Genomic DNA, 72,089 nt, shown 5'->3' with positions numbered 1-72,089 from the left:
CACATTTTTCACAGTGCAGTCCCACTCGGCTCTGCAGCATCCCCATAGACTTGCAGCAGAGCCGAGTTGGACTTCACTGTCAAAAAGAGCATGGCTGGCTGCGAGACAGTGCCGCGCGATCAGAATTAACTCGGATCAACTTCATTCGACTTCATTGTGATTGTGCGGCTTTGTGCTTGTGCTGCAGCTTGATTTGCGGTCACAGGTGAAGGACTCACCTGTGATCGCAAATCCCCTGATTGACTGCAGTGAGCCTCGTGATCAGCTGTGTTTTCACTCAGGTTACTCGTGGCCACAGCTGCAGTCCTCCATCTGAGAGCGGTGGCCGCGAGTAACCTCAGTGACAGCACAGGTGATCGCGTGACTCACTTCAGTTGCTGCATGAAGCTCACAGGAGCGGCGGTGTTCTACTGCCGCTCCTGCCAGCTTCCGATGTAGCAGAGCTGAAAGCGTCGTGGGACCTTGCGTGGATTACGTCGGACCTGGAGTTGTTTTTGATGGGTTAATAAAGTGGTGAAAGAGGGTGTTTTTTTGTCTATCATTCCAAATAAAAGATTTTTTGGATGTGCGTGTTTATTTCCTTTAACTTACAGGTTAATCATGGAAGGTATCTCGGGGAGACGCCTGCCATGATTAACCTAGGACTTAGTGGAAGCTATGGGCTGCTGCCATTAACTCCTTATTACGCCGTTTGGTACCACACCAGGGCAATTCGGGATGAGCTGGGTAAAGTCCTGGGACTGTCGCATCTAATGGATGCGGTAATTCCGGGTGGCTGCTGGCTGATATTGTTAGGCTGGGGGGCTCCCCATCACGTGGAGCTCCCCATCCTGAGAATACCAGCCTTCAGCCATGTGGCTTTACCCTGGCTGGTATCCAAATTGGGGGGACCGCATGTCGGGTTTTTTTCAATCATTTATTTATTTTTTGTACTGCTCGATATGGACATGCCACAAGCGGCTGTGATTGGTTGCAGTGAGACAGCTGTCACTCAGCGTGGGGCATGTCTGACTGCAACCAATCATAGGCGCTGGTGGGCGGAGGAAGCAATGAATACTAGATGGATTAATGAGCGGCTGGCATTTTCAAAAGAGGAGAAGCCACCACAGTGTGAACGCCATGCTGCGCAGCGCCGGTGATCGTGGATCGGTGAGTATGAGAGAGGAGGTGGGAGAGACCGACATGGACAGAGAGAGAGATAAAGAAAGAGACAGAGAGAGACCGACCAATCGACAGAGAGAGAGACCGAAAGACCTGTGTTTATTATGTCACAAACACATGCAGATCGCTAGTAAAAAGCAACTGAAACGCATTCTTTCTAGAAAAATATGCATTTTGACATTTCACATTTACTTCAATGTTATTAAACGCTGCCAAAATGGCAAAAAAAATTGACATGTTGCTTCTTCAAACGCAGAGTTTTTGACAAATTTTAAGCAACTAAAACACCGCGTTTGTAAAAGAATCGTGCGCACAAGAAAGCCCTATTTTTCATGGACTTCGCCAGGAAATCAAAACGCATGCAATTTTGCATTAAAACGCTGCAGCTCAAAACGCTGCAGAAACACAGGAAAAAATGCAAAGTGCGCACATAGCCTTAGAAGCTCCTTGGTCTTGCCCATGGTGTAGAGGTTAGAGTCTGATTGAGTCTGTGGACAGGAGTCTTTTATACAGGTGACAATGTAAGGCAGCGTCTGTAATGCAGGTAGTGATGATTAAGAGCGTCTAAGTGTCTGTAGGAGCCAGAACTCTTAATGGTTGGTAGGGGATCAAATACTTATTTCTCTCTGCAAAATGCAAATAAATGTATATAATTTATACAATGGGATTTTATGGATTTTATTTTGGATATTCTCTCACTGTTAAAATTAAACTGTCATTAAAATTATAGACTATTCATGTCTTTGTCAGTGGGCAAACTTACAAAATCAGCAAGGGATCAAATAATTATTTACTTCACTGTATGTCTGTATGTGTTTGTATATCTGCATGTTATTATTATTTATTATCATAGCGCCATTTTTTCCATGGCGATTTACATGTGAAAACCGGTATACATAATACTGACAAGTACAATAATCATAAACAATACAAGGCACAGACAGGTACAGGAGGAGAGAGTTGAGTGTGTATTTCTGTTTTTGAGAGTATGTGTGTTCATCTGTGTGTCAGTATATGTATTTGTGTGTGTATATATGAGTGTAAGTGGTGTATCTGTTTGAAAATCTGTGTTGATGTGTATGTGTGTACATTTATGTGTATATGTGTGTGTCTCTGTATGTGTATATTTGTAGTTATCTAGTTGTAGTTATCTGTATGTGTGTATGTGTCTGTCTGAATGTGTGGGTAGATGTGTTTGTGTGTACATTTATGTGTGTATTTGTATTTATCTGTATGTGTGCATGTGTCTGTCTGTGCATGTGTCTGTCTGTGCATGTGTCTGTCTGTGCATGTTTTTGTCTTTGAGTGTGTATATGTGATGTGTCTGTGTATATTTACTTATCACTTTAGCTTTATTCAGGCACATAGCTCAATTACTTGTGAGTGTTTGTAATTAACACTACAGGGTACATTACTTTGAATGATAATGGAATTCTATGCTGGGTTATTAAGAGATTCATGTTTTCTGCTCATCACTATAAATTTTGTAGACACGAGTCGCAGATCTGTGATTAGGGGGATTGTGCTTGGAAAAAATGTGAAAACAAACAAGAACTAATGCAGTGTGGAGCAGCAATACACAGCATATTCCTCCTCACTCTTCAGATACTGCTATGAATCACATCAAGCTAAGATTGAATGCACCTTTACGGTATGCTCATGCATACCTTAGGATTTGATTGCAAAAACTTTTACAGATTTGTCCCAGCCTTTGTGATATAAAAGGTGAAAGATGTGACGCTAGTCATAGCAAAACTTGATGTGCGGCATATTTCAAATTTGTAGAGTTGGTTAATTTGCGCTGTGGATTTTTTTTTGTAGTGTATGAGTGAGAATTCATGAAATATCATCAACAATCCTAGTACTGAAACACACAGTACATTTTACGCTGGGAAAATCCTAATGAAAAATCTGCTGCATATATGTCCTCTGTAAACATACCATAAAGGCCCCGTCACACACAGAGATACATCTTTGGCAGATCTGTGGTTGCAGTGAAATCATGGACATATTGTTCCATTTGTACACAGCCACAAACCTGGCACTGATTGTCCACAATTTCACCTTAAGGCCTCTTTCACACGTCCGTGAAAAACATGCGTGGTTTTTCACGGACGTGTCAAAGGTGTGTTTTGCCCTCCGTGAGCCGTGTTTATGGCACACGTGTGTTCTCGTGTGTTATCCATGATAACACATGGGGAACGGGAACTTTCTACTCACCTGTCCCTGGCTTCGCTGTCCGTGGTGCTGATCTTCGGTCTCCGGTCCTGCCGACTCCCCGCTGCTGCTGCTTCCGGCCGCAGTGAAGTGAATATGCAATGAGCATAATGCGCGGCGGTCGGAAGCAAGTGACAGCAACGACAGAGACAGCAGGACTGGAGAAGATGAGTAAAGTTTTTTTATTACTTTCTCAAACACGCGTGTTTTCTTCGGCAAGTGTCACACGGAACACCTCTGTTTGGTCCGTTTGCGTTCCGTTTGACACCCGTGATGCCGGAGAAAAACGGACATGTCTACGTGTGGAGCACACGGACACACGTATGCTCCACACGTACACACGGTCCATGGCAGAACACGCACGTGAGCGCAGACCCATTGATTTTAATGGGTCTACGTGTGCCCGTGTCTCCGGTATGTGAGGAAACGGACCAAACACGTACTGGAGACACGGACGTGTGAAAGAGGCCTAAGATGTGCTAAAGGCGCATGCCCACAATTAAGTGTAGAGGAAACCCTATACCGTATGGTACGGGTAGAGCAGGTTGGAGATACTACATGTGCTGCTTTAGAGTATTGCTAAGAGACAACATAATATTTTTTGTAGCAATATTTTTTCATACAGAGGTCAAAAATTCTTCATGAAACAATATTTGTTCAGTTAGCGGTTACACATAAAGTGTGTTCCCTTTGTATGATCTTGTATAACATAGGAGACACAGCAAGCAACACAGTGGGACTATTATACCATATGTGTAATCATCACTGAGGAGTGAGCATTAAAGTGGTCGAGTGCTCATTACACGATTCGAGCAGGTAGGACGCATGGACCCACTCAATTTGAGTAATGGGTATAAGTCTATGGGGAACTCGAGCATTTTTCTGGTAGAAGCGCCCATGAGGTCTGGTGGGGTGGGGGAAAATAACTCAAATGGATGGAAACAGAGCTGAAACTTAATGGGAATAGCACAGGGAAGACGCCAGGATGTATACATGACTCCTAGGCCGCTGCTGGGAAGTTAAAATTTAAAAATGAAAAAAAATGTGGGGACCCTCTTATTTTTGTTAGGCAGCCACAGTAAAGCAGACCTGTCTGCTTTACCTTGGTTGATTATCAAAAATAGAGGGGACCCTACTCCATTTTATTTATTGATAAATAATTAAAAAAACGACGTGGAGTATCCCCCCCATTTTTGTTAGCCAGCTAAGGTAAAGCAGACAGGTCTGCTTTACCATAGCTGGCTAACAAAAATAAGATTGGCCCCACATTTTTTTTTCTTTTATTATTTTAAAATTGTAACTTCCCAGCTGCGTATTGATATTATTAGGCTGGGAAGGTCCATTAATATTTGACCCTTAACAGCCTAAAAATACTAGCCTGCAGTTGCCTCAGAATTGGCACATTACATTAGATGCCCAGCTCTTCCCTATTGCCCTGGTGCAGTGGCATAATGGTTAATGGGGTTGACGTCAGCTCTGTAGTGACAACTGGCATCAAGCACTGGTGAAAGTAATGGAGAAGTTCCTATCAGACACCTCCATTAAAGGGAACTTGTCAGGTGCATTATGCACCCAGAACCACGAGCAGTTCTGGGTGTATATTGCTAATCCCTGCCTAACTGTCCCTGTATCTAGTAGCATAGATAAAGAGATCTTTAGAAAAAGTATTTCTAAAGATCTTTTATCGTATGCTAATGAGCACAGAGATTAGTCCCAAGGGCGATATATCCCCCAACTAGCCGCCCTCTTAGCATGTTAGCACGCTCACAGGGGTGTACTAACATATTATTCAATGCAGCATCACCAGCGGTGCCGCGTGTACCTGTGTTTGCTGTGACCATTCTTCTGAAATCCTGGCACTTCCAGTCATGTGCACTAGACCTCTCTGAAGCTGAGACGCGTATGCCCGGCTTCATACTGCACGTGACTGGAAGTGCCCGGCATTCAGAAGCGCGGTCACAGCGAACACAGAGATACACTTCACCGCTGGTGATGCTGCATTGAGTAGCATGTTAGTACGCCCTTGTGGGTGTGCTAACATGCTAAGAGGGCGGCTAGTTGGGTGATATATCGCCCTTGGGACTTGTCTCTGTGCTCATTAGCATGTTAGAATGTGTAACGATAGTCACGGGAGTGGACCCACTGGACCATGCACTGGACCCCCCTTTGGCGCCGCCTCGAGCAAACCGATATACAGGGACTGTCTGGAATAACCCCAGAGGGTCTAAATGCACGGAAGCTGGGATCAGCAGTATTCGCAGGATAGCATCTTATAGAGCCTGTGGGGGATACAGGACCAGATCAGGGCCAGGTACAGGTTAAGGGGATCAGGCTGAAGTCCAGAACCGAAGACTGGTGCAGGTTAATGGGATCAGGCTGAAGTCCGGAATCGAAGACTGGTGCAGGTTAATGGGATCAGGCTGAAGTCCGGAATCGGAGACTGGTGCAGGTTAACGGGATCAGGCTGAAGTCCAAAATCGGAGACTGGTGCAGGTTAAAGGGAACAGGCTGGGAAGCGTGCTCAGGAAGGTATTCAGGATCTGTAAGCAGAGAAAGAGTTACCCCAAGCACATGGCATAGAGGGGCCAGAACAACTGGTACCAGAGACAAGCTACAGTGACGCATTGAACAAACACCGGCCAAGGGAAATAGGAAGTCTTAAATACCCAAAGCTAGTTAGTAGTCAGATCACGGACAGCTGTGCTGGCCCTATAAGTCTAGGTGAGTGCACGCACACACCCTCTACAGTGCATGTGTGAAGCCCGCAACCCGGAAGTCAGAGCTGAACCCACAGGAGGAGAGGCAGGATGCTGGAGCGCAGGTGGCTGCAGTGGGAGTGTGGCGCGGCATCGGGACCGATGGGGGAAAGGTATGGACAAGGTAGCAGGAGAGCAAGCTCGGCAGGGAGCAGGGACCCCAGGGGGTGGAGCAAGGGGTGGTGGGCGGCGCTGTTGTAACGGGGGCAGGGGGCGCCTCAGGGGGTGTAGTCGGGTCCCCTCGCCTTGTGGGCCGCAGGCTGAACCCCGGCCCGGCCGTTACTTGCAAAACAGGTGTGTTGTTGGGGCAGAGTGTGGATGCATGGAGCCCATTCATGACAGCGTTCTGTCTGTGCTCTCCAGCTCCTTCTTCACTTTCAGGAAAGAGACAATTGCAGGCAGCGGGTAAACCAAACACCGTTTTATTAAACAAAGCTTCCATCTTTCTGTTTGCAGCAGGCTTACTTTAGTACGTTACAAGTCCTTTTCTACAAAAACGGTTTCCTTTTTCTCTACGGGCACTTTCCTTTGCCTGCAGGGGCCAATTGTTATCCCCCTAGCAGTGGTACTCCTATCCCGATTTTAGTCCAGCCCTTTCCCAGGGATTTGTATTGAACTAGGGGACGGCTCCAGTACTCACTACTGGCTCCGGATTAGCTCCAACTTCTTCGCTCCACTGCCACAGCACCCACTCCTGCACTCTGCCCCGGCACTTCTCCTCAGCTCTCTCCTGTTACATCTCACAGCACACTGGACTCTGCATTCAGAACCCTTCCTTCCCCACCTAGGCTGCCCTGCCCCTTCCTTCCCTGCCACTGTTACCAGGGGAACCACTGCTCTACACTGGCACCTAATGGGGAAACAATTTATGACAGGTAACATTTTACCATCAACATTTACAATTTGCCACCATACTACTGTGGCGTTTTCAGGGGGGAAAAACCGCTCCTTCACTACCAGGGGTCCGACTACCCCTTACATTCCTCCCCTCTTTAACCTCAGCCTCCTGGCGAGGTTCGTACCTGCAAAACAACACATGTAGGAAAACACAATACTTAAAACACAGACTGGCACACAAGTTTGGTGCCCGGAGTCTCTCCAGGGAAGCTCCCGGTCTTAGTCGCACATCTGCCCGGAGGCCCTCCTCAGGCGCTCCCGGTCTTAGCTGACCTTCTGCCCGGAGGCTATTTCCAAGCGCTCCCGGTCTTTGGGTGGGCAGAAAACAACAAGACAACAAGATTCCTTCTTAACAGTCACGGAAGGAGTCCACGCACAGTTCTGCATTAAGCTCCTCCCGGGTTCAGTACTTTTAACGTTACTGTAACTGGAAACATTCACCGGCTTTCAACTGTACCGGTTTTCAACGGCAAACAAATCACTCTCTTCCGGACGATTACCTCCTCACTGCGGGTGGTATGCACGCAGCCATTCGGCCCGCTGGGCCCTCACATGGTCGGAGAGGGACTGTCCAGGTATTGGAGTTTGCTTCTTCTTCCACTGCCGGGGTTGCAATCGCGCCGGGGAAGGTGGAGGCGGTTCTTCTTTTCTCGCTTCTGCCCATACTCCGCCCCCGGCCTCACCCACCAGGTCGGCATAGCGTTTGCGACGCCTCTTCTTTCTTGCGGCGCCGCCCACGTCTCTAGACCTCTGCAGTATCTCGGGGCAAGCACCTCCCCTCTTTGGGCGGTGCACTCCGCTCACTCTGGGCTTCTTCCTCCGCCCAGGCCAGCCCAGCACTTTTCGTTTGGCGCCAAATTTTCACGCCTTAAGTAAACCCATGAAGACGGCCGCCATATTGCCGCCATTTTGTGGCCCGTACAGCACATCAGGCACCACTTGGTCATCTTCACAGTTTCTGGTCGGGGTCTTTCGCATGCGAGCCCGATCCTGCCGACTACGCCAAAATGTAACGAGGGCAGGGGGCGCCTCAGGGGGTGTAGTCGGGTCCCCTCGCCTTGTGGGCTGCAGGCTGAACCCCGGCCCGGCCGTTACTTGCAAAACAGGTGTGTTGTTGGGGCAGAGTGTGGATGCATGGGGCCCATTCATGACAGCGTTCTTTCTGTGCTCTCCAGCTCCTTCTTCACTTTCAGGAAAGAGACAATTGCAGGCAGCGGGTAAACCAAACACCGTTTTATTAAACAAAGCTTCCATCTTTCTGTTTGCAGCAGGCTTACTTTAGTACGTTACAAGTCCTTTTCTACAAAAACGGTTTCCTTTTTCTCTACAGGCACTTTCCTTTGCCTGCAGGGGCCAATTGTTATCCCCCTAGCAGTGGTACTCCTATCCCGATTTTAGTCCAGCCCTTTCCCAGGGATTTGTATTGAACTAGGGGACGGCTCCAGTACTCACTACCGGCTCCGGATTAGCTCCAACTTCTTCGCTCCACTGCCACAGCACCCACTCCTGCACTCTGCCCCGGCACTTCTCCTCAGCTCTCTCCTGTTACATCTCACAGCACACTGGACTCTGCATTCAGAACCCTTCCTTCCCCACCTAGGCTGCCCTGCCCCTTCCTTCCCTGCCACTGTTACCAGGGGAACCACTGCTCTACACTGGCACCTAGTGGGGAAACAGTTTATGACAGGTAACATTTTACCATCAACATTTACAATTTGCCACCATACTACTGTGGCGTTTTCAGGGGGAAAAAAACGCTCCTTCACTACCAGGGGTCCGACTACCCCTTACACTGTCGGACCATGAGCGTGACAGAATGCTGTATATCAGAGCCAACTGGTGGTGGCCGCAGCTTATAGCCACCAAATCTGGTGATAGGTTCCCTTTAATGTCTCATAATACAAAACAGGTCTATTCCAAATTTCACATGCCCCTTTAAAACTATTACAAATGTGTTTTACTATATTGAAAAAGAGCAAATTACATGGACCACTGATTCTTTTTAACCTTTTATAAGAGACTTGGATTAAAAGGAATATGGGAAATTTTTGTTTTCATGGCAAAATATGTGGCCAGCAGCAGAGAATTGTGTTTTGTAGAGATACCCTCGAAACACTCACACACCAAACAGCTGCAGTCATGTGTTACATTAAACTAGATATAGTGCAGCAAGAAAGGATAATACCCGATTCAAGAGTGTCATCAATGTGTCATGAGGCTGTAAACCCTTCCTGTATAGAACTTCAAAACAAGTCTCTGATGACTACCTTGCCCTCGTTTTTCTTCCTGATTATTGGTGGGTGTAATAACCAGGAGGTCATTTTAGTTTCAGGCTGTATTTCTATCAATTCCTCAGTTCTCACTTGATACTTACTCATCTCTTGTCTTCATACATGGTAATTGTGAGAGAGGAAAGACATACGATACGGGTAAAATAAGCCGCTTCTTTCTGTCTCTTCCAAGCACAAATCAGCCAGGACTTTCAGTCTTTCCACAGCTACCAGCTTGTCCACTTGATCCTGGATGGCAGGAAGAGCCGCAGCTGGTACTAACTTTACGCGCCACGTCCCCAAAGAAGTTCCCTAGGGAGAAACTGAGGTTTCGCGGAATGTCAATTACGGAGCCAGGACCAGTTTATGTCACCAGAGGAGCTATGATTAATTGTACACTTGGTGCTCTTTAGTTTAAGTAACATCCCTGGACCTGTGTTATCAAGGGCAGTTTCAGGTCGCCCGAAGAATATCTGCAGAAAGATTACTTTAGTTGCCAGAGCTATACTTAGGAATAGTATTTGTCCTGAAGGTTTTGTTTCATTAATTCTTTTCTAGTGATCATCTGAAAACTAGCGCTTCATGTTTTATGACCAGAGTTCTCTAGTTCTCATGATAATCTGCTTTCACCTGCCCCGCGTCTGTTCACAGAAATACATATAATGCTGTTGAATTATATAATTTTGTACATTTCGTACATAAAACTTAGAAGAGTGACAGAATAGAATAAAATGCATGTACAGTGCCTTCAAGTAGTATTCAACCCCCTGCAGATTTAGCAGGTTTGATAAGATGCAAATAAGTTAGAGCCTGCAAACTTCAAACAAGAGCAGGATTTATTAACAGATGCATAAATCTTACAAACCAACAAGTTATGTTGCTCAGTTAAATTTTAATAAATTTTCAACATAAAAGTGTGGGTCAATTATTATTCAACCCCTAGGTTTAATATTTTGTGGAATAACCCTTGTTTGCAATTACAGCTAATAATCGTCTTTTATAAGACCTGATCAGGCCGGCACAGGTCTCTGGAGTTATCTTGGCCCACTCCTCCATGCAGATCTTCTCCAAGTTATCTAGGTTCTTTGGGTGTCTCATGTGGACTTTAATCTTGAGCTCCTTCCACAAGTTTTCAATTGGGTTAAGGTCAGGAGACTGACTAGGCCACTGCAACACCTTGAATTTTTTCCCTCTTGAACCAGGCCTTGGTTTTCTTGGCTGTGGGCTTTGGGTCGTTGTCTTGTTGGAAGATGAAATGACGACCCATCTTAAGATCCTTGATGGAGGAGCGGAGGTTCTTGGCCAAAATCTCCAGGTAGGCCGTGCTATCCATCTTCCCATGGATGCGGACCAGATGGCCAGGCCCCTTGGCTGAGAAACAGCCCCACAGCATGATACTGCCACCACCATGCTTGACTGTAGGGATGGTATTCTTGGGGTCGTATGCAGTGCCATCCAGTCTCCAAACGTCACGTGTGTGGTTGGCACCAAAGATCTCGATATTGGTCTCATCAGACCAGAGAACCTTGAACCAGTCTGTCTCAGAGTCCTCCAAGTGATCATGAGCAAACTGTAGATCAGCCTTGACATGACGCTTTGAAAGTAAAGGTACCTTACGGGCTCGTCTGGAACGGAGACCATTGCGGTGGCGTACGTTACTTATGGTATTGACTGAAACCAATGTCCCCACTGCCATGAGATCTTCCCGGAGCTCCTTCCTTGTTGTCCTTGGGTTAGCCTTGACTCTTTGGACAAGCCTGGCCTCGGCACAGGTGGAAACTTTCAAAGGCTGTCCAGGCCGTGGAAGGCTAACAGTAGTTCCATAAGCCTTCCACTTCCGGATGATGCTCCCAACAGTGGAGACAGGTAGGCCCAACTCCTTGGAAAGGGTTTTGTACCCCTTGCCAGCCTTGTGACCCTCCACGATCTTGTCTCTGATGGCCTTGGAATGCTCCTTTGTCTTTCCCATGTTGACCAAGTATGAGTGCTGTTCACAAGTTTGGGGAGGGTCTTAATTAGTCAGAAAAGGCTGGAAAAAGAGATTATTAATCCAAACATGTGAAGCTCATTGTTCTTTGTGCCTGAAATACTTCTTAATACTTTAGGGGAACCAAACAGAATTCTTGTGGTTTGAGGGGTTGAATAATAAATCAACCTCTGAATAAACTTTTCACAATTTAAAAAAAAAAATAAAAAAAGAAATAACAATCTTTTTTGCTGCAGTGCATTTCACACTTCCAGGCTGATCTACAGTCCAAATGTCACAATGCCAAGTTAATTCCAAATGTGTAAACCTGCTAAATCTTCAGGGGGTTGAATACTACTTGTAGGCACTGTATATTGTAAGCTTGTTTTGGTTATTATCAGAATAGAAACATGACCCTGGAATTGTAGATTTTGGAATTTCCCCCAGAGATATCCCACTCCACAGATCCCTCATTATCTAACAATTACGGCTCCGACCCATTTTTTCGATAATTTTGGCCATAGCAGCCATTATGTTAAACAAATACATAACAGAAAATACACTGAAACTAGGTAAAGTCCTTAAAGTTATAAAACCTGGTGATTCACATAACCAAACCGTAAACCAACTTGCTCCCAGCCGTTACCCACACTGGCTCGGGAGCACCAAAACACGGTGTTATTTTTCTCCTTTAACTAGACACACACGGGGGCCCAACGATCTCGTCCGAGATCCCTCCAAAAATCACCAGGTAACCAAACATTCCTTGCCAATGAAGGGTCCATACTTGGATGGATCCACCGGACCAATTTAAACAATTTCAAGGACCCACTAAAAACTGTCCAAGGCTACTACGATTTGATAAACTACCCCCACCCCTGACAACCCACTCGTAAATAAGTTTTTTCACTAGGAAGCTAGCTAGCTGTCCCAAAAGAGCGGGAATGGTGATGCTCCACCCCTGCTTTGTCCTTTTAAAATGCTGTAGGGGGCCTACTCCCCCCCCCACTAGAGATCCTCTCCTCCCCTCCCATCCTGGTCATGCTGGTCTCTACCTATATGGCCCGGGGGGTAGTGCTACGGCCTGACTTTAGCACATTCTCTTGAAAGATTAGCAGCTGCTGCATGGGTCTAGCACTGGCTTATTTCCCTCTCCCTATTAGAAGTAAGAGTATAACTCAGTTGAGGATCAACTTTGGGTCAAATTTGTGTGCTCCACATAGCGACACGTCTATTTTCTGCTGACAGCCCAGGTGTCACATGGATCGCATGCTGATGTGATCCGTGTGACATGTAATGGAGAAACCACGCCACTTAAAAAAAAATAATTTTTATACTTATCTGTCTCCGGCGTTGCTGCTGCTTCCGGGCCCGCTCATTCTGCTCATGAATATTCACTACATGGACTGTGGATCCAGAAGCAAGTGTGACAGCAGCGCCATAGACAGCAGCGCCAGAGACAGGTAAGTATAGAAGTTCATGCTGCCCATGTGCTATCCGGCTGTCACACGACTAGCACACAAAACACACACACATGGACACACGGCTGCAAATACCGTTTGTTTTTTGCACGGACGTGTGAAGGGGCCTAACAGCATTTCTCCTGATCAGAGCGAGACTGAACCATTGCTCTGCCTAGTAGAAATGATTGGACAGTCATAAAGTTCCCTAGGGGGACTAGTAAAATCAGTGTAAAAAGTAAAAAAAAGAGTTTTTTAAATATTAAAACATAAAAAAAAGTTGAAATCACCCCCATTTGCCCCATTGAAAATAAAATAATAATAATAAAATGCACATGTTTGGTATCGCCAAGTTCAGAAATGCCCGATCAAAATATAAAATCAATTCATCTGATCAGTAAACAGCGTAGCGAAAAAAAATTTCAAATGCCAAAATTACATATTGTTGCCGCAACATTGAATTAAAATGCAACAACAGGAGTTCAAAACATTACATCTAGGTAAAATTGTGTAATTAAAAACATCAGCTCAAGACACAAAAATAAGCCATCACTGAGCCCCAGATCATGAAAAATGGTAATTCTACAAAATGGCGACAAAAGTGATATATTTTTTTTTTTACAAATGTCTGAATTTGTTTTCACTACAGAGATGAAAGAAAAGCTATACATGTTTGGTATCTATAAACTCGTACTGACCTGGGGAATCATAATGTCTGGTCAGTTTTACCATATAGTAAACATAGTAAATAAAAAACAAATAAAAAAACATAGTGCAATGCAAAAAATAAAAACATTTTGCAATTTTACTGCACTTTGATTTTTTTTTTCCTGTTTTTCAGTACACTAAAACTAATGGTTTCATTCAAAAGAATCAATTTTTCCAGCAAAAAAAACAAGCCCTTATTTTGAAATAAAAAATAAATAAGTTATAGCTCTTAGAAAATGGAAAATCGCCAGAGGGTGAAGGGGTTAAAAACATTTCTTTAAACTTTTTATTGGTTTTATTTGTCCTATTAGGGGACGTGAATGTCCGATGTCATCTGCTGTTCAGACCAATGCTTCAGCATCGCTCTCAACAGCAGAAATGCTGATTTCCTGAGTATACCGGTACCCTGCCGGCATTTACAGGAATAAGTCTACACTGCCCTGAATAAACGAAGGTCTAAAGAGCTGAGTAGTTTAACAAAGCGTGTTAGATTGTGCTGTCAGAGTTTGACGGCACAATCTAACTAGATAACTTAGCATATGTGCATTTGTGTGTATGTATGTGCTCTTTGTATGTGTTCATCTGTGCTTTGTGTGTACATATGTGTGTCTTCAGTGTACACGTGTGTGAGCTATGTGTGTATATACAAATATGTGTGTAATATACATTCTGTGTGTTACATACTGTGTGTATGTAGCATCTATTTATAAATACTTGATGCACAGATCAGAGTCCACAGGTGTAAATGACACTACCGCTAGGGCCTTTTGGGCACTCAGAACCGGATCGGTTCCGTTCGGGAAGAAGTCACGGCGGCAGGGCCCGTCTCCATGACCCTGGCGGTATTGTTGATAAATAGGGGATATATTTACAGGGGAAATGAGTCGTGATGCCACCTGTGGTATTCAGTAACGTATAGCCAACGCTGCTGTATGGTAATGCTGGGGCAGATGGTGACACAGCTAAGATGGTACAGCTCTCCACAGTTGGAGCTGGGCCCCAGGGAAGCCGTAGGCAGTCTTTAGCAGATGAAGCGCTTTGAATAGCACGGGGCTGGCAGTGCAGATAATGATTCCAGGACACAGCAGGATGCAGTCATTAGTTCTTTTAATCACAGTCGGTAGTTCCAGGTTATCACGGCTGGCCAGTCAAACACCGCCCTTGGAATGCTGAGTCCTGCGGTAACGGGATCCAGCCGATCCCAAGGCAATTCGGAGGCACAGAACCGGTGTCCCTTTCTGTATCCCTTTCCTGATCATCTTCCTGCGCTGTCTTCGCCTTCCTGCCCTGTCTTCGCCTTCCTGCCCCTCACACACAGTGCTCCGAGCCGGTGTCCACGGGCCTTGCTTGGGAGGCTCTTCTGCCCTTGTTCCTTAGCCCTCGGTGGTCACCGTTTTAGTGGATTCGTGTGTGGCAACGTCTTTGGCACATAAAGATACCTCAGCTTCTGGTTTGCTAGCTGAGCCTGGTTGTTCCCCACTAGTCTATGGGCCGGTTCCCCTTTGTGGCCTAGTTCCTCCACACCAGTGCGTCAGATGTGGATGCGAGCCCACGGGTGGATCTCTCCCTGCCCGTGACTCTGGGACCCCTTTCTTGCTTCCTCCTTGTCCTGGGACGAACTCCACCGGCTCCAGTCCTCAGGACCTCTCTCCTTCGTGTCAAACCTCTTTTTCTACTCTGTTCTATTGTGTTCCACCCACTAACTAACCCCACCTCCAGACTAGCTCCAGGACTGTGCTCTCCCTAAGGAGCAATCTTGCCCTAACCCTGGCCTGAAGTGGTGTAGCTATACTAAGAGTGTATGTGTGAATAACAGGCTGTGCCCTCTTCCTTACCAGGGAATGGGGTACCACACCTCTGGCTAAGGTGCAGTACCTCTGTGGCGACTGGACCCTCAGGGGCGCCACATAAACATGTCAGCAATCGCCCAACAATCAAGTAAAATGCTGCTGATTCATCAGGCGATTGGATTGTTTATGGAGGCACAAAAATCATTGTTCTCTCCCGATGCAAACTGCAGATGTGCTGCTGATAACATGATACTGTAGGGGACAGATTGATCTACTAGTGATGGTTCTGTGCCTATCATTCTTCCTCAACCTGTGTAATGAAGCCATGAAACAAGCTCTGAATGCCTTCAATATTATTATTATTGATCACGCTTGTTTAAGGGTCTGAACTCAGCACATGTAAATGTAACCTAAATGTTTGAGTGTGATGGTGCAATATGTGAGCATTTAGGGTCCCACTTTAATCTCTTGCCCAGGACCCCACTTTATCTAAAACTGACAATGAGGGAAAGAAAGGGTATACTTATGCTCTGGTTGTGCCATATCTGTGTAGTTTTCATGTTGCCACAGTAAAATGGGGATGCTGAGAGATCATAGTGTAGACAGTATCTTTAATTTTAGGCAACTAGAAACTTACTTTATTTCTAAGCATGATGCCAGATGAGGTCGGTGCAAAAGCAATATGTAGTCCCTTCCTCTAAGGACTGTAATATTATCTTATTGAAGCAGCTTAATGAATAATCTAGAACATGGCCTTGCCCCTTGTCTCCTCAACCTTAATAGAATAATTATACAAACTCACTGGGTAATTCAGACAATTGTCATAGGAAGGAGGTTGGTAAACCAGTGTCTGTCTAAAGGCTGCTTTACACGCTTCAATTTCTCGTGCGATCGCATGTGCGATAGCACCCGCCCCAATCGTTTGTGCGGCACAGGCAATTTGTTGCCCGTGTCGCACAAAAACAGTAACCCCGTCACACGTACTTACCTCCCGAACTACCTCGCTGTGGGCGGCCATCATCCACTTCCTGAAGGGGGAGGGACGTTCGGCATCACAGCGTCATCGCACAGCGGCCGGCCAATAGAAGCGGAGGGGCGGAGATGAGCGGGACGTAAACACCCCGCCCACCTCCTTCCTTCCGCATTGCCGGCGGCCGCAGGTAAGCTGCAGTTCATCATTCCCGGGGTGTCACACAGAGCGATGTGTGCTGCCTCGGGAACAATGAACAACCGGCGTGCAGAAGGACGTTCGATTTTTTGAAAATGAGCGACGTGTCAACGAGCAATGATAAGGTGAGTATTTTTGCTCATTCACACTCGCTCGTAGCTGTCACACGCTACGATATGTCAAACGATGCCGTATGTGCATCACTACCGACGTGACCCCGATGACATATCGTTTGATATATCGTAGCATGTAAAGCCCGCTTACAGCTACTTTCACACTTCAGTCGTTTCAAATACACCAGGTCCGTCGTTGCGACCGAACGATTTTTTTAGCTGTCAATGGACCCAACTGAGTTATTTTACAGGATTCACTGGAATCCTGTGAAAAAAACTGACCCGTGGCATCCGTTACATCCATTGTGCGTCCGCTTTACGAAGGATCCGGCTTTGTTTTTGGGACAGCTCAATGGGAGGGCCAGACATGGTGGGCATACTCAGTAGAACATGACGGAATCCAGCACTGGATTCCGTCATGTGATGAATTCTGCACCATAGACAACCATTATACCTCTTTAAAGATTGCGACAGAATCTTGCACATTGCGTTTTTTTGACGCTCCAAAAAACACTACAGTGTCAGTTCTTTCCTCCCTACGGTCAGTCATCCCACGACTGATCCGTTGCGCGGCGGATACAATGCAAGGCAATACAATTCTAAGGGGAAATACCTGAATCCTGCATAATATTTTGCAGGATACCGTATTTTCTCAAGGCAATGGATTGTGACTGATGGAAAAAGACTGAAGTGTGAAAGTAGCCTGAGAAAAATGGATATCCCATTGGTGGACATACTGCAGAAATTGCTTTTGCCAAAGTTGCTTTTGACCATCAAAACGCTATAAATACGCGTGCATATTTACCGCGTTTTAGCTGCAGTTTTAGCGCTTTTTACATGCGTTTCCATTGCTTAAAGACAGATGCGTTTTGATCACAAAGACACTACTAAATAAAGTTTTAACATACAAACACTATGAAAAAAGGATAAAAAAATGAAAACAAATATAATTTTTTTATATCATGATGAAAATAGTTATATTTAATACAATTATAGCGGTTTTATAGTATTTATGGCTAAAAAAACCAATAAATTAATAATTTTCATTATTTTAATTGTCGAACTATGTGTGTGTGTAAAGGGACATATTCCATTATTTTGATGTCATAAACGCATGCGTTTATGTAGTCCAAAACGCATGTTTACTGCAGTTAAAAAGCATATAAAATGCTGGAATTTTGATGTTGCTTGCTTTTTACAACTTCTCATTGACTTCAATGTTAGCAAAACGCAGCCCAAATGGCAAAAACAATTGACATGCTGCTTCTTTGAACGCTGAGTTTTTGCCCAAAATTATGCAAATTAAATGCAGCATTTTGAACTGCAAAGTGCGCACAAGAAATCCCCATTTCCCATAGACTTTGCTTGAAAATCAAAAAACATGCGTTTTGGCATGAAAACGCTGCAGTCCAAAATGCTGCGGAAACGCAGGTAAAAACGCAAAGTGCAGACATAGCCTTAGGGGTGGGAGAGGGACTTCAAGGTCTTATAATGATCAGGTGGAGAAGGACGTTAAAGGGGTTTAAAATTAACTGGATGATGGGGAGGATGCCAAGTCCCTCAAAGCGTATTTCCCCACAATTCAATATATGGTCCTGATAGCATCCTCCCAACCACAAAATTCATTATATGGCCTTGATAGCATCCTATGACTTGGAGTTAGGCCCCTTTCACACGTCAGTGATTCTGGGACGTTTGTGCTTTTTTTTAAACGCACCAGAATCACTGACATACGCAGACCCATTGTAATGAATGGGTCTGCTCACACATCAGTGATTTTTCACTGCACGTGTCTCCGTGCAGCGTACCCGCGTGTGCGTGATTGCTGCACGGAGACATGTCCATTTTTTTCTGTCATCACTGATGTTCCACGGACCACGCAGTGGTGTGGTCCGTGAAACACGTGCCAGAAAAAAACGTGCTTTTAAAATAAAAATCATTTTAACTCACCCGGCGTCCAGCGATGTCCTCTGCAGCCCGTTCTCCCTGCTCCTTCTGTGCCGGCTGATTACTGTCGCGCATATTCATTATGCGCGACACAGCCGACCCGGAAGCAGCTGCTGCGGGGGTCACCGCCGGCCGGATGCTGCGTCGCGGGAGCGATCAGCACCATGGACAGCGGGAGCGGGCGCAGGTGAGTGAATCTCTAAGTGCAATCACGGGCCACGGAGAACGGAGCCCGGATTGCACTTAGACAACCCACGTGTGCCGTGATTTTCGGCACACGCAGGGACATGTGCGTGTTTTACACGCCAGTGAAAAACGTCTGTGTTTTTCACTGACGTGTGAAACGGGCCTAATACTTTTATTTGTTAAATTCCTTAAGCCTGCTTTACACGTTGCAATTAGTTGAACAATCGCATTTGCGATGTGACACGCCCAGGTTGCATACGGGATCTTATGAGATTGCACGTAGGTCGTTCATTTGCTGTCACACGAGCGTTAGTAGTCTATGTTAAATTGTTCAATTTTGTGTGCGATCCTTTAGATCATGTGTTCTGTGACGTATGCATTGGGCACCTTTTTTTTTTTTTTATTTATTGACTTGCCAAGCGTGTGTAATGTGTAGGGATGCGTTTTTACTATGTCATCTGCCATTCAGCTCTGCTACATGGCCGCTGACAGCAGACACAGACAGCCATGTAGCAGCGGTGAATGGTAGTTGACAGCAGACACAGACAGAGCCGCACTGTCAGAATGAACTCGGGTGAACCTCACCCGACTTCATTGTCATGCTGCGGCTCTGTCTGTGTCGCGCCCTGATTAGCGGTCACCTGTGAAGGATTCACCGGTGACCGCTAAACTCCTGAGTAACTGAATTGAGCAGCCCTCTCTCATACTCACCGATCCCCGATGCACTGCATTCACACTGCTCTGGCGGCTTTTACTATTTTGAAAAAGCCGGCCGCCCATTAAACAATCTCGTATTCCCTGCTTTCCCCGCCCACCGGCGCCTATGATTGGTTGCAGTGAGACACGCCCCCACGCTGAGTGACAGGTGTTACACTGCACCCAATCACAGCAGCCGGTGGGCGTGTCTATACTGTGTAGTGAAATAAATAATTAAATAATTTAAAAAAAGGCGTGCGTTCCCCCCCAATTTTAAAACCAGCCAGATAAAGCCATACGGCTGAAGGCTGGTATTCTCAGGATGGGGAGCTCCACGTTATGGGGAGCCCCCCAGCCTAACAATATCAGCCAACAGCCGCCCAGAATTGCCGCATACATTAGATGCGACAGTTCTGGGACTGTACCCGGCTCTTCCCGATTTGCCCTGGTGCGTTGGCAAATCGGGGTAATAAGGAGTTATTGGCAGCCCATAGCTGCCAATAAGTGCTAGATTAATCATGTCAGGCGTCTATGAGACACCTTCCATGATTAATCTGTAAATTACAGTAAATAAACACACACAGCTGAAAAAATCCTTTATTAGAAATAAAAAACACAAACATATACCCTGGTTAACCACTTTAATCAGCCCCAAAAAAGCCCTCCATGTCCGCCGGAATCCAGGATGCTCCAGCGTCGCTTCCAGCGCTGCTGCATGGAGGTGACCGGAGCTGCAGAAGACACCGCCGCTCCGGTCAGCTTCACACAGCAACTGAAGACAGCCGCGCGATCAGCTGAGCTGTCACTGAGGTTACCCGCTGTCACTGGATCCAGCGGTGGATGCAGCGGTGGCCGTGGGTAACCTCAGTGACATCTCAGCTGATCGCGCGGCTGTCTTCAGTTGCTGTGTGAAGCTGACCGGAGCAGCGGCGGTGTCTCCTGCAGCTCCAGTCACCTCCATGCAGCAGCGCTGGAAGCGACGCTGGAGCATCCTGGATTCCGCCGGACATGGAGGGCTTTTTGGGGCTGATTAAAGTGGTTAACCAGGGTATATGTTTGTGTTTTTTATTTCTAATAAATGATTTTTTCAGCTGTGTGTGTTTATTTACTGTAATTTACAGATTAATCATGGAAGGTGTCTCATAGACGCCTGACATGATTAATCTAGGACTTATTGGCAGCTATGGGCTGCCAATAACTCCTTATTACCCCGATTTGCCAACGCACCAGGGCAAATCGGGAAGAGCCGGGTACAGTCCCAGAACTGTCGCATCTAATGTATGCGGCAATTCTGGGTGGCTGTTGGCTGATATTGTTAGGCTGGGGGGCTCCCCATAACGTGGAGCTCCCCATCCTGAGAATACCAGCCTTCAGCCGTATGGCTTTATCTGGCTGGTTTTAAAATTGGGGGGGACCGCACGACGTTTTTTTAAATTATTTAATTATTTATTTCACTACACAGTATAGACACGCCCACCGGCTGCTGTGATTGGGTGCAGTGTAACACCTGTCACTCAGCGTGGGGGCGTGTCTCACTGTAACCAATCATAGGCGCCGGTGGGCGGGGATAGCAGGGAATACGAGATTGTTTAATGGGCGGCCGGCTTTTTCAAAACAGTAAAAGCCGCCGGAGCAGTGTGAATGCCGTGCAGCGCCGGGGATCGGGGATCGGTGAGTATATGAGAGAGGGTGATAGACTGACATGGACAGAGAGTGAGGGACAGAGATAGTGACCGACTGACAGAGATTAGTGAATGACAGACATTGTGAGGCGCTTCAGAACGCAGCTTTTCAGCTGCACTCTGAAGCGGACCTTTTTTAAGCTGCGGTGCAGAGCGCACACCTGCGCACATAGCCTCAGACATCACAATCGTATGATGGATGTCACACGTTACAATTGACTAGGTTCGTGCAACAAAACGCTCAATTCTAGACAAAGATACGATGTGTTTGCGATCAACGGTTTTGCGTTCAATCCTGATCGCACGTAGATGTCACACGCAGATACCTCACAAACGATGCCGGATGTGCGTCACTTACAACTTAACCCCAACGACGGATTGTGAGATATATTGAAGCGTGTAAAGCGGGCTTTAGGCCACATTCCCATATTCGCGAGATATGTCCGTGGGCTAAAACAATTTTTTATTGATTGGCACAAGGAATCATTGAGTTTCAAAAATCCATTCACCTATCTGTGAAAATCATGGATTCGAGGATGAGATCTTTGAGACCCAAAGGAGGTGTTGTTTTGATGTGATTAGGAGAAATAGCACATACTCAATGGGTGTGTGCACTGTCCAAGAAAAAAAATCAAAGGAATGAATCCACCACACTCTCTAAGGATATCTTGAATGCTTAGTAAAAGTTTATTAGTGGAAATTGTACAGAAAAAAAATCACGCAACACATCAACACTTCACACGGATGCAGGATTATAGCAATACTGGATGGTGGCCCGATTCTAGCGGAATGGCTATTCTAGAATATGTATGTAGCTTATTTATGAAGATTTGAGAATAATGCAATGAATATACAGGGTAAAATATATACATTATCATTAAATGTTATTGTTCATAGAATATCTAACTGTATTTAAATAAATCATTGGACGGAAGAAGTACATCGACACTATAATATATTAGTTAACAATATCAACCTAAAATATTTTTGTACACCACATTTTTTGTGAATACCTTTTGACTATCTATAAGCAACTATCCTTGTAAACGGGTATCAAAAACTTGAACCTTGACGTTGTATCTCATTTTAACTATTGAAAATGCAACGTAGAGTTGTCCATGACCAAAAACAGGTTCTGGTAGATATATGCCAACATGGTGTAGCATTTGACCTTGTGACTTGTTTATTGTCATGGTAAAAGCTGGTTTTACTGGAAACTGTTGATGCCGAAGCCAGCGTCAGCACCCACCGCCACCCACACACAACGTGCAATCACGCCGCAATCATTATTTTCCCCTGAATTTGCTAATTTTTACCTCTCCCCTCCATTTGCTCTCTAATACAGGTTCTGTGACAGTCTGTGGCTAAGGCCACAGTTGCGTATCTTAGGGGCCTGCCCGCACCACTCCCCCAGCAATACCCACATCCAATCCAGAGGTAGCTGAGCCGAGAGGTGGGCGGGACATGCCGAGGAGGAAATAGGAAGCAGCCGCATCTCCCAGCCTGCAGGGCCAGCGAGGGGAGGGAGAAAGTACTACAGAGTATGAAAAGAGAAGAAAGTGCAAGGCTGCTGCTGGGGTGTATATAGATGCTTTGGCTTGTGGGGTGTATATAAAGGCTGCTGGGGTCTATATAGAGGCTTCTGTGTGTGGCGGTGTCTGTGTGCGGCGGTGTCTGTGTGCGGCGGTGTCTGTGTGCAACGAATCAGCAAAGCGTGGCTCAAATCCCACGCCAATTCATGGCCGGACTGCGCCAGTCGCTAATTGGTCGCGGGCGGATGGCGCGACCAACCAGCAACGTAGGATTTCCATTACAGAGAGACAGAATTAGACATATATATTGATTATGTATAGCACAGTCCATTACCGGTTGTATATAGTGTACTCACTTATTATGTCAAGTCCTTTATTACATAGTTTGCTCTTGTATTATGTATACCACTGTCCCTTATTAGCATCCTCTTTAGTTATGTGTAGCACCGTCCCTTTTTATATAGCATCCCCTGATGTTATGTATAGCACCATCTCTTACATATGGTATTCTCCTTATTTTTTCTATTCACAGTGCCCTCTCTTTATTATATAATCTACTCTTGTTAAATATAAAATGACTGCTGATGGAGCATCATGTGACCAGAACACGAGTCCATCGGCTCCTCCATCAGAAAAGAAGCATTTCATCTGCAATCATGGAATTTTATATCTAACAAGAGAGGACACTATGAAAGAAAGGCTAGGTGCTATAAGTAAAAGCATAAAGAGAATCCAATATGCATGGGATGGTGCTGTACATAAAAAGAGAGGGCACTAAGTAATATATATTTATGTATATACACACATTTTATAAATACTATACTGTATATATATATATATATATATATATATATATATATATATATATATATATACCCTGACAGAAGTTCTGTCGCTTATCCAGGTTATGTAAATAAAAGCTTATAATCTGACTTTAAATTCATCCATTGGTTTCATAAATTACTCCTTTGAAAGCTGAAACCCTCCCAAATTTGTTTAGGTTATGAAAATAAAGTTGCTGCAAAGCTGAAATATTGATCATTTAATGAACACAGAAAGGTCAGATTTTGGCAAGGCAAAAGTTTTGTCGCCTTGTCATATAATGCACCCAATTCTGGTTTACATCCTCACCTGTGCTCACTAAATGATCAGTTAATTAGTGGGTGTGTATAAAAAGAAACCCAGCACCCCAGACCTTCACTTGAACTGCAACCTGACCTCTGACAACATGCCAAAAATCCACCCTGCGACCAAAGCCTTCATTATCAAGAGGCTGAAGACCAGATCCACTGCAGAGGTGGCTAGCACCTTTAATGTGTCTCAGCGTCAAGTACAAAGAATTAAAAAAAGATTTGAAGAGAATGGAGATGTTTTTGACAAGCCCAGGTCCGGCAGACCCTGCAAGACAACTGCTCAGGAGCCACATTTGTTAGTTAGAAAATACAAAGCCAGCCCCTCTTCCACTGCAGCAGAGCTCCAACAGGCCTTGTCACCTCAAGTCCCTGTGTCAACTAGAACAGTTTGTAGGATTCTGTCTCAAAATGGCCTCCATAGTTGAATCAGTGCCCAGAAGCCAGCACTAAACAAAAAGCAATTAAAAAACCGTGTGGCATTTGTCAAGTACCACAGCCTGCTAAAAAGATGGAAGCTGTAAAAGTGGCAGAAGGTGGATTTCTGTAATGAATCTTCAGTTGAATTACAGCACAGCTAATGCAAATACAGCAGGAGACCTACTGGAGCCCGTATGGATCCATAAAACAGTTAAGTTTGGTGGTGGAAAGCTCATGGTCTGGGGTTACATTCAGTATGGGGGTGTGCAAAACATTTGCAAGGTGGAAGGTAATATCAATAGCCTAAAATATCAAAAAGTATGAGCTACCTCTTACATTCCCAATCATAAAAGGGCTCAAATTCTGCAGCAGGATGGTGCTCCATCTCATACATCCATCTCATACAGTTCCTCCTGGCAAAGAAGATCAAGGTGCTCAAGGACTGGCCAGCCCAGTCACCAGACATGAACATCATTGAGCATGTTTGGGGTAGGATGAAAGAGGAAGCTTGGAAGACAAAACCAAAGAATCTAGATGAATTCTGGGTGGCATGTAAGACTGCATTCTTTGCTATTCCTGATGACTTCATCAATAAATTGTACGAATCATTGTTGAACTGCATGGATGCAGTCCTTCAAGCACATGGAAGTCACCCAAAATATTAAATATGGCTCTAACAGCACCACAACTCCATTCACCAATGTTATGCAACATATCTTTGTATTAGAAGTTAACTATTTGTTTGAATTTCACATTACCTTTTGTTGGCGACAAAACGTTTGTCTTGCCAAAATCTGACCTTTCTGTGTTCATTAAATGATCAATATTTCAGCTTTGCAGCAACTTTATTTTCATAACCTAAACCAAATTTGGGGGGGTTTCAGCTTTCAAAAGAGTAATTTATAAAACTAATGGATGAATTTAAAGTCAGGTTATAAGCTTTTATTTACATAACATGGATAAGCGACAGAACGTCTGTCAGGGACTCTCTCTCTCTCTGTGTATATATATTACAGTTTGTCCCCAACCCAATTTCTTGCACAGCGCCCTAAACTGTCAGTGTCCACCCCCGGGATGTCCAGAAAAAATAACATATAAATGGAAAGAATAAGAATATTATTTGATCAATTATTAGATGCATAGTCACTATCCAATAGTTAATATTTTGTTACATAATAATAATGAATTTGATCTATTGCAGTTTATTCTTCTTGTTCCCTGCGGATATAAAGTGACTGCTATATCAGAAACCAAAAATAGAATGATAGTTGGTGATCGTACACCCACAGATAAGAGGGCAGAAGTGCTGAGGCTTCCCATCATACCATAAGTCACTCATTTATAATTCCAGCAGCTGTTCACAACCTGGACAAGAGTCAACACAGCATGTACTTCAGAATGGCATTCTGTTCAAAGGCTACTGGATGACCAAGTGTCCCTTACTTGACCTGTAAAATCTGCAATATGACTCTGGAATACTAGGCGACATTGACCATTGTTATACATAGTACATGACTGTGACTCGCTTTACATTGCTGAAGAAAATACACAAGGCTTCTGGATTCTTGCCAAAGAGACTGAAAATATTGTATTTTTTCTATTCCACATTTCATTGAGTCATCATATAGCACAATGGAATTTTTAAGGTCAACTTCCCTGTTCTGCTGGAGCCGGTGCAGGATGAGCTTAGATGTGTAGATCTAGGCCTATATATAAACACAGTGTATAATGAGTGATTATATGTCAATTATCCTGGCTACTCCACTGCTTCTCCTCTATTCAAATCCCTCCATTGGCTCCCAATTCTCCACTGTATCCAATTCAAACTGCTAACACTGACCTACAAAGCCGTCCATAATCTGTCTCCTCCATATATCAATTAACTAATCTCCCGATAAACTCCAACATGTAAACTCCGGCCTTCCCAAGACCTCCTTCTCTCCTCCACCTTTATCCGTTCCTCACTCAACCTCCTCCAATACGTCTGAGTATCCAGTGTTCTGGAATTTCTTGCCTCAACACATATGATTATCTATGACACTTGCAAGCTTCGAACGGAACTTGAAAACCCATCTCTTAAAAAATGCCTACAGTCTCCAATGACCCCACTGCCTCACCACCATCGCCAGAGCTTCTGCGTCACCACCGCTGGCAGAGCTTCAGCTTAACCAGCACCGCCAGAGCTTCTGCCTCACCAGCACCGCCAGAGCCTCTGCCTCACCACCACCGCCAGAGCTTCTGCCTCACCACCAGCGCCAGAACTTCTACCTCACCACCAGCGCCAGAACTTCTACCTCACCACTACCGCCAGAGCTTCTACCTCACCACCACCGCCAGAGCTTCTGCTTCACCACCATCAGAGCTTCTGTCTCACCACCACCACCAAAGCTTCTGCCTCACCACCACAACCAGAGCTTCTGTCTCACCACCACCACCAAAGCTTCTGCCTCACCACCACTACCAGAGCTTCTGCCTCACCACCACTACCAGAGCTTCTGCCTCACCACCACCACCACCAAAGATTCTGCCTCACCACCACTACCAGAGCTTCTGCCTCACCACCACTACCAGAGCTTCTGCCTCACCACCACCAACACCAGAGCTTCTGCCTCACCATCACTACCAGAGCTTCTGCCTCACCATCACTACCAGAGCTTCTACCTCACCACCACTGCCAGAGCTTCTGCCTTACCACCACTGTGAAGGTCTAGGCTATGAATCGTTTGTCCAGTATGATATTATATTATAATAAGATTAATCTGTATTTTCTATGTTTTATGTATTGCTTTTTACATATACCTGAATGAAATGTTGCAAGGATTGTAAACGTAAACCAACTATGCTTAGGGCTAAGTAATGAGTTTGCAGTCTCATAAATTAGTAAAGTGACATTCTTCAATGTCTTCTTCCAGTCTTGGAAAACCGGTTAGACTCATGATTAAGCAATATTCTTGAATAGACTTTCCTCTCTTCCCAGACACACCTGAATGCCTTAAAGGAATGTTGTTTTACAGGACTGTCCAAAAAGCTGTATAAAATGTTATGCTTTTGAATACACTGGCAGAAGGCATCCACTTCTCCCAAATAGAGACACGTTTCTCTGTGTGGTCATTTTCCTGATTCATATACATCTGCGCAGTTCTGATTTGAAATTCACCTCCGTGACCCTGAGAGACCGGGAGGTCTCCCCCAACAGTTTGGCGCCCAAATCGTGGGGCCCCCATAAGGAGCACCCCGATACCTGGACACCCCGATACCTTGGACGTCACGGACCAGGACCTCCCTCCGCTCCAACAGGCCTGATCAACCAACAGCCCCGGTAAGTGTTACATACTGTGTATTCACTGCCGACAAGGTTGTTTTTGGAGAGGAGGGGGTGACAGGCCTTGTGTCCCCATCGGAGTTAAAGGTAACCGATAGTGACTCGGTGGTGATGCCCGCTGGGGGCCCAGTAGCTCGAATCCTACCCTGTGGTGTGGATTTCAATTGTCACAAGGGATCCGGAGGATGGATTGTAGGGAGTAAGACGGCAGCAGTTGGATATAGCTGGATAGACTGACCCGATCCGTAGTTTGAGGATACGGGGGGGATACCCGTGATCGAAGATAGGGATTAGGACAATAAATTGGTACAGCTGACCAAGTCCGGAGGGCGGGACATTCTTGTATGTGACATTTTTGTACGTCCTCCTCCTTTCACGGGACACCTTTTGTTTTTACTTAGCTGAGGGAGCTAGAGTAAGGGTGGAACGCCCCAGTGCCGGCCGGACTGTAGCGTGCACCATATAGTCTTGAATTAGTGTAATCCAACTGCCGTCAAGACAGCAACAATGCTTAGGTGGAGAAAAAGAAAGTTGAGAAGGTTTGCAGAATGTTATAGAACTAGTGACAGACAGAGAGGAAAAGAAAGTTGTGCGCCATGCCTCAGAGATTTCTAAGGTGTTAGGTTTGCCTAGGAGCGGATGGCTATAGCCGTCACATGGAATGCGGCGCTGAAGGGAAAGAAAGTGAAGTTGAAAGATAAAGGATTGTGGGAAGATGCACAGGTGTTTGGTAAAGTGTAGCGCAGATGTTGCAGTCAGAAGGATAGGTTGAAATAGAAGAAGAAGGTGCAGGAGACAGGGGTGTATGTTAACCCAGCTAATTCAAATTTACATCATGCTGGGGGAAGTTGCCCAGCAAATGGTTTTACAAGGTGGTCAGACGATTCAGGAAGAATCAGAGGAATATGTTGGATAGCCTGGTGAGAATAGAGAGTTTACAAGTACAAAATTTGTTACTTTGAGTCCCTGAAGTGTCGACCCCTTATTGTACAAATAAGTGAAAATTTTGAACAATTGGTGTTGTAAAAGTGTGGCAGCATTATATCTTAAAATAGAATAGGGGCAGGTCAATACATATTTTTGCACCGTGTTAGCTAATCTAAAAATTCATAAAAGACTTACCCCAATAATGTTGGAAGGTATTATATCCATTTAGAAAAAATAGATCCAACAGAGACGTGTATTATGGAGAATTAGATTTCTTGAGATACAGACTGCCAGTATTTCATTAATATTTTGATTTTCCTTTCTTTCATGGATATTAGTGTACAGTATATACAAACTGTGTTATCTATTGTAAGGTCTCAAAATTCCCCAGCAATGTATATTGTTGCAGAGAACTTTGCTAGATTAGCACACTAAAAAAAAAAAAAAAGGTGTTTTGAAAAACAATGCATGGGGAAGGGTTTCTAGAAGTCTATATAGTGTCTATATAGAGAGAATTGGGTAGAAGGGGAAAGGGAAAAGAAAGACAGAATTTTGAGTTATGTATATAATAAAAATGTACCTTGTGAGCGACCAAAAATGGCGATGGTGTGGTATGGGCCTGTTCTAACTGTCACTGGAAAAATCCGGATGAGAGTGAACTTTGTTGTGGATGTGGAGACTCTAGGCCGCAATACTATGATAAACCATGTGCTATTTTAGGTCAGATCTAAAAATGGTGGATGAAGCACATGGTGGTCGAGGCATGGTTATTACAAAAGAAGTGAGAGGGGGATGTGTGAAGAAGACCATGTAATGTGTAAATGTTTAAACAACAGATTGGGTGGACTACTAAATACTCAGACAGAAAAAAAGGTGTTTTATATATAATTAGACTAAGATCATGGTTAAATATATATAAAGTAATATTTGGGACTTGGGTCAGTCATAAAGAGAGTGTCAGGTTAGTAGGAAATTGGATTTAATGAGTATTTGCAATGTGAGCCTCAGGGATCAAAATGTTAACATCCATTGCTATATTGAAAATATTAAATTAAAGCTGTTAGTAAAAGTTTATAATACTGAAAGATTTAATATGAATGAATGAATGAATGAATGAGTGGTTGTGCTGGAGATGGCAGGGGAAGACAAGCCCTGTTTGCTATTGGCTTCAGGGTGTGGACCCAAAATACAGGTATTTCCAGTCTGTGGGTCAAACAACTAAAGTTTCAACTTACAGGGGGGGTAGTCCTATTGTTTGCTATAAAAAAAAAGGAGACTTTTCTCTACTTTAGCAATGCATTGTAAATTATATTGGAAAAAGTAATTGACAATAGTGTTTTATTTTACTGATTCTATCTAAACAGAATAAATTAAATTGTGGACATGTTTAGATTTATTGGCAGATATTGGAGCATAGAGGTCAGGCTGTGTACAATTAGTTAATTATTATAATCTTTATTAATAATCTAATTTATTAATAATTTTAATAATTTGGTTTACGGTGGATGATTTATGGCATTCTGTGTTTGATATATAATGTATTGAATAATCTGTTTTCTTTTTATAGAAAGATTGTAATGCAGATTTCTGTGTTTCAAGCAAAGGTTGAAAAGTCATTGAAATCGTTTTCCATTATAAGGCTACACATAACATATTTATGGTGTTCCCGGTTAGGTATGATCTATACAATGTGACTTTTGTGCCTAAATGTAGAGCTCCGGTGACACACACTTTTTGAATCTAATTATGCTTTGGATAATGGATTCAAAAAGGGGGGAAAGACCTATTTTTAAGTTTTTAATTTGTTAATCAATTGAGTTTGTCTATTAAGTTTTCTTTATATTTTTATCTGTAATGGAGGATACAGCAGACAGACCTATATCTCATGATTGCTCTGCTGTAACAAGAATTGTCAGATTTTGAACATGTCTCAGATGAGCCCATTGCTAATGCAGATTTTAAGTTTTTTCGTAGATGGATCCAGATACCAAGATGCTGGTTGATTCTGCACTGGATATGCTGAGGTTACACAACATGAGGTAATAAAAATCGAACCACTCCTCTCCCATCGGAATAGGAGAACGAGAGGAAGATTTGCGATTGCTGTGGTTTGTAGAGCGGAAAGGGGTAAGATAGTCAAATGTGGCTATAGGCAGCAGATCTTTTCTAGTGTGACGTGAAAACCCTATAAAGACCGTAGAGTGCATATGAGCCCAGGTGGAGGCTCTCGCACAGGTGCAGACAGCAAAGAAGCAGTGAATGGGCCTAGAGTTGAGAGTCCTTTACCAATGCAGACCAGTACCTTGGTGGCTCCTGTCACGTCCGTGACATTGGTCACTACTTGTGTTTTTAAATCCTTACAGGAACAAGCGATTCAGCAAGGAACGGAGTGTGAGACGCAGGGAGCCAGTGACTGAGGAAGGTCTGTGGATAAAGGGCGGTAAGCTTTCTCTGCCATGAGTGCTCTACTCAATAATGGCCCAGGTAACCCATGAACACATGTGACAAAGATCATTATAAGTGTGGTGGTGGACAAGATATGGGCGGCACCAGTGCTCAGTACCCAGGTGGCCAGACACACCAAGTCTTGTAAGACCTGTGCTTAATACAAAGTAGAGAAACTAAAAAGACCTCGTAGAAACACTCCCCTCATCCGCTCTACTGCTCCGGTGATTGCAGATTAGTCATATACATCTACCATGAGTAGGTTTATGTGAGTTTGTGCGTGTTGTGTAAATTTCTTTCCAGGTTTGGTCAGAATCATTCCAGTGCAGAAAGCGACGTTATTGCTGAAAAGCACATGATGGAGGTGGTATGAAAAAAATGGGTTTACAGAAGTAAAGAAAATGTATATTTTTATAGAAAGGTGGAAACTTCTTTTCATGATAAACAGGTCTATTTGTAAGATATTTTTTTGGTTTATCACAGGCATGTACAATTTTTTTATATGATTGACTAAATAGTGTGATAAACAGGTGTATTCTCCAATTCCAGATTTTAAATCAGTGTCAGGAGCACGTGGTCTTCAGTCAGGGGACTGATTGATCCTAAAAGGACAAGCGAGAATGAGCCATCCAGCCACAGACATGTCAATAAGCACGACGGCAGGGCAACATGGATTCACACGTCGCATTGCAGAAGGGTCGGCCCACCGAAGCTACACTGAGCGTCTTGCTTGTATTTATCCTTTTTAAAAGACCTGTACAGTGTCAGACCATCATTGCCAAAATGCGTAGAAAAGAGGACTTAGAGAACCTTGAGACATGGGAAAGTCCAACTACAAAGGGTGAGGACTCGTCTAGGAGTCTTTAGTCTCAAACCGGTGAAGAAAACCCTTTCCCCTCTCCGCCCATGCCTCAACGTTCAGTCAGGCAGGTTTTCCCAACAGATCTCTTTCCCTCTCTTCCTAAGGGAACACAGTACCCTTAGTACTCGGAAATGGCAGAAATAAGTCTTTAGGGGGGACTGGCACCATAAGAATTGAGTAACCTGAAATACTTAATTCAGCCATTTCACAGACCCCTATATGTAGTTTAGTCGATGTAGCCCAATATACATATATATGAATGCTTTTGTTTTCTTCTAACACATATATAAATATATTCGTTGATTTGCCTTAATACAAAATGCCAGCTGTTAACCCTCTAATCCTGGGAAAAGTTTTGGGAGAGCCCATCCCACCAGGCTGATGTCTCCCCGGCCTAGTCTGCTGAGCACTGGCAGTGACACGCGAGTTAAGATCTTCGCCTCAGAAACCAATGGACCTAAAACAACTGAAGCAGAGAGCGGCTGCCATTCCACCCATTATCTCAGAAGGCTTCTCTGAGTCAACGCCTCAAACTGTTCACATGAAGCCTCATCAAGCTTTGGATCTTTATCAAGAGCAGATCACCAAGGTTCACGAGTCGGCCCTGGACAGGACTAGCACCAACCAAGTATCCTCCTTCTCATTTAACATCTGGAAAAGACCACAGACAACGTGTAGCAAATGTTGTTTTGTTATGTGCTAACCTCAAGATAAGATCTAGACTCAAACTTCCTTGGTCAGGATAATGTGCCCTAATGAAAGTGTTAATGCCGATCCTAATAAGCCCTGTAAATCATGGAGTTACCTTTGAGCAGATAAGAACAAGTAACCAAGGTAGAACCAGGCCCCGTAGAACTGTGTCAAACAATGACCTATTGGAAGACCCCCATGTATATATTGATGTAATTGGAGTCCCAAGGGGGGTCCCAGATGAGAATAAGGCCAGAGATGAAGTAGCAGCAGGATTTAAGTCCTTACTTCCCATTATTACTGTGAATAAGAATGTTGCATGGATCAATTATCTCTATTATAATCAACAGAGATTTGTTAATTACTTCAGGAACGCCTTAACTGGGTTAGCTACTCAGTTGGGTCAGACTACTCTGCTGGCCAACCAGAACCGGATGGCTCTGGATATGCTATTAGCAGAAAAAGGAGGTGTCTGTGCAATGATAGGAGAGGCCTGTTGTACTTATGTCCCAGATGAAACAGGCCCAAATGGTAAGGTTACCCAGGCCCTGAAACAATTAAATTCCCTAACTAAAGAATTGAAAGAAAATTCAGGGGTAACCAATCCTTGGGGTGACTGGTTTAGTTGGATGACCTCTATGAAAGGGATACTAATTCATATAGGGATTATAACCCTTCTAGTGTTGTTTTTTTGCTATAATTATTGTTTACTGTATTTTGCCTTGCTGTAAGAAGATTTGTAAAAAGGGGACAAACGAGGCTATAGCCATGGCAACCTTCTCTTCAGTATTACATACACCAGTAGCCCCCTCCAAATCTGACACAATGGTTACCATCAAAGCTCAACAACTCAAAGTCAAACTTAGCAGGTTGTTATAGAAGGGCACCATGGGGCCCGGATCCCCTCTGTGGGAACTGAGGTGAAGATGCTAGGAAAGAGCATGATAGCACGCACCTATATACCATATCTATAAGACACTGTAGTCTCTGGGTAGCCCTCACGGAGTAAGTAGACAGATAATCTTATTAAGGGGGGACTGTGAAGGTCTAGGCTATGAATCGTTTGTCCAGTATGATATTATATTATAATAAGATTAATCTGTATTTTCTATGTTTTATGTATTGCTTTTTACATATACCTGAATGAAATGTTGCAAGGATTGTAAACGTAAACCAACTATGCTTAGGGCTAAGTAATGAGTTTGCAGTCTCATAAATTAGTAAAGTGACATTCTTCAATGTCTTCTTCCAGTCTTGGAAAACCGGTTAGACTCATGATTAAGCAATATTCTTGAATAGACTTTCCTCTCTTCCCAGACACACCTGAATGCCTTAAAGGAATGTTGTTTTACAGGACTGTCCAAAAAGCTGTATAAAATGTTATGCTTTTGAATACACTGGCAGAAGGCATCCACTTCTCCCAAATAGAGACACGTTTCTCTGTGTGGTCATTTTCCTGATTCATATACATCTGCGCAGTTCTGATTTGAAATTCACCTCCGTGACCCTGAGAGACCGGGAGGTCTCCCCCAACACCACCACCAGAGCTTCTACCTCACCACCACTGCCAGAGCTTCTACCTCACCACCAGAGCTTCTGCCTCACCACCACCACCAGAGCTTCTGCCTCACCACCACTGCCAGAGCTTCTGCCTCACCACCACTGCCAGAGCTTCTGCCTCACCACCACTGCCAGAGCTTCTGCCTCACCACCACTGCCAGAGCTTCTGCCTCACCACCACTGCCAGAGCTTCTGCCTTACCACCACCACCAGAGCTTCTGCCTCACCACCACTGCAGCTGCTTCAACCCCCTGCATCACTCCTAATGTCTCCTCCTCATTATCCTATAGAATGTTAGCCACAAGGGCAGGGTCCTTTCTGTACCAGTCTGTCTCTTCTCATGTATAGCACCATGGAATCAATGGTGCTCTATAAAGAAATGTTAATAATGATAATAATAATAATAATAATGATAATAATAATAATAATCTGAATTTATGTGTCCATTATGCACTCAGAGTGATGCAGGATTAAACGACGGACACCAAGAAAGGTGTAAGATGAAGGAATATATATTATACTACGGTATAATGCTGCACTATTTTTGTTCTATTTTAAAGACAAATATTTTGAAATGTATGTCTTAAGATGTGGTTTACTTGATGGACAAAGGCATAGGTACTGACGATTTGAATCTATATACTGGGTGGAACTTTATATAATATAGTATGTGCATACCACAACAACGGTGGGCCAGTGTTTAGCACTGCACAATGGCTCAGTGGTTAGCAATGTTGTTTTGCAGTGTTGGATCCAATCAATCCCTCCAAAGATGATATCCGCAAGGAGATTGTATGTTCTCCCCGTGTTTGAGTGGGTTTCACTGACACCCCAAAAACATACTGATAAGGAATTAATATTGGGTCAACAGTAAAGCCTTATGGAGCCAATGGAGCTAAATAAACGAAAAAAATACATAAATGATATAAAATGATTACATGAACATATCACCTTTTAATTCAATTTATACTTTTATCTTTATTACTAATTGGCATTGCCACAACATGATGGTATATTTTATATATATATTCAAATGTGGACGACTTCTTAAAAAAAATTCTCCTTTTTCTCTTAAAAAATGGAAAAATACAGTATTATTACATTGGTTGTTATCACTATCATTTTCTGTGGTGTAAACCATAAAAAAATTACGCAAAAGCAATCATGATACATTTTTGTTTGTCCAGATTTTTCCCTGAATTATAAATATTTTTAAAAAAAGTCATATTTAATCTGGAAGCAGGAGGAGAAAAAGGGTTAATGCTGCGCAATTCGCCAGAATAAGATGTGGAAATGTTGATAGATTAATAACTTTTATTCCATAGATCTACGCGTTTCGAGGTATGAAAACGTCTTCCTCAGGACCAGAATATTAACAATGCATGAACAGGGAGAGATGATACACTTATATACATATGGTATATAGCAAAGACCGCCTACTGGCAATTTGAAGAAATTGGCGGGTAAAGAAAAAAAAATACACACCTGCTTACATGACATAGCACTTCCCAATAACATAAAAAAAATTGTCAATCGTTCATACAGAGTTTTATTTATTTACAATTAATTCCATCAAAATGAGGGGAAAAAAAAGGATTGAAAAATTAAAAGAGGAACAAACGAGAAAAAAGAAGAAAAAGGAAAAAAGGAAATATATATATGTCCTTGAGGAGGCTAGAGCCCCAAAGGTGGTAAATATATCTGTCAAGAAGCATCATCACATCAATGATTGACGCCACCAGGGATATTTGTATCTATGGCAATAAATACATTTTAATATATGCCTAAATAAATAAAAAACGTGGTGTGAAAAAATCTCATTTCGTTGTCATTATAGTGTTAAATATATTATCAATCTAAAAATATTTTAGTAAAAAACTATTTTTGTCAAAAAATAAATATATATGTATATATGTACACACCTACCGGTAAATCAAGGAACATAAAAAATAAAAAATATATATGGGAAAATAAAAAATACATAACATGCTAAAAAATGCTAAAACAGGTACTGAGCAGACAAGGAAGAAAAAATGTTTTATTTTAAAGTTTATTTTTTTTATTTAATTTTATAAAAAGAATAGAAATAAGTTTAATGTGAATAAAAACGGGAAAATAACGGGAAGAAAAGGGCATAAAAATAATAATTAAAAACAATGGATACACTTATGGGCCATCTAGTTGTTATAAAAAAGGATTTTCATATTATAAGAAAAAATAGAAGAGATACAGATCGGCAAGAAGCTCAGGGTTCTTCATGTGCAACTGTGAAGCCCCGCCGGTGCTGTATCGGTGCATACCTTCAGGGACTCCACGTAGCTGGTGCTGGTCACAGGTAGGAAATCTTCGGTTTTTGATCGTGACGCCACTCTCAGTATTGCGGTCAGTGGGGACCGCCACTGCAGGTTAGGGGACGCCTGGGGCTGATGGTGTGTGCAGTTAGTTGGAATAGCCTCCTGAGAGTGAGGCAAGCCCCAGGGCCCGGTGTAGGTTTGTAGTACCACAAGGCGCAGAATAACTCCACACAGGCAGAATTGTCTTTCAAGGGCTTTACTCACATTTGATGGCAGGGTGAGTAGCCCGGGCGTAGCTGAGATGAACCAGATGGGAACCAGGTATCCTTCAGGCTGACTTTATGAGGGTGACTACTGACTCGCCTTCCTTAGCCCTTGGTGGTTTGGGGTGACCCCGACTTTTAGTCCCTATGGGGGTCGCCCAGGGAAGATGCTGCAGCCTCTCTCCCCCTTTTGTTTGCCGTTTGCTTGTTCCCCGGACCAGGCCACTCCAGCTTCTTGCCTCCTGTGACCTATGGGCCCTCACTGCGGTTACGTGGCTGCGGCTTTTGTGGTGTTGTGGTGTGGGCTTTGAGAGCCCCACACCGGCAGGTTTAGCAGAAGAAAGCTGGATCTATCTTCGCTTCGGGATCTGCCGCCCGGTTGGGCCTGGTGCTCTCTAGCAGTCTCCTTACTTCCCACTCCGTGCTTTCTCTCTAGCTGAAGCTGGCTTTCAGGCAGCACTCCTAGTTGACCGTTCTCCCCCGTCAGTAGCCACTGCGCGGGCGCTGTTAGACAGCAACAGCCCCACAGGTCTGCTCCTCACTGAGCCCTATGGAGTTCTCTTCTAACTGACTCACTGCCCCTCCTCTCCTGTTCTTGCCTACGCCACCTAGCAACCAGATTCTCTTACCACACCCCTTGAGAGGAGATGGAGGCTTTTGGCCCCCTCCACTATTCCAGTGAAGGTCAAGGCTTTTCCCCCTCCTGGGATCCCCAGGGGTCCTCTCATGGGTACATGTGTGAGACCTGATCACTATGCGCCTGTGTACCACACCCCGGTCAGCCTTCTGGATTACCTGTATTGTACTGTCCCCAGCATGGGTGCAGTACTCAGTGGTGCCTGACCAGGTCAGGGGCGCCACATTCCCCCTTAGTTATCACCAGCACGTCCTCGGGCTGCAAGACAACATTTTTAAAATGCATAAAACATTAAAACATGGTAAAACATTTTAAAAGCACCAGGTACCATACATCACCACCCTCCACCCACAAGTCCGTTAACCCACCCAAAACCCTTTCACGTTGGCCGCGGCTTCAGCCACTTCTGGCAGGATGTAGAGGCGGCTTACATGGGCTGGTGGTTTTCAGGGTATACCTGGCCTGGTGGATCCGCGCCTTCAGCCTCTTCTGGCAGGATGCAGAGGCGGCCTCCACAGTTGGTGCTGACCAGGTACCCTCTTTGTGGTGGTGAGCCAAGGCCCCATAAACAGGCGTGCTCTCTGGTTGCAGGTGAGCCAAGGCCCTATATACGGACGGGCTCCTCCTGGTTGCAGACGAGCCAAGCCCCTAAACAGGCTGACTCTGGTGGCGGTGGTGCCCTCTGGTGTAACTATTTACACTGCGAGAGTTTGTGGCTATAGCCAGTTCATAGCCTTAAGGTTTATGGTTTTCTCACAATAGTTTTTGTGGGCACATGCTTAAACGTTGCAAAACAAAACTTTTCAAAACTTTAACTTCTGTACTTCTTTCTTTACTTTACTTTACTTTACTCCTCTTTACCAGGGCTTGAGCCTGTATGGCTGCGGCACCTGCTGCTTTCTTGCTCTTTATCGTCGTCTGTGGTCGTTTCATCCGTAGGTTCTTTTTCTCTGCTTTGTCTTCCTTCTCTTTCTTTAGGACTTTGTGTTACGTCCAGGGCATACAATCCTCTTTCACCTTGATGCATAGTAAACTGGACTGAATCTCCCATCTTTAGATTTCTGCCAGGGTGTCCTCGAGGCAGATGAGCTCTCACATCTCTTCTGTTGACAAATATCCCTTCTTTGATACCAGGTGCTACGATGAATCCGTATCCACTTCTCAAATTGAAATCCTCTACTACTCCTCTGAAAAGGGGTCCTCTGGCCTGGGCTTTGGACCTTCTCAGGGCTCGTTTTTCTTGCAAGTCTCTGACGGTGACTTCTCTCTGCTCTGGGGATGACGGTGCAGGGGATAGTTGCGTTCTGTTGCGGTGTGTCTTACGGGCTGGATTCTGTAGGGTGCAGCTCACAAACTCCCAGGTAAGGCTTTTGGGCAGTTCTTCTTCTGCAGATGGTGTCAGATCTTCCTCATCCCAGCGAGAATAGGGCAGCATCTCTGGCTCTGGGTATGGCTCTGGAGTCAGCCTCTCAGCTTCCTGGCCTCCTCCCCCCCTTAGTTCTTCCTGGCACTCTTTGGGTAGCAGTGCTGGGGATGGACTTCTTTCTGCCGGCCCAGGTGGGGAACTCTTTGCCGTGGTTGCTGCAGGAGCTGTCGGGATACTCTTTGGGGTGTGCGGAGGGAGCATGTACCGCTCCACCATCTCCCGTGGGAACTTAGCTTCCAGGTCGGCTTTTAGCTGCCAGTATGCGGAGTCCTCACCTACCAGGGATTGCCTAGCAGGGACTTCCTGAACCTGGGGAGCCTTGTCTGCTCTGGCCTTGCAGGCCGGGGTAAATGGTACGTCAGCCTTGTCTTGGCGGGCCGCGCCTGGCATGGCGGCGGCCTGGTCTTGGCGGGCCGCGCCTGGCATGGCGGCGGCCTGGTCTTGGCGGGCCGCGCCTGGCATGGCGGCGGCCTGGTTCGGCGTCGCAGCTGCGATGGGGTCTGTGCAGGCTGGGCTGGGCATCGCTGCAGGGACCGGGTCTTGGTGGGCCGAGCCGGGCATCGCTGCGGCGGCCGGGGCTTGGCGGGCCGAGCAGGGCATCGCTGCGGCGGCCTGGGCTTGGCGGGCCGCACCTGGCGTGGCTGCGGCCTGGTTCAGCGTCGCCGCGCCGGGCGCCTCTTCAGGGACCGCGGACGTGGCCGTAGGGGTCGGGGCACTTGCGCTAGCCGGGGCATCACTCGACTCACCCATCGTTGGCAGCATCGGGGTCTGAGTTGTCACCGTCCGATCTGGCACTCGGTGCGCGGCTCTCTCCTCGTAGGCCCGAACCGCCGCGGTCATCCATAGGAACTCCTCGCGTCCCTCTCTGATCAGCCTTCCGACCCTGGCTTCCAGTTGATCGCAGAACTCGGCGAGCTCCCGACACCACCAGGCAGCGGAGCCTGGCTCTGAGTCTCTGCTCTCAGACGCCATCTTCCTTAGCAAGCTGCTGGCTTCTCTTCTGCTCCGCCGTCTCCGGACGCTTCCGCTCTCTTTGCTGGCAAGCTCAGAACTCTGCAGGGGATCTCTGGGTAGCCACACCTCTTCGTGGGCGGTAACTTCTTCCAGCGCGGGCTGCTGTTGTTTTTCAGCGCGCTTTTCATGGTGGCAATATGGCGGCGCTTCCAATTTTTCAAGCGGACCGCCCAGGCACATGGTCACCTGTCTGAACAGGTCTAGTCCTTATCCTGTTCGTGACGCCAGATGTGAAGCCCCGCCGGTGCTGTATCGGTGCATACCTTCAGGGACTCCACGTAGCTGGTGCTGGTCACAGGTAGGAAATCTTCGGTTTTTGATCGTGACGCCACTCTCAGTATTGCGGTCAGTGGGGACCGCCACTGCAGGTTAGGGGACGCCTGGGGCTGATGGTGTGTGCAGTTAGTTGGAATAGCCTCCTGAGAGTGAGGCAAGCCCCAGGGCCCGGTGTAGGTTTGTAGTACCACAAGGCGCAGAATAACTCCACACAGGCAGAATTGTCTTTCAAGGGCTTTACTCACATTTGATGGCAGGGTGAGTAGCCCGGGCATAGCTGAGATGAACCAGATGGGAACCAGGTATCCTTCAGGCTGACTTTATGAGGGTGACTACTGACTCGCCTTTCTTAGCCCTTGGTGGTTTGGGGTGACCCCGACTTTTAGTCCCTATGGGGGTCGCCCAGGGAAGATGCTGCAGCCTCTCTCCCCCTTTTGTTTGCCGTTTGCTTGTTCCCCGGACCAGGCCACTCCAGCTTCTTGCCTCCTGTGACCTATGGGCCCTCACTGCGGTTACGTGGCTGCGGCTTTTGTGGTGTTGTGGTGTGGGCTTTGAGAGCCCCACACCGGCAGGTTTAGCAGAAGAAAGCTGGATCTATCTTCGCTTCGGGATCTGCCGCCCGGTTGGGCCTGGTGCTCTCTAGCAGTCTCCTTACTTCCCACTCCGTGCTTTCTCTCTAGCTGAAGCTGGCTTTCAGGCAGCACTCCTAGTTGACCGTTCTCCCCCGTCAGTAGCCACTGCGCGGGCGCTGTTAGACAGCAACAGCCCCACAGGTCTGCTCCTCACTGAGCCCTATGGAGTTCTCTTCTAACTGACTCACTGCCCCTCCTCTCCTGTTCTTGCCTACGCCACCTAGCAACCAGATTCTCTTACCACACCCCTTGAGAGGAGATGGAGGCTTTTGGCCCCCTCCACTATTCCAGTGAAGGTCAAGGCTTTTCCCCCTCCTGGGATCCCCAGGGGTCCTCTCATGGGTACATGTGTGAGACCTGATCACTATGCGCCTGTGTACCACACCCCGGTCAGCCTTCTGGATTACCTGTATTGTACTGTCCCCAGCATGGGTGCAGTACTCAGTGGTGCCTGACCAGGTCAGGGGCGCCACACAACAGCATGGGAGAAAAAAAGTATGTGCGCATGCTCAGGGATCCGGCAATGAAGCCGCATAGAGCAACGATATGAAGAGGTTACAACAGTTTAAAGAGTGGGAAAAAGGAGAAGACCTCATGCGCTGCAGGGTAACAACACATGCAGTCTTCTCCTTTTTCCCACCCTTTAAATTGTTGTAACCTCCGCCATTATCTCATGCTATCTATGGTGATTGTGACCCTTCACAACCACATCTGGTGAGTTTATTATATCATATATTACCTCGTTTGTTTATCTGGTAAGACCCTATCAGCGCTTCTGTTTTTCTAGCTATATATTTAATCTGGAGAAATACCAGTCCGCTAATGTGCTAAAAAATTACTCTTCTTCTTTATTTTGCAGATGAATAACACTTAGTAAAATATAGCATTTTTCCTAGAAACTATCAAAACCTGTGCTGTGGTACAATATCATAACTGAAGATAAATACTTTATTCTAATACTACTACTACTACTACTACTACTACTACTACTACTACTACTACTAATAATAATAATAATACATAGAAACTACAGTTTATAATATATTATATTTTTATTATTATTATTATTATTATTGATACATATATAAGGCATTATATAACCACAAAAAATGTAAAATTGTATATTTATTATTATTATTATTTTTATTATTATTTTTATTACTATTATTAGCATTATTATTATTATTATTATTATTATTCAAAATGATACATAAGTCATTGTATAACCACAAAAAATACTTTATTGTATTATTTTTATAATCATTTGAAATGATAGAAAAGACATTATATAACCACAAAATTACTAATCTAAAATGTTATACTTTTTACTCCGTTTTATTATTATTATTATTATTATTATTATTATTATTCAAAATGATGTGTATAAAACACATTATATAGCAAAAAAAATACTATTTTAAGTATTATACTTTTTATTTTGTTAGAAGAAGAAGAAAAAGAAGATAAATTATATAACCATAAAAAAATACTACATAAAATATTATACTTTTTACTTTATTGTATTAACATTATGTATTTACATTCAAAATTACACATAGAAAAGACATTATATAACCATAAATACAATTTAAAATATTATACTATTTACTTATTATTATTATTATTATTATTATTATTATTATTATTATTAATAACAATAATAATAAAAATAATAATATGTGGAAAATAAATTATACAACCACAAAATAATATTTAATATATTACATTTTTTACTTTATTGCATTAATATTATGTATTTATATTCAAAATAATACATAGAAAATATTATTTAAATATGATATTATTTTATTATTCTTATTATTATTATTCATAATATTATTATTTTTAATAATAATAATAATAATAATAATAATAATAATAAGTGGAAAATAAATTATACAACCACAAAATAATATTTAAAATATTACATTTTTTACTTTATTGCATTAATATTATGTATTTATATTCAAAATAATACATAGAAAATATTATTTAAATATTATATTATTTTCTTATTATTATTATTCATAATATTATTATTTTTAATAATAATAATAATAATAAGTGGAAAATAAATTATACAACCACAAAATAATATTTAAAATATTATACTTTTTACTTTATTGCATTAATATTATTTATTTATATTCAAAATGATACATATAAAATATTTTTTTAAATATTATATTATTTAATTTGTATTATTTAAAATATATTTAATTTGTATTATTAATTATTATTATTAATAATAATAATAATAATAATAATAATAATAATAATAATAATAATACAAATGATCAGTTGAAAAGATGTTATATAACCACAAAAAATACTATCTTAAATGTTATATTTTGTTTTATTTTACTCTAATAGTTTAGCTTTTACTGAATTGATAGTCACACTTCAACTCTTTAAAAAAAAAAAGTGTATCCAGGTCTATCTATTCTTTCAGTAGAAGATGTCCCAGATCCATGATGCCAGTGCTAGTTGCACAATACATTGTATAAACGACTTGGCATCCATCTAGATTGGCATTCGTTACCGTTTCTTTTTTTTTTTTTTTGCTTAAATGAAATAACACTTTCTTGAAAACTTCACTTTTTTACTTTGGGCTTTTTGTGCCTGAAACTATTTCATTGTCAGTGATAATTTAATATAACATTCCCTGTGCAGCTCCGAGTACATTGAATACATTGTCTTGCTCCAGACATCTGCATGAATGCGAAGGAGATTTATTTCCAGCATAATCATGAAATGGTGGCAGCATAATATATGTTACTCTTGGATAAAGTACAAAAACCCACAGAACCTGATTTTTTTTAATCCTGTCGTCAAATGACTTCAGGTAGCAAGATAAAAGATAGAAGAGCGGTAAGAAAAGTATAGTGTATGTGGAATATAAACCACTGGGAAATGCACAATATCAAAAATAATCTGAAAATAACACATTGAATATGGTCAAAGGAAATGGGTACGTAGGATATTTTCAATATATGACTAATATTATACTTAATTTGTAATTAGTGACTTTGGATATCAAATAGTGTTACAGTAAAAGGATTTTAGTAAAGCTATCCAATGTATTAGATAATATATTGATATATGGTGCCAACATTTTATTTTATGTATGCAAGGCCACATTATGAAGCAAAATAATTGTAAATACATAAAATTTAGGAATTACTTACTGTAAGAAGGAAATTTGTTAAAGACGTCACCCAATTTTATGTTAAAAGAGCTTTATAAAAATACTAAAGTGGGTTTTAAAGGGACACTGTCAGCAGGTTTCAGAAATATAATATGAAGACAGCATGCTGCAAGGGTTAAATGTCACAGGTGTCTTAGGTGAACCCAGGAAAGCCTATACCGTAACACCCAGAGGTGCCCTTAATGGTAGGGAGGTTTGGGCCTCCAACCTAGGCCCTTTCTCCTGTTTTTGTCCCTGATGTTATGACCCCCCTTCCTCCACAACCCACCACTCGGGGGGCATTGGCACGTACAGGAGACTACACCCCACCAATAAAAATAGAAAGATAGGTGTAACAACTACAATAACTCGTGCACACGGCAACCACACACAAAGGAGACCCTAAAGGTACACGAGGGATAACAACATAAAAGGAGGAATAACAGTCTGCTGGGTAACCTCCAAACCTAAACAAACACCTGAAAATGCTGCAGCAAAAAAACAATGCTGCAGCCAAATCACAACTGACAGAGAGTAACAACAGCTCCTTCCAAATGATAGGAAATACCTCTAGTGGATGTAGAGGGTATTTCTACAACCTGGTCGTGGTCCCCACTGGAAACACCTGACTAGGAGTCAGGATGTGCTGGAAGGAAATCTAGCATTAACCCTCTCCTCCCCAAAGGGAATTCATTTAATCTGCAGAATCCCACAAGACAAAGAGAGACTTCGACCCAGAACATGTCACAAAACTCCGCAACAAGGGAAAGTCCATGACATTAAAACAGATAATCCAGCCCTGTGTCTATCTCATTATTTCATAGTCTTTTTATGTTTGCCTGCAATGTTAGCTTAAGCCTTTTATCTTTACCATAGTGGGTCTCAGCTGCATCTTAAGGTGGTGTCACACACAGCGACGGTGACATCGCTGATAAGTCACCATTTTCTGTGACATAGCAGTGATGTCCCGTCGCTGTCGCTGTGTGTGACATCCAGCAACGACCTGGCCCCTGCTGTGAGGTTGCCGCTCGTTGCTGAATGTCCTGCTTCATTTTTTGGACGTTGCTCTCCCGCTGTGAAGCACACATCGTTGTGTGTGACAGCAAGAGAGCAACGAACTGAAGCGAGCAGGGAGCAGGGAGCCAGCTTCTGGCAGCCTGCGGTAAGCTGTAACCAAGGTAAACATCGGGTAACCAAGGGAAGCCCTTTCCTTGGTTACCCGATATTTACATTAGTTACTAGCACCGCCCCTCTCAGGCTGTCAGTGCCGGCTCCCTGCACACATAGCCAGACTACACATCGGGTAAATAAGCAAAGGTTTGCTTATTAACCCGATGTGTACTCTGGCTAGGAGTGCACGGAGCCAGCGCTAAGCGGTGTGCGCTGGTAACCAAGGTAAATATCGGGTAATAGTTACTCGATATTTACCTTAGTTACCAAGCGCAGCATCGCTACCACGTGTCGCTGCTGGCTGGAGGCTGGTCACTGGTCGGTGGTGAGATCTGCCTGTTTGACAGCTCACCAGCGACCATGTAACGACGCAGCAGCGATCCTGATAAGGTCAGGTCGCCCGTCGTGATCGCTGCTGCGTCGCTATGTGTGAAAGGGACTTTAGTTGTAGTCTGACTTCGCCCCCTTCTGTGATAAGCAGATTCTGTCTATGGAAATGTTCACTAAAAGCCTGGTGTGGGGGGGGGGGCAGCTCTCCCAGCTCTGCTACATACAAAATCTTAAATCTTTCACTATGTCAGAACAGCTGCAGTCATTAATCTATGTGATACATCGTTGAGCTCAGGGGCTCCTTGCCTACATTTTGCTGCTCTCGGATGAGGAAGCAAAAACCTGCTGACAGATTCCCTTTAAATGTTAATGTATATACGAATTATAAAGCAGAGTATTTGTAACGCTCTGCCCTTGTAATATACACTGCTATGAGGACTGTTTAACAGAGGACATCTCTGAGTCCAGTAGTTGTAGACACAATTTGTTTTTTATTAGGTCTGCATTAGTGTCATCTGTCCATGGAGAAATACTTTTTGGATAAAGTACATGTATAAATGTTAATATACAGAACTTATGTATGCAGATACTGTGCTGAACAATCCCTGCATACAGTTTCTGAACTATAGCCATATTAGATGTCACAGTCACATTGGACTCCTGGTGCTTGTGGGACCAAATAGCTCATTGCCGCATAAGAGGATGGAATTGCTGTAACGAAGCAGGGAAGACTGATGTCATGGTGTTTCATGATAACTGCAGAGTAACTGAAGGAAAATCTTTCTTACTATACAATGAATACTTAATAATTTGTGTAGATTCTATTCAATGCTATTATTTTACACAATAGGATGTGATAGAGGATCATATTTCGGATTTTGCACTTGGGATCTGGAGACGTCAGCTATGCTTCAGCTGAGATACACGTAGTGGTCCATGAGATCTCCTCTCGGGGAGAACTTTTCAATATTACTGTTGCAAAGCATTAGACGTGCTTTGCTTTTTAAGCAGTACTTGTATAAATGTTTACAACCGCCTAGGGCAAAAATGCTGCATACAATCCGCCTGATTGATACATACATTTTTGGTGGCAGTAAAAAAAAAAAAAAAGGTTACCTGAATAAATTGCAGTATGATTTCTAAAATACTGGTATCTCTCACAAGTTAACATTAAGCAAATACTTAGAATAGAATCCTCAGTATGTTACCTCTAAGACTAAAGTGAAGACAATGTCAAAAAGCAAACATACTAGACTGTTTAGGTCTCTCTCTTCATCAAGGTGCCAAAATTAAAGTGACTGTTATTTCGGCGGGAAGGTTAGCAAAAAGAATAAACCTATTTAACATGTTAACTATGCTATTCTGCCACCTTTTGCGGCTTCTTGTTATTTATATATGTAGTGCCCCTGAAGCCATCAGGATGCTACAAGGTTCTGCATCGCCACAAGGATGAAGGGTCTACCCCAAAGGTCCCCAGGAGACCAGTGCCGGTAACGCCAAAAACCCAGGTAATCCCAGTTTTCCCCAACAATCCTTCAAACAATGGTACTTAGCTAGAGTCAGACCAATGAATGGCCGCCTAAAGGTGGAGCTGTGCCGCCCCAGCACCAGCAGCCGGATCCGCGGTGGCTTGAGGGGTCTCTGGACCCGAGAGGGGTCGCGTGGACACTCGAACTAAAAGGGTGGTATTTACAGGGGATTTTGTGGTTAGAGTTTGGGACGCCGTGGCGGTGAAATGGCAGCCAGATGTTTAACCCCTCCGTGGGTAGGGGGGAAGATGCCCCGGGGCTTTGTGAATGTGAGAGGGGAGCACCGTTGGAGAGAAAAGGGGCACTGCGTACTCACTCAGTCCAATAACGCTGACACCGACAACTTGTAAACCAGAATTCTTAGCACCGCTTCAGCAAGGAGGGAGCACGCTGGGATCCCGTGCCCTATGGTGTTACCTGTTAGCCTGTGACCTTGACCTTGGCACCTCTGTCTGTAGTTGGTTCCTCTCAGCTTGAAACTGAATGGGTCCCACTCACCCGTATGGCTAACGGAGTGAGTTTGCTCTCAGGGTTCACGCTTGGTATTTTTTGGACTGTATATTGGGAAAGTCCTATCCCCCTCGTTGCACTAGTACCCCAATTTTGGAGTGGGTGGAGGCCGAATCGTGAAGTCTTCACCCTCATTGGGTAAATTACCAGGACGCGTGAAGCTACTTCCCGGCCTAGGGTCCACGTACCCCGTCGTGCCCTGGCCCCTCTCCGGAGATGGCTCAAGGCTGTCGGCTGCCCTGCTCGGCAGTTCTGTGCCCCTTGACACGATCCCCTGTGACTGGGGTTCCAGCTCCTACCAGGCCCAGACCAACGTCTGCCACCCAGTAACTGAGGAGCCCAGATCCTAACCTCCTCCACGACTTGTGACCTCTCCTCTCAAGAGTCACCACTAGACTTACTACTGACACTCCTGACCTCCCCTTACCAAACCCCCCAAGTGCCCAGCCCTATTCCTTTCAGGCTGTCCACTGGTGTGCCTGGTGGGTGGGGTGCAGAGTGTTTCTAGGATTTTGATTAGCTTGTTCTTAGCAACACCATAGGCTAGGGATCCGTAACCGAGGAGGAGATGGACATCATGCAGAATGGCAGATTGCACAATGTCCTGTGACGACCTGATAGGCCAAGGCGTCACAGAGCCACTCCAGTCCACTAGTTGACCAAGTGGGAGGGGGAGACTGTGGAGAGTAGTCAGTGAGTTGACAGCAGTAGAGGTGTGAAGGTGGAAGTGAAGCAACGTCCTGACTCAGGTTAACGGTAACTTGGTACCCAGGAGAGTAGTTGCCGGTGGAGTATGGTGGAGTGCTCCCAGAACTATGCACCGACAGGGTACAGGATCCTAGGACAGGAAGAGCTTCAAGCCAACCTGTTAACACCTGCACAGCGAGGGGACCATGAAGGACCTCGCTGACCCTAAGAATCTGAAGACTCAGTAGCAAAGGGAGAACCCGGGACATGACCAGAAACTCCAACCCCACAGGGTTCATGCTACCGTCAGGCAGACAGAAGTGGACAAACCACCGGACAGGGAACCCCAGTTGCTCTTCACCACAGGGACCCATTTACCAGAGACAGGTGCAGGGAAAGAAGGTACTAGAGTACTGAACTGGCACTGGGACGAAGGGGACCTGAAAGTGAAACCAGCCGACCTTGGGTAACCTGTTACCACCTACCAGCCGTGAGTAAAAACCTGTTGCACTATACCTCTGTGTGGACTACCTTCTTCCGACGCCCGTCACAACACCCATCCTCTGGGGCTCGGCCCTGCTTGTGGAGGGCCTACCATCCAGGCTTCAATTACCACCAGCCCCAGTAATGACATTCTATAGCGGCGGCTCCATATATATATATAGCCGCAACACCGCAAGTGGCATCACGTATGAACACTAACCTAAATCCCCTGTAAATACACCCCATTACAAAAAGGGCCCAGGGCACAGAACTGGGCAACAGCCACCACCGTGACATTCCCAAGAGAGACACTTCCCAAGACCGAGTACCCCATATCCCTGGGCGTGACATATACCTCCCCAGAAGGGATGTGTAATGTTTTAGTTAGACTAGCCAGCAGTATAAGCTCCAAGTTCTCTTTTCTCAGATCAAACAATGCACTGCTTGAATTTATACTGCTAATAGTCTAGAATAAAAAAAAAAATGGGGTCACGTGGGATACACATGAGGGAAAGCTAGCTATTGTATACAAGCTGAGCTGAGAGGAGGAGAAACAGGGAGACTATAAGTGCTAATGTACAATAACAAACAAGGAGGCAAGTGGGATACACAGTAGAGCTAGCTATTGTATACAATCTGGGCTGAGAGGAGGAGAAACAGGAAGACTATAAATGTTAATGTACAATAAGAAACAGGGAGGCAAGTGGGATACACAGTAGAGCTAGCTATTGTATTCAATCTGGGCTGAGAGGAGGAGAAATAGTGCTAATATACAATAAGAAACAAGGAGGCAAGTGGGATACACAGTAGAGCTAGCTATTGTATACAATCTGGGCTGAGAAGAGGAGAAACAGGATGACTATAAATGTTAATGTACAATAAGAAACAGGGAGGCAAGTGGGATACACAGTAAAGCTAGCTATTGTATACAATCTGAGCTGAGAGGAGGAGAAACAGGAAGACTATAAGTGCTAATGTACAATAAGAAACAAGGATGCAAGTGGGAGTGAGGTAGCTATTGTATACAAGCCTGGGATGAGAGGAGGAGGACCAGGAAAAATACAAGTGCTAATGTACAATAAGAAACAAGGAAGCAAGTGGGATACACAGTAGAGCTAGCTACTGTATACAAGCCTGGGCTGAGAGGAGGAGAAACGGGAATAATACAAGTGCTAAAATACTGTAACAAACAGGGAGGAATATGCGATATACATGAGGGAGAGCAAACAATGGTAAGCAAGAGTGAGCTTGGAGGAGAAACAGGAATAAGACAAGGGCTCATGTACTATAAGAAACAAGGAAGAAAGTGGGATACACATGAAAGAGAGCTAGCTACTGTAAATAAACCTGAGATGAGAGGAGAAACAGGAATAATGCAAGTGCTAGTACAATAAGAAACAGTAAGGGAAGTGGGATACAGTTAAAGGAGAGCTATCTTTTGTAAACAAGCCTGGGCTGAGAGGAGGAGAAACAGGAATAATACAAGTCATAATGTGCAATAAGAAACAGGGAGGCAAGTGGGATACACATGAGGGAGACATAGCTATTGTAAACAATCCTGGGCTCAAAGGGGGAGAAATAGGAAAATACAACTGCTAATGTACTATAAGAAACATTGAAACAAGTGGGATGCACATGAAGGATAACTAGCTTTTGTAAACAAGCCTGGGCTGATAGGAGGAAAAACAAGTATAATACAAGTGCTAATGTACGATAAGAAAAAAGGAGGCAACTGGGATACACATGAGAGGGAGCTATCCTCTGTAAACAAGCCTGGGATGAGAGGAGAAGAAACAGGAATAATACAAGTTAAAATGTACAATAAGAAACAGGGAGGCAAGTGGGACTGACATGAAGGAGAGCTATCTATTGTAAACAATCCTGGGCAGAGAGAAGAAAAAAAAGGAATAATACAAGTGTAAATGTACAATAAGAAACAGGGAGGCAAGTGGGATACACATAAGGTAGAAATAGCTATTGTAAACAAGTCTGGGCTGAGAGGAGGAGAAACAAGAATAATGTAAGTGCTAATATGCTACTGGAGACAAGGAGGCAAGTGGGATATAAGTGGAAAGTCAGTCAGCAGACATTGCAAAAAATGTACAAGGAGGAGAGAAGGGGAGAATAGAACTGCTGGTATATATGATATATGATCATGCACAAGGCAGGCTCCGGGTTTTTGTGGGCAAAGGGCGAAAGAGTCTCAGTGGACCCCATGCACACGCACATACACACATACATACATATACATATTAAAAGACAAATTTACAAAAATGTATCTAAATAGACATAAATCTATACACAGTCATATACACTGACTTACGTATATACATACATCATACTTGCACACACAGATACATTTGAAATATTATTAATATGGGAAGCTGGCAGTAGTCTCACTCACCTTCCCCGCTTATTTCCCATCCAGCTCCTCCCAGGCATGTGGCTGTGCCGTGCTGATTTGTGGCCATGACTAACAGACATGGCCGCACACAGTGTACACTGACACTGCTCTATATAAATCACAGGAAAGGCTGAGGACTTCCAGCAATGGGGGACATACAGATCTAGAGGGGGCATTGAGCTCTGGGGGGTATACAGCATTTGGGTGGAGGGGGCATACAGCTTTGGGGTGGTATACAGTACTGGGGTGAGGGGAAATACAGTTCTGGGGGCTATACAGCATGGGGTCAGAGGACAAACAGTTCTGAAGGGTATATAGCACTGGGGTGGGGGACAGACAGTTCTTGGGGGTATACAGCACTGGGGTGGGGGCGAAAGACAGTTCTGGAGGGGTGTATGTGACACCCGAAGGAGCCCAAGTTAGGAGCTTCAATCCTAACCTGGTATATCCGTCGCCGGGCCAGTGGTTTGCAGAGGTCATGGCCTGGTCTGGTTCCATGGCCCCGTGGTGCACAGTAAAAGGGGCAAGCAAGGATTATTCCTGGAGAAGTTGTCATTGGTTATGATGGTGACTAGGGTCCTGGCCTCTTCTGCTACGGACCCTTCCTCCGACCTTTCCTCCTGCAGAAGTGGAACAGATGATGTCAGCTACACCACCTTTGGTATGCGGCCAGGGATAAGGCCACCATTGCAGGGTATCTCGCCGGGGATGATGCTGGGGTGCAGCCGGGATGATATCGCTCCCCACAGGCAGAGCTGGCCCCTGGGAGGGAGAACAGGGGGACTGGGAATCGTAAGAGCACAAGGCGATGACAAACAGAGTCAGAGTCACTGGGTTGCAGGTTTCAGATCTTTTACTCACTGATTCTTTTGTGTCGCACCCAGGATGCTGGTCCTTACTATAATGAGCTCCGGTCAATCCCAGGTAGGGCAAAGGTCGAAGTCTGGTAGGGCAGTCTGTGGGCTCCCTCCTTTTGTGCTCTCATGTGGCTGTCCTCTCCCATTCCAGGTCTCTGCCAGCTAATGGACCGGGAACCTCCTATCTGGTGGCATCCAGTACCCACATGGATCCACTCTCTCAGCTTAGGGGCCCTCAGCCATCCACCAGCCTGGTACTTGGTGAGGAAAGATTGTATGCACCGTTATGGACCTTTTTATTCTGCTGCTCTGCTTCCCTAAGGGAGCTCCAACAAGGGGCTGCTGACTATGCGTCCACACTGTCTGGTCTCTCGAGCCGTTCTGGGGTAAAGTGAAGCTAAACTGTTTGTTCTGTAACTCACTTCTGCTCATGCCTCCACCTGAGGAATGTTCCATCCCGCTATTATGGTCACCGGAAATTCCCTTCGGCTCTGTGTGAGGCACCTGCTGTCTGTATTTGCAAGGCTGTGTGATGCAAAATGAAACTTACCAGACCTTAACTTCTTCCTGCCCAGGATGGACAGACATTGTAAAATACATAAAATACAATACCCTGTAGTGACTGGTCTCAGGGGTGCTATATGTACAGCACTGAAGTCAAAGAGACACACAGGTCTGGGGGGTGCACAGCACTGGGATGGGGGGGACAGACAGTTCTGGGGATAACATAGAACTGGGGTCAGGGGACAGACTGTTCTGGTTGACTATACAGCACTGGGGTCAGGGGATAGACTGTTCTGGTCGGGTATACAGCACTGGGATCAGAGGACAGACTGTTCTAGTCAGTTATACAGCACTGGAGTCAGGGGACAGACAGTTCTGGACAGTTGCTCATGTGCGCCGGGTGCTGACGCTGGCCCTGATCATGCAAGTGACAATAACAAGGGAATCACTGAAAAGGCAATTTCTGGCATGATAAGAAGTCAAGCAGCTCAATACTGTGTGCTGTGCTAAACTCTATGCAGCAAGGTAAATGTTATACACTGAGGGGTGCTTCACACATAGCGAGATCGCTACCGAAATCGCTGCTACGGCACAGTTTTGGTGACGCAACAGTGACCTCATTAGCGATCTCGCTGTGTGTGACACTGAGCAGCGATCTGGCCCCTGCTGCGAGATCGCTGCTCGTTACACACAGCCCTGGTTCGTTTTCTTCAAAGCCGCTCTCCCACTGTGACACACAGATCGCTGTGTGTGACAGCGAGAGAGCGACGAAATGAAGCGAGCAGGGAGCAGGAGCCGGCATCTGGCAGCTGTGGTAAGCTGTATCCAAGATAAACATCGGGTAACCAAGGTGGTTACCCGATATTTACCTTAGTTACCAGCCTCCGCAGCTCTCACGCTGCCTGTGCTGCCGGCTCCGGCTCTTTGCACATGTAGCTGCAGTACACATCGGGTTAATTAACCCGATGTGTACTGTAGCTAGGAGAGCAAGGAGCCAGCGCTAAGCAGTGTGCGCGGCTCCCTGCTCTCTGCACATGTAGCTGCAGTACACATCGGGTTAATTAACCCGATGTGTACTGTAGCTAGGAGAGCAAGGAGCCAGCGCTAAGCAGTGTGCGCGGCTCCCTGCTCTCGCGGTTATTATCGCTGCTTCGGCTGCTGTGTTTGACAGCTAAGCAGCGATCATAACAGCGACTTACAAGGTCGCTGTTACGTCACAGAAAATGGTGATGTAACAGCAACCTCGTTGTCGCTGTCGCTTACTGTGAACCAGCCCTGAGTGTTTAAAAGCCAGCAAAGGCTGCACACTGTGTATGTACACATCCCCACCTTCCTGTAATCTGTCCTGCTTGTCTGCAACAATAAATGGATCTGTCTTGATAACAGGCAGAGGACAAACTAGTTGCAAGGAAGGGAGCCAAGTAGTAGCCATAAGTGCCCAAGAAAGCAAGTATTGGAAAAGTATGTTGCACTTTTGAGTAAAATCTAATAAGCATAAGTTTGTTGAAATCACAATAACCATTTAAATATAAACAGGAAGATTGAATAGTCAAAGCATTAAGTTGCTGGAATAGTTTATGCAGTAAAGTGTGAACGTTTCATTGTACTTTGATAGCAGTAGATTGAGGTTTGGGCTATAGTTTTAAAGCCTGCAAAACATATGTGAATCGGATTGTTTATGATTATGTAAATTGCATATATTCATACAAACCACCATTAGTTTTGTTTTAGTTGTGTCAAAGGCTAATAGCTGTTTTTTTCTACTCATAAACTGTTCTGTTTTTTTATAACAACAGTTTCATGTTTGTGATGTTATTGTTTCAGCTGCCTAATTTATTTGCATCAGGTACTTTGTGTTTTAGCAGTGATGGGAAATATAATGGCACCATAATATTCAAATGACTGTTAGGGGCGAAACTTGAAAGTAACTTTTAAAGTACTCTCACATTATGAAATTGGTATATTTGGACACCATGAAAATAAGCATTCTCTTGATTTTGCTATCTGCTGTCATTCTCCTGCTGTGAGACCTCTTAGCTTACATAGCATATAACATTTTGCCAAGGAGACTGTCCATGAGACTCTGGCTGAAGAAGAAGAGTTAACTCCTACAATCCTAGCCACCTCTCTCCCGACCATTGCTTTTTATATAGCAGTTAGCTGTTTACCTCCTTCCTTGTCAACTCCTGAATCTTATAAAATGACAGGCATAGCACTGTGATCCAGTTTAACCCTAGAACGCACACCTGGGGCCTCGCAGGCCTGCTAGGTTACTTGTTTTCTATTTCTGCAAGATTACTTTAGTTAGAATTTTGCAACTCTAGGTATTCCTCCGGTATATAGTTGTTAGTCATTTCCAGTTGTTCATATATTTTTATGTTATAGGCATTTCGGTAAAGCAACTCTTTTTTGGGACTACCCCATTTTCACATACTTGGGGCCTTTTAGGCCTGTACTTGGTTTACATGTGATCCTCAGTCTTTTGGTCTGTACTCTTGCTGGGGAAGACTTTGTCTTTAATACTCAGTCTTTATGACTCTGCTGTTGCTGGGAAGAGTGTGGATTCTGCCTGACTACATGGTTATGTGATCTTGGGAGGGAGGCTCCTTCACAAAGTTATGCATCTCTGACATCATCCCAAGTTATGAACACACAGGAACTGGAGCACAGACAACATCCTGTTCATTGTGTGCTACTTGCTGAAGAGACTTTGGAGGAAGGAGTCAGCTTTCTTGTTTCTGGAAAAAGAAACTTTTTGAGCTTCAAAAATTCAGAGACTTCTACTGCACCTAAAAGAAAGTGGTGACCTGCTGAAGGAGGAGGGGGGCTGCACTTTACCTTTAGCACACACACTAACAAAGAGTGCACAACCCTGATTGTAATAATTTTTTTTTAATTTTAGTTTACTGTCATCTAAGGTTACAATGGCATGGTCTACATCCAGAGGTTTGCCTGACCAAGAAATCGAGGCAATCATTTTTCATAGTGATGAACACAGTGAACTTTTTTGTCCGATGAAGAGTACATGCCACCAGCTAATGTCTCTACTTCATCGTCCAGTGATTCTTCAGATGATGAAGAAGTAGTGCATCCAGCAGAACGTACAAATAGAACATCCAAACTAATATTTTTTGCAACAGTACTGCTGGGGTTCTTGGACGCACCCCATCACATAATATTATGAGAGTTGCTGAAGGCACTGTAGGGATTCCCCAATTCTTGTCCAAAAGAGATGTTTTCTGTAATTTTTTTTCACATGATATTGCAGATGAGGTAGTTTTATGTACTAACTTAGAAGGAAAACGTATTGTTTCAGGAAGAGAAAAAACATGGAAAAATATAACAAAAGAGGAACTATATGGTTATATTGCCCTTACTCTTCTGGCAGGGTGTACAAAATCATACGATGTTCCAATCAGAGAATTATTTCTGAACCCTATTTCATATCCTCACTACAAAGCTACCTTTGATGATATGAGAACCTGTCCTGTGAGGTTGGAAACAGATAAATTAGCCCCTATTAGTAGTGATGGGCGAACCCCCCCGATGTTCGGTGTTCGGGAGACTCGCCCAAACATGTTGTAAAGTTCACGTTCGGGTTCTGATATAACGCGTTCTAGCGTCCGAACACCGAACGTAGATTTTACAGTTATGTGCTGGGGCGGGGGGGCTGTAAAACAAAGAACACAGTTAATAATAAACATTGTCATGATACTCACAGGTCCCGCGATGCGTCCTGCAGACTCTGTCTCCCGCCGCTTCTCCTTCCGATCATCGCTGTGCCCTCCTAGTAACCAGCACTGATGATAGGACCTTCCGTGACGTCATAGCATGTGACCAGTCACGTGTGTATTATCTCATTGGCTACAGACTGGTCACATGGCTATGACGTCATGCTAGGTCCTGTCAGTGCATCTCTCCGGTACGCGGTGCTCGTTCGAGCATCTACGTGTATCGGCGAGATGCTCTGACACATGCTTGGCTCCCCATTCCTGCATGTCGGCGCTCCTTACAGAGTCAGCCCAAATGCAGGGACTGGCTGCCACAGCTGGTGAATAGCGGCGTCGGGAATCAGGTGATCAGAGATCACCGTTGCTATAGTAACCCGCCTGTCAGGTTACTATTGCAACGGTGGCAGCGGTGACGTCACCGCTTACCAACCCACAGCCTCTGCTCACTCACTGAGTGATTAGACTGCACAGGGGAGGAGGAGCATCTTCCTCCCCTGTGCTGTCTGATGTAGCAAAGCTGCATGGGTTGAAGGAGAAAGAAGACAGAAGACCAGGATCATGGAGGGGTGAGAGGGAGTAATAAACATGGAGTCTCTAAGTGTGTCTGTGTATTTATTTCTATTAAAGTATTTTTTCTCTGTGTGGTGTCTTTTTTTTAACCCTTTATTGGAGATTCTTAATGGCCGGGTCAAATTTGCCTGACATTAAGAATCTCTGGCTTAATACTAGCTAGTAAAACAAAGCTAGTATTAACCCCTTATTACCCAGTGAGCCACCCGGCATCAGGGCCGCTGGAAGAGTTGGATACAGCATCAGAAGATGGCACTTCTATCTCGGACTGCAATTCACAGCAAAGGGGCCCAGAAAGCTTGGGCCAACCTACACTGAGGATTCAAATCCTCAGCTGCCTAGTTGTACCTGGCTGGACACAAAAATGGGGCGAAGCCCATGTCATTTTTTATTTTTATTTTAATTATTTCATGAAATAATTAAAAAAAGGGCTTCCCTATATTTTTATTTTTCAGCCATGTACAAATAGGCAGCTGGAGGTTGGGGGCAGCCCATACCTGCCTGATGTACCTGGCTAGCATACAAAAATATGGCAAAGCACACATCATTTTTTCTTTTTTTAGTTTTTTGGCATAGCTTCCCTGGATTTTCCATTGCCAGTGAAGGTAACACCAAGTAGTGGGGGTTAGCAGCCAGTAGCTGCTTGGATTACCCTTAGTTAGCAATACAAAAAATGCAGCGGGAGCCCACGTTTTGTTTTTTTTTAATTATTTTTAAATAACTAAAAAAAAATGGACTTCCCTGTATTTTGATTGCCTGACATCACAGTACTGTAAAAATAAATAAATCATTAAAAAAAATTACGTAGCGCTCCGCGGTATTTTTGATTCTCAGCGCAGATAAATCAGATGGCTATGGGCTGCCACCCCCATCTTCCTGGCGTTACCTTGGCTGGCAATCAAAATGCAGGGAAGCCCATTAACTTTTTTTATTTAAAAAAATAATTAAAAAAAAAATGCGTGGGCTCCCGCTGTATTTTGATCGCCAGTCAAGTAAAACCAGGCAGCAGGGGGCTGCGATTCAGGGCAGCCTGCAGCCGCCCTTGGAAATGGCACATTGTTTCTTAGCGCCATTTCAAGGCACTTTACCCGTCTTGTCCAGAGGCCGTGATGGCGGTGGCTTGCTGGGTATTAAAGGGGTTAATACCAGCTTTGTATTCTCAGATGGTACTAAGCCCGAAATTCATGGTGTCACGACAAATTAGACATGGCCATCATGAATTTCTAGGAAACAGTAAAAAAAAAAAACAACACAGAGAAAACATTTTTATTAGAAATAAAACAAAAAACATTTAGAGACTCAATATTTATTATATAAAAAAAAAAATCCTTAGTTCGACGTAATCCACAGGAACAGCAATGTCAGCTTCATCACTGTGCACAGACAGTGTCTATACACAGTGAGAAGCAAAGAGCAAAGTCAACTCTGCTTCATCTTGTGCACAGACAGTCTATGCACAGTGAGAAGCACAGAGAGCCATGTCAGCCTGCTACATCATTCTGGTCAGAGCGATGTAGCAGGCTGACAGTGACAGGACGATTGCACTTGTATCTCGCAGTGCATCACCCCACTCTCCCAACAGCAGCACCTCAGCTGTGGAAATAGATGCAGCTGAGCCGCTGCTGTCGGGAGATTGTGCGCCGTGATGCGATGACACTCGCATCACGGGGCACCAGGACCTGTGATGATGTCATACTCACGTGACCAGTCTGTAGCCAATGAGGTAATACAACATTCACACGTGACTGGTCACATGGGTATGACGTCACGGTCACGGCAGGTCCTTTTAGCCAGAGGTGCTTACCGGGGGTAACAGCAGTGATCAGACGAATGCGTTAGCAGAAGTGCTGGGAGGTAGAGTCTGCAGGACACATTGTGGGACCTGTAAATATGATCAGAATGTTTTTTTAAATAACGTGCTTTTTTTTAACAGCCCCTGGACCCGAACGGTTACAAGAACTGTAACACGAACATCCCAGAAAGCTCGTGTTCGTGTGCACGAACACCACATGATCAGTACGGACACCGAACTTTACAGTTTGGGTTCGCCCATCCCTACCTATTAGCTATATCTGGAATCTTTTCATCAAAAGTTGTACAAAGCTTTACCATTCTAATGACAATGTGACGGTGGATGAGCAACTTCTTGCCTTTAGGGGATGTTGCAAATTCATTCAGTATATGCCCAGTATACCTGCCAAGTATGGCATAATATTTTCTGGATGTGTGATTCTACTTGCTATTATGGCATGAATGGTCTGATTTACTGTGGCAAAGAAGCTGATGCTCCAGTCCAGAAAGACCTATGTTCTGAGATAGTAAAAACACTTGCAGTACCAATTTTTAATTCTGAGAAAAAATATAACTATGGACAACTACTTTACCAATCTGGAAATGGGCACATTTTTGCTTCAGAAAAAACTCACACTTGTTGGTACTATGAGGCCAAACCGCCGCGAAAATCCTCCAATCATGAAGCACAATCCCAAGCGATCACTTTATGAGAGTGTCTTTGGTTTCTGCAATCAAGCAACAATGGTATCTTATAAAGCAAAGAAAGAAAAATCCATTATACTACTGAGCACAATGCATCATGATAGAACTATTGACACCGATGACAGGAAACAGAAACCTGAAATCATACTACATTATAATAATAGAAAAGGAGGTGTGGACAAGATGGATGAAATGATTATAGAGTATTCGTGTAAGAGGTAGACAAAACGTTAGCCTGTAGTCATTTTATATAATATCCTTGATGTGTCAGCCCTCAATCCCTATATTGTTTATGGTGAAACTCATCCAGAATTCCATGCCAACACGAAGGACAAGAGACATCTATTCTTGACGGAACTTTGCTATGAACTTTTGATGCCTACCATCATGGAGCGAAGCAACACGAAATGTTGCCAAGGCAAATTACGGAAGCTATGATCTGATGTGGTATACATTTTCAGGAACATCCAGATCCAAGAGAAAAAAAAAGAAAGCGCTGTTATATTTGTCCAGCAAAGAAGGAAAGGAAATCTGAGTGTTTCTATACTACTTGTGGACAAAATGTCGGCAAGGAACATTCTTCTGAAAAAATAATATGTGAAAATTGTTGGGATTATCAGTAAAGTTGAAAAGGAAAGTTTTTGAAAAGAAATATTACTGCACCATGTTTACTACAACTTTTATATAAAAAACGTTTAGACAAAAAAAATCATATAATTATATATATATATATATATATATATATATATATATATATAAAATTAAATAGAATGCATTTATTGGGCGTTTTACTTTTATTGTTTTTTTTGCACATAATTATAATGTTTTGAAATATTCACATCTCAAATAAACTTTGAAAAGTATTTTTATTTGAGTTACTCCATGTTATTTGCACACAGGCCTAAAAGGCCTCAGGTATTTGAAAGTGTAGATTTCAATGGTTGCGCGTTCTAGGGTTAATTGATCACCAGAATGCAGGATTGGTTAGTCAGTGTAGGAAAATTGGAGGTGATATCGGCGGATTAATTTTTCCTCTCTACTACTGAACCAGAACTGTCACTCAAGGAGTAGTGCCTACCCCTCCCTCCCACACCAAGTAACAAGAAAGTGAGGAGCAGGCAAACTTGTGTGCTGATCAATTCACATCTTAAAAATGAGCCTTTAAGTAACTCCTAAGCAATTTTGACCCTCTTGTTTGTTGTGTAGCTGTCATGGATGGGAAAAGGACGCCAGGGAGGCTAAGCTGGCTCTAAGACTGTGGCCCTGCACTTACCCTGACCCGGGAGGTACTTTTGAAGCTAGGGAGGTCTGTGCCCTCGCACGGGCCCTGTCTCCTGTCCAACCCTGTCCTAATACCCCATACTCTCAAACCAGGGATAGGCTGGACACAAAATAACCTCGCCCAAGACACAGACAACAGGATTTAACTGAAACACACTCAAACTGCAAATATCCACAGAGGAGAAACAAAACTACACTGGAGGGAATAAACTAAATGGGTAGGAGTAAGTCACAATAGGGAACTTTCATACAGCGCAGACAACAAGTCACAGGTCACCAAAAAGAGGAATGCCATGGACGCCAGGATATTGCAATAGCTAAGCAGATGCTATCTTCAGCAATGACACAGAAAGTTCCCCAGACTTAAGCAGGAGGAGACCAGCTGGAAATGTTGATAAGCAAACCTGGTTCACTGAGAGGCCAGCCACTGCTCCAAGATGTCTTAACTCCTAAAGTGCCTAAAGCAGTGGTAAATAAAACAACTGATGCCCGACAGAACAGAGCTACTTACAGAAATGAGGTTGCTTGTTGGAAGTGTGTACAGAGTCCAATCAGGTAGTACCAAACTGTGGGTGCCGATATGGGTAAGGCATGATAGGTTGTATAGTAATAATCTGTAAACGCTAATTCGCACCATGTATGACAGTAGATCAAAGCTTAGTTGCCTGAATTCTGAAACAAATTCTAAAAATATTCCATGAACAGTTCAATCAGTTTAATTTCCCATAAACTTTGCAGTGAACTACTGTATAACCATTATATAAACATTAACCATGACCTACAAAGCCATCCACAACCTATCTCCTCCTTACATCTGTGACCTAGTCTCCCGGTACCTACCTGCATGCAACTTCAGATCCTCTCAAGTTCTCCTTCTCTACTCCTCTCTTATCTCCTCTTCCACAATCATATACAAGATGTCTCCCATGTCTCCCCCATATTCTGCAACACTCTACCCCAGCATATCAGAGTCTCTCCTACCGTGAAAAGCTTCAAGAGAAACCTGAAGACCCACCGCTTCCGACAAGCCTACAACCTACAGTAACCCTCAGTCCAGTACACCACTGTGCAACCAGCTCTACCCTCACCTATTGTACCCTCACCCATCCCCTGTAGACTGAGCCCTCGCGCGCAGGGTCCTCTATCTCCTCCTGTATCCTCACCTATCCCATGTAGACTGAGCCCTCGTGGGCAGGGTCCTCTCTCCTCTTGTACCAGTCTGTTTTGTAATGTTAATGATTGTTGTACTAGTTTTTATGTATACCCTTTTTCACTTGTAAAGCGCCATGGAATTAATGGCGCTATAATAATAAATAATGATAACAACAACAATAATAATAATAATAATAATATTAATATAACCTGATATAGCCTGAGATAAAAATAAAATTAGCAAAACAAATAAAGCGAAACCAAGGAAATGAGCCAAACCATATGTTGGTATAAGTGCAAAGTGTAGGTGCTTGTACACACTATGGCCATTTAACAGACAAAACCTGAGATAAAAAATAAAATGAGAAAATACCATGTTGTAAGTAAATAAATAAATAAATAAATAGAAAATTGAAATAACAAGTGGTACTTATTTAACATTATTTTGATTAAAAAAAGAAAACGTAAAAGCTATCCTACCGCGACAAGGTGTACCCATTCAGGATGGTCCTAGCTCTAATATTAAACCTCTCTATATGTCAAAAGACCTCAATATAGATGGCAAATCAAAAAAGGTCAATGGAGCCTCTGTTAGGAGTCTCAACACAGAAAAGACAGATATCCCTCCGGGAAGGGCCTAGCCAAGGTCACTTTGTTGAGCGCCTTTGCTGACTGCTGGCAGTGTTTTCTCTGGCTGGTCTCCCCAAGATCAGTGATTGTTTTGTCTTGTCAATAAAGATGGGGCAAAGCAGGACCCAAATCTGACTGCTCAGACACCTTTCCCTGGAAAGCTATATGGACTAAATGCCAGCTCAAAAAAGGGGAGCCACGCCCCTATTTGTAGAAATCACAAGAAACTAAAAAGAAATGAGCCGGACCATATACTGGTGCACATTTTAGATGCACGTTCACATGGTGGCCATTTATAATGATATATTAAAATTAACTTTCTAAGCAGCATCTTGCAATGTGAAGCTATTAAGCAGAGCATAATTTTTTCCAACTCATCGGATAGAGACCACTACATTGGCTGCCATATTAATTCACTTCTATAGTACCATTAATTCCATAACACTTTCAGTACCTGTTTCCCAATTGTGGATTACAGCTGCATTCAATGTGTCTTTGGAGTGTGAGAGGAAACCCACACAAACACAGAGACAACATAGAAACACGGGGATAATATATGTTGTCCTTAGTGGGATTTGAACCCAGGAATCCAGCGCTACAAAACAACAGTGCTAATGACGACAAACATAGGAGGGAGAAATCCACCTAATATTTCCCTCACACTGTATCGAACCTTACCACTGGGGTTGGCACCTTAATATAGTGCAAATTGCGCCCCTACTCTGCGACAGTTTACCCTAACTGACCCTCTTACACCGTAACAGGAAGCAGGAAAGGATAGATGACAGGCACAGAGATGGCTAACATGTAACATATACCAGAGGTAGCCAATATCAGTCAGTTACAAAATTTAACTAAAGTCAATACCAAAAAACAGGGCTAAAGGTGGCTTTACACACTGCAACATCGCAAATGACATCGCTGTAACGTCACCGGTTTTGTGACATTATAGCGACCTCCCCAGCGACATTGCAGTGTGTGACACACATCAGCGACCTGGCCCCTGCTGAGAAGTTGCTGATCGCTACAAATCGTTCAGGACCATTCTTTGGTCCTTTGTTTCCCGCTGTGCAGCATGCATCGCTAGAAAGTTTTAGTGTGTAAAGGGGACTTTACAGCGACTTCGTTAGCGACTTCCCTTTCAAAGAACTGCTTTACAACGTCCCCAATGACTAGCTAGGTCGTTCTGCAGGTCCGGATCGCTGTTGCGTCGTTGGCCAGGTCTGCCTGTTTGACAGCTCACCAGAGACTTTGTAGCGATCCCGGCCAGGTTGGGATCGCTGGTGGGATCGCTAGAAAGTCTCAGTGTGTAAAGGGGCCTTAAGTGTCAATATATAGAGGTATCAAATAGAGATGAGCAAACCTGGCTCCTAACAGTCTGGTACGAGACAATGACTATCTTATCTTGATTTAACAAAAAAGGACTCATATGTGTGGCCTAATTAAGAACAATCCGACCCCAACACAAGTGGCCAAACAGAGAATCATCACAGCTCGTATGATTCAAAATAGTGAGATCACAGGTGTCCACGCAAGCACCATGAAATGTATGTTACACAAGTCTGGAATGGTGGCCTGAAAAAAGGTCAAGAAGACTTGACTTCAATATCATTATAAGAAGCGTCAGCTCAAGTTTGCAAAAAAGTACAAAAAGTGGACAGTAGAAGATTGGAAACGAGTGATTTGAAGTAACAAAATGATAATCAATAGACTAAGCTCTGATGGGTGCAAATGGGTAGAGGAGAAACAAGGGAAAAAGAGGCTAACGGGTTGAGAAATTGAAGGAACTCTCAAGTTTGTTGGTGGAAGCCTGATGATATGGGGTTGTTTCACAACCAAAGTTATCGGATACTTGACCAGGATTAATGATAGTGTCAATGCTGAACTACAGTATATGTGAGTATCCTACAAGACAAGATACATCTTACACTCGCGTACTATGGGTAGGAAAAGGATGAAATAGAGCTCCAGCAAGACAATGACCTTCAAGCATACATTGAGATTGGTGAAGAAATGGTTTAATTACTATGAAGTATAGGTGCTGGATTGACCTCCACAGACCCTAGAGCTCAACACCTTGGGGTAGAGTTGAATAAAAAGCTGTATACATCCCCAATGAGTCCACCAGTATGCACCAATTTTGGGAAAATGTAGAAGAGAACTGGGATCAGATGTTGGTCATGACAATCTAATTGAGAGACCAGAATAATTCAGGCAGTATTGAAAGCCAAAGGTTGATTTGCAAAATACTAACAAAATAATAAAAAATAAAATTTAGATTTTTTTTTGGAGCAAAACAGTAACAATGCAGTGACATGACATGGAGCCTGAAAGTCAAAAGCTCAAAACATTGTTTCTCTTTTGCTCACCATCCACCTTCTCACCAATAACATACTTAACATTGGAATAGCAGACCAATTGTGACCTGCATTTTGTAATACAAATGCCCTTATACCTGGTGACACTGATGGTGCTCCTACTTTCTTAGCAGTGGAAAGCTGTTTTTCAACACTTTCCTGTCTATTGTCACTTTTCTTATACCATTTTTTACATAGTTAACTTTTCAAAATCTTTTCAACCTCAATTATTCAAGCCTTGCCAGAAAAAGATATAATAAGAAAAGCTAGATTTGTAGGTAAATGTACAGGAGTAAAAAGTGGCTGCAAACCAAAGTATAGAAGAAGTGTTGTGACAAATTGGACTAAGTGTAAAAAACAGATATGCACACTTAAAGGCCTAATTTAGTAAATATATTTTTTCAACATTGAGTGCAGGGTTCACATCACATACAGTGAAGGAAATAATTATTTGATCACTTGCTGATTTTGTAAGTTTGCCCACTGACAAAGACATGAACAGTCTATAATTTTAAGGGTAGGATAATTTTAACAGTGAGAGAGAGAATATCCAAAAAAAATCCAGAAAATCACATTGTATAAATTATATACATTTATTTTTATTTTGCAGAGAGTAGTAAGTATTTGATCCCCTGCATTACAGACGCTGTCTTATATTGTCACCTGTATAAAAGACTCCTGTCCACAGACTCCATTAATCAGTCAGACTTTAACCTCTGCAACATGGGCAAGACCAAAGAGCTTTCTAAGGATGTCAGGGACAAGATCATAGACCTGCACAAGGCTGGAATGGGCTACTAAACCATAAGTAAGACGCTGCGTGAGGAGACAAGTGGTGGTGGAATGGAAGTAATATAAAATGAGTGTCAATTGACATCGATCTGGGGCTCCATGCAAAATCTCACCTCGTGGGGTATCCAGGATCATGAGGAAGGTGAGAGATCAGCCTAAAACTACACGGGGGGAACTTGATAATGATCTCAAGGCAGCTGGGAGCATGGTCACCAAGAAAACCATTGGTAACACATTACATGGTAATGGCTTAAACTCTTGAAGTGCCCAAAAAGTCCCACTGCTCAAGAAGGAACATGTGCAGCCGGCCAATAAATAAAGTTTGCCAATGAACAGCTGGATGATTCTGAGAGTGATTGGGAGAAGGTAATGTGGTCAGATGAGACAAAAATTCAGCTCTTTGGCTTTTACTTAACTCGCCATGTTTGGAGGAAGAGAAATGCTTCCAATGACCCAAAGAACGCCATCCCCACTGTCAAGCATGGAGGTGGAAACATTATGTTTTACAAGTGTTTCTCTGCTAAGGGCACAGGACTACTTCACTGCATCAATGGGACATTTGATGGAGCCAAGTACTGGAAACTCCTGAGTGACAACCTCCTTCCCTCCATCAGTACATTCAAAATGGATCATGGCTGGGTCTTCCAGCATGACAATGACCCAAAACATACAGCCAATGCAACAAAGAACGGCACAGACACATGAAGTGAGGATAAGCTTTTTATTTTAATGGGGGTTGTACATGGGCAATGAGAATGTGTTATCCAAATAGTGGAAAACCCCTTTAACATGAACAGACACTTAGCTGTAATACCTAAGAATAAAGCAACTATACAGTGAATGGAGGTGTGCTGTTGCGGCACTGTTTACACCCAAACCCCACTGGGGCTGAAAACCGCTGATTGGAGGGGGTCTAAAATCCTGGACAAAATTACATGACAAATTGTTGATTTATGTTATGATTTGTAAATAGATTCAAAAAGTACACCACTATTGTATAGGTTCTGGGAGTCAATCAATACACCATACATTGCTTATAATACAAAGAGAATATGTAGTAATAGCTATATGTTAGACAGGGCTCGTTGAGCTAGTGTAAGGGAATTTTGTTTGTTGGTTTTATTTTTGCAAATTAACTGTTCCATCTTACTAGGCTTTTGCTATTTTAGCCTCAGAAGATCATTTGAGCCTTTGCTTCCGCTAAAAACCTCTCACATGTCATATGTGCTTTTTTCTTTTTAAAACCATCTGCGAGAGACCATACTGTTCTAGCACCGAAACCTGACACAGTGTTAGGAAAACCTGCCAAGTTCCATTCCAGCGTGCTCCAATCTGACAGTAATGTGCATTGTAAAACGAGAAACTGTATACAATGTGCAAGAACTTCTTTAAAAAAAAGTTTTAAAGTTATAATAGGTCAAATCTGATCTGAAATGCTCAAAAAATAACAAATCATGGATGGCAATTGACCATATTTACGTGTTATTCAAATATTGTGTAACAACCTATTTGAGACATTTGACAAAGACACAGTCCCAAAATTAGAAAATTAGAACAAGTATGATCACTTGTATGCAAATACTACTTATTCATAGACATTTGTAATAAAAGCCAAGAAAAGATTCTTCTATAATGAATAAAACAACTAAATTATACATAGAAGACCAGTGATAAGAATGATGCGTTCCTTGTGTATAGTTCCAAAGAATTAATCCATCAATCCAGTGTTTTTTTTCTCAGCGCTGCAGTGGTGCTTTAAACCGAAGACCCCTGTCCCCTGTCCTATACTCACTGTCCAGCGTTCTAATCCTTTAGCAATGTCACTCCGGTCCCGCATCACCATCTGGTGCCCGTAATTTCTGATTGGTCAGAAATCAGAAGTTACGTCACAAGCTTTTAATGCATCTCTATGAGGCCAGGAAGAGGCCAAAATGAGACTATCATAGACTTGTATTGATTTATGACCTCCGGCTCGCTCCATGACACCGGAGCTGCCGTCAGGTCACAAATTGCTGGAGACAGATGATGTCTTAGAGTAAGTATAAGGGATACTTTGCACACTACGACATCGCAGGTGCGATGTCGGTGGGGTCAAATTGAAAGTGACGCACATCCGGCGTCGCAGTCGATATCGTAGTGTGTAAAGCCTTTTTGATACGATTAACGAACGCAAAATCTTCGTAATCGTATCATCAGTGTAGGGTCGGTCATTTCCATAATTTGGAAATGACCGATGTTACGATGTTGTTCTTCGTTCCAGCGGCATCACACATCGCTGTGTGTGAAGCCGCAGGAGCGAAGAACGTCTCCTACCTGCGTCCTGCGGCTCACGCTAGCTATGCGAAAGGAAGGAGGTTTACGTCCCGCTCATCTCCGCCCCTCCGCTCCTATTGGCCGCCTGCCGTGTGACGTCGCTATGAAGTCGCACAACCCGCCCCCTTAATAAGGAGGCAGTTCGCCGGCCAGAGCGACGTCGCAGGACAGGTGAGTGCATGTGAAGCTAGCGTAGCGATAATGTTCGCTACACCAGCTATCACCATGATATTGCAGCTACAAAGGGGGGGGGACTATCGCGCTCAGCATTGCAAGTATCGGCTTGAGATGTCGTAGTGTGCAAAGTGCCCCTAAGACAGGTGGCAGGAGAGCTAGATTAAAAGTGTGAAATGAAAAATAAATGCTGGAGTGGTGCTTTAAGCTTGCAACTGACCAATAAACCTTTTTATGCTGATGAGGACTGGTACTTCATTATTTCATGACTGATGAAAGAAGGAATCAAACATCTGATTCACTTAATATATTTTAATCATCTTTTTATATAGCAATGTGTACTTACAATTGCTCATTTTGCCCTTCTACCCAGTTAATTCTTCTGTTTCCTATTAGGTATATAATATAACATGATTAAAAACAGACTAGCTGAATTCTTCTAAGCTCTATGTGGCAACAGGAAAAGCATAAAAACCATCCCAACTTAGATGGGGATGGAGCAGGACAGGCTCCTATGCGCTGCATGTACACCAATTTATGTTCCAGATAATGTCTTTGATTTTACTGTAATTCTTTGTAAAAACAGGGGCATTGTTCCCCTTTTTTGAGCTTTCATTTCATTTATGTTGCTTCCCATAGGCTGGTGTCTGGATTAGTCTAGTCTCGGTCCTGCTCGGCCCCATCTATATTGAGGTTGGTTGACACTACATAAGATTTTTACACTAGAGAATAGGACCATCCTGATTGGGGTACACCTTGTTGTGGTGGGATGGCTTTTATGCTTTTTTAATCAAAAACAATGTCACTAAGTACCCTATGCTATTTATATGTACAACTTCTTTTTATTTACTTATAGCAGGGTATATGCTCATTTTGTTTCTATCTTTAATTCTGTCTACTACATGGCCATAGTGTGAATATGCTCCTATACATCTCATGTATACCAAATTATACTCCAGCTCAATTTTTTGTTTAGATGCTTAATCATGTTCATTCTCTGTATGATCATTGTGGGCTTCTAGCCAAAACTAACTAAACTAAAAAAAGCTAACTCCTAGCCAAAAACAATAAAGAAATGCCTTTTTAAATATAAATGTAGAGGGCTTATCTCAAGAGTCAAACTACTGGTAATACTGGAGAACATAAAAGCCTGATTACTTGCTTCTTTAGGACTGTTCACATTATGTTGCACTCATATTCTCAAATTCCTGTAGTTTCTATGAAAGAAGATGCTGGTCTTGGACTGCACAGGTGGTGCACTCCTTCACCAAGGAGTTTCTGTATAGAGATGTGACTTTTGGTGGGGTGCATGACACTTATTGGATTCTTCAAGCTGATATCTATCACCCTGCTGGCAGTCGCCATCGTAGACAGTCAGTAACTCACGCAACAACAGAATTCACTTAGTCAACCAGAAACGTTCTCTTTTATTCTTCACACTATTATGACACACATGGCCTTCCTTTCCTTGCTTTCTCTCTGTGAGGGGTACTGATCCTCATTCTGTGGACTATCGACCTCGACTATCATGGATCTTGTCCTCAAGCTCCAAGGTCTCTATCTCGTTCCCCCTAACTCTGTTCACTTTTTTCTGATTCTAGGCCCCGATGACTCTCTAGCCGGATGACTTTCTAAACCCATCAGGGTAGGCCGTAGGCTCCGGACTTCTTGAGGTTACCGTAGGGTTCCCTGACTGACTCTAGCACCTAACCCACATCTGCTCATACGTAAACCCTATTCTGAACTGGTCCACCTCTAGAGCCATCCCTCCTGTTCTCATTCTTGCCATCTGTCACTCCTCCCTTGCAGTACCTTAATCCTATCTTGTCTAACATCTAATCTAAAATCAACTTGCCGCTAGATGGCAACGTTTGGTACAAACATATACATCTTATAATATTCAAGAATCTATACAACTAGGTATATGTACACGATGGGGCACAGCCCCCATACTACATCTACAATCTGCATCTTTGCTATTGGCTCTGTGGCTTCCAGGGTTTCCTGCTCTAACTCTCTGCCTACCTTTCAGCATAGCCTATTGTCCAGGTCCTTTCTATGTCATGGCATGAGTCATATAGGTAACTCAGCATTCTGTGCCATCACTCTCTTGGTCCTTGTGCTCACCCTGAACTGTGTCATTGTGAATGCACCTTACTAGGTGAGTCCTAACAAATTACTTTTATCCTGTAAAAATCAAGGAACTATGAAAATATTATTTTAACTTCCAAACAACTAATCCAATAATTTGTTAATCTGTTTGAATTAATACTGAAAATGTAATGCAAGTCACTACTAACGGATATTACAGACGGTAGAGTAGTCAGGCAAGGAGGGGTCTGGTAATAGGAGGACACTTATGGATACAGGGAGTTCAGAAAAGAATAGTCAGGTCACAATCCGAGGGTCAGAATTCCAGGAGGGCACGTAATAGCTTCATGGAGAAAACTGAGATGGGGTCAAGTAATGGTCCGAGGTCAAAATCCAGGACATCATGACAGGAACAGGGAGTGGGCAGAGAGGAGTCAAACAATGGTCCGGGGTCAAGAAACAAAGATCAGAACACATGCAGAAACACAGGCCAACAGCACAACTACAGAACCAGAATGTACGACTGACGAGGTTCTGGGGGAGCATGCTCAGTAAAGAAGCAGAGCAATTACTAGGAAGATGCAACACCTGAGTAATCAGTACCAACATGGAATTTTGCACTGTCAATCAACCTGCCAGCTCAGTAGCTCAGGAAAACACAGCAGAGCATTTCCTAATGTGCAAGATGCTCTGCATTGAGGAACCGTGACACTGCCAGCTCATTAGTCCAGAAGTGCAGCAGAGCATCTCCTAGTGTGAAAGATGCTCTGCACAGAGGAATCTTGATAGAAAGTGTTAACTTCAATCATATCTTGATTGTTTTGTTTCAAGTTTATAGAGGTGGCACACTAAAGATAAAGCTGTTCTGTTACTTCCAAACTCAGCTGGACCTGAAAACATATATGGAAACAATACTGTTCTGTAGGAAATACATTGCGCTAACTATAACCATCACAATCTGAAGGCATTTACAATTGTCGACTCTTGCTGAAGAATGATTGTTATCTCTCTGGTAAGCTGCTCAACATTACCAGTAATTTCTAGCCAACAGGAAAATAGGTTAGTATTGATTGAGATGGATTTGTAAGCTGTCAATATGGTAAAGATTTTCTATTTCTCTGAAGCTTTTTATAATATTGTTACAGTTCACCCATCACTGTGTAACCCACATCTCACCCAGAGCTACCTCCCCAATCTTTGTAATTTAACTGCAGAATCCACAGTATATAGTGTTCTGTATGAACAAAATATCTTCAAAGGTATATAAGGATTTTGTTTAATTTGGATAGTCTTAATATAATATTCAGAATTGCATAAAATCCCAATTGCATTAGAGTTTCAAAGAACAATAGGTTAATTGGAATCAGTAACAAATAGTGATCCGGCACTCCAGATGAGGATAAAACAAAATGATTTTTATTTTGTAGCAGTTTTCCAAAGTAACGTTTCGGTCAAAAACTGAGACCTTCATCAGACTACAAGAAATTAATTATAATAATCAAAACTTCCGTATAAAATCACCATTAACACTAGAACTACTGAGGTAGTCATTTTGACTACTTTGCACTATGTATTTCTATATAGGTGTCATGAGTCCAGTAGTTCTAGTGTTAAATGACAATGTATATCAAAAAAACCTTTAGATAAGAATCCCCAGGGATACAATAAATAAAGGAAATGATGATGAAATTGATATTAAGAATTAATATTTTTATTTAATCTTTAAAATAAATATTTATTACAAATTCATAGAACTACTAGGCAGGAGAAAGTCCCATAAAGTATAGCAGCGGCTTACCGGAAAATAAAGTGCTTAATGCAATGACCACTATAATATATATATATATATATATATATATATATATATATACATATATATACGGTATATATATATATATATATATATATATATATAGATATAGATATAGATAGATAAATAAATAATATATAACAAAGTGCACAGTGCAAAATTAAGTATCAAAGTGATATGGTATATATGAATAAGATATGGTATAAATGCCTTCAATAACAACAGATATAAAGTGCTAAAATGTGCTAATTTTATAAAGGGGATTATACCTTCTGTGTGGTCAAAAATAATCCAGGCGTGCCGCTATTCCCCGACGCGCGTTTCAGCGATCCTTTCCTCAGGGGGTGCTAAATGAAATGAATTAGTATAAAGAAAATACCACCAATAAAATGATGGGACATATGGAAATATATAGAGAAATATTATACATAGTAATAAAGATCTGTTGTGGTAACAAAGTCGCAATAAATATTCACAGATACATTATGAATTCTCACGAAGATAAATACAAACCAATATACCGTAACAGACAGAGCAATTTAATTGATAAATAGATAAATACAAATACTTAATATTAATTTATA

The sequence above is a fragment of the Anomaloglossus baeobatrachus genome, chromosome 12, assembly GCF_048569485.1.
Source record: "Anomaloglossus baeobatrachus isolate aAnoBae1 chromosome 12, aAnoBae1.hap1, whole genome shotgun sequence".
Taxonomy (NCBI): domain Eukaryota; kingdom Metazoa; phylum Chordata; class Amphibia; order Anura; family Aromobatidae; genus Anomaloglossus; species Anomaloglossus baeobatrachus.
The sequence above is the reverse complement of the archived record's forward strand: the minus strand, read 5'-3'. Positions refer to the sequence as shown.